We start from the raw sequence: 72,089 nt of genomic DNA on the forward strand, positions 1-72,089 counted from the left end.
TTCCAATCTGAACTTCAGATGAGAAAAAAATTACAGCTATTAGACAAAGAAGATTATAGCACTATATTAGCTAAATTGCTCTATATTTGTTTTTCATAGGAAGTCTATGGAAAAAGTGCACTGGATGTCACTGATATTTTAGGGATGCGCACACTTTAAATGGGAGATGTGGCGCGGATAATTTAACTGTCCGCAGCGGACACCAGCTACGGAAAAAGTGCACTGGATGTCACTGATATTTTAGGGATACGCACACTTTAAATAGGAGATGTGGCTCGGATAATTTAACTGTCCGCAGCGGACACCGTCTACGGAAAAAGTGCACTGGATGTCACTGATATTTTAGGGATGCACACACTTTAAAAAGGAGATGTGGCGCGGATAATTTAACTGTCCACAACGGACACCGTCTACGGAAAAAGTGCACTGGATGTCACTGATATTTTAGGGATGCACACATTTTAAACAAGAGATGAGGCGCGGATAATTTAACTGTCCGCAGCGGAAACCGTCTATGGAAAAAGTGCCCTGGATGTCACTGATATTTTAGGGATGCGCACATTTTAAACAAGAGATGTGGCACGGATAATTTAACTGTCCGCAGCGGAAACCGTCTATGGAAAAAGTACACTGGATGTCACTGATATTTTAGGGATGGGCACACTTTACACAGGAGATGTGGCGCGAATAATTTAACTGGTCATTACAGGATGCGCTAAAAATGTTTATTGCTGCTGTCACACACAATAGCCCTTAAAAGTACTTTCGGGTATCTGAAAAGTTTTTTTTTAAAAATCTTCCCATTACACTCCCTACACTGTCTGTCCCTTTCTATGCACAGCTCTCCCTAACACTGAGCAATTTAGCGCAGGTTGCGCTACAAACATATATTGCTGCTGTCACACACAATAGTCCTTACAAGGACTTTTGGGTCTCTGAAACGTTTTGGTACCAGAAAAATATTCAATTACACTCCTTACACTCTCTGTCCCTTCCTATGCTCAGCTCTCCCTGACTACAAATTAGCCAAACATGCGTCATCAGGTGCCATATAGCACCCGCGTTCCGGCCAGCCAATCACTTTAATGCCAGTAGCCAACATGGCTACTGGCATTACAGTGAGGGCAGTACTTACCTGCACGTTGGAAACATGCGGGAATGAGACTCAAGCATGGTGCTCGAGCACATGCGGTACTCGGCCAAATACCGCCATGTGCCGAGCATCGAGATGCTCGAGCTGAACAGGAGTTCGGCCGAGCATGCTCGATCATCACTAGTGGTAAGTCCTGATGCACTGACACTAATATCACCTGCTCAATACTAAGGAAATCCTGAAAACATGACCGACAGGTGGGCCCTGAGGACTGGAGTTGAGGAACCCTGTATTAGAGTGAAAAGATAAGTTCATTGGGGAAAACTGTATACTTGAAAGAAAGCTCTAGGACTCTGTTGGGCTGCCTCTAGCCCAGATACAAAATGAGTTGGGCATGGAGGCATACAGGTTCCATATGGTATCCTGCGTCATATTTGCCCACAGATATTGCATCTAGGCTTGTAGAACTTGCACACTCATATGTTGCCTTAGCTGGCATCCCAGTTGTTCCCATAGAGGCTTGACTGGCAATAAATCTGGAGACCTCTAAGGCCAAGGAAGTGCTGCAAACTGGTAGAAACATTTCTGAGAAACCCTCACTATGTGTGGGCGAGCATTAACCTGCTGAAAAATACCAGTTGGAGGCCCTGCCATGAGTGGCAACATGTGTGGCTGCAGAAGGTCCTTCACCTATGGCAGAACTTTTAGTGTCCTTCGAATCACTACTAGGGGTGAGTGAATGTTGTATGAGATGGCGCCTCAATGATCACACCAGCAGTTGCTTTACAGCAAAGTCAGGATTGAAGCTCTCACCACGAGGCCTCTTTACTCAAACGCAACCGTCATCGATCAAAAACAGAACCTGGATTAGTTGCTAAAGACAATATGGTTCCAGTGTGTAGTAGTCTTTTTCATGACATCACTGCAAATGAAGGTGACAGTGACTGACTTTCAATGGCAGGGCATTTAATGGGCACTGTGATACTAAATTTCCTACTGCAAAGCACCTGGGAATTGTTTGGACAGAGGCAGGGTTGCTTAATGAAGATGCTACCTGTGTCTGAATGGTGGACAGTGAAACTATGGGAACTAGTGATCTGTACTGGTGGTCTTTCTGGTCCATCCAGAGCCTTTGCCATGTGTGCGCACTCTCACATAACTTCTGCTCCCAGCACCTCCTAACAGCTAAGTCAACGACCTAGATGGCGAGTAGTTCATCTAAACATGACCTAACCCATAAAGCCCAGGAAGTGACGTGCCGGCCCTTAAGGAAGTACTGCAGGAAACAAGCAACAAGCATGCTGTGGCCAGGGCTGAGAACAAACTGTGGAGCGGATCCCAGAACAACAGCACCCACACAGACAGAGCCCAGGACTGCAGCGGTGAATGGGAAGCACCGGCCGCAGATCACTGCTGAACATGGCGCCCGGGACTGCGGCAGTAAGCAGTGGAACAGCGGCACACAGCAGCCGCTGTTACAGGCATATTTACTAAGACCAGCGTTTTAGACGCCAGTCTTAGTAAGCTCTATAGCTGGCGCCGACCTCTACATAACTTCGGCATATCCACTGCCGCTTCTAATTGTAAGACAGCTTCTTTGCTGTCTTACATTTAGACCATTTTCTATGCCTAAACCATAGCATTTTCTATGCCTACCAGCCCATCCCCTTGCCTTCCCGCTCCACGCCAACATTTTTAGACCTGGCGTGAGTAGGGAATAAGTTTCAGATTTTGCCGCACCATGGCGTGCGACAGAATCTGCGCCAGTTATATGCCACAAAAGTAAAATGACCTCCAAAGTGTACAGAACTCAACGATTTTGATAATTTTTTTTATCTGTTTGGCTGTCTCCTGACTTGAGATGTTGGTGGAAGCAAGTTAGATTCTAACATGCCTGATCCTTTGTTTCTGCTGGAGTCTGAAGACTTATTTGTCTCTTCCAGTCAAAAGATAAACATGCAAGCTTACCTGACCCAGTCAAAGCTTAAAGAGAGGTTTTTCTGCTTGCATCAGCATCCATGAAAATACTTATTTATGAAGGTAGTTGTAATTTTGTAATGTACGGTATTTCTTTTACCTTTATTGCTCCTATCTTCCTTTCTAAGCTGTGGTCAAATGACCATGTCTAGGCAGCTCTCATTTCATGTGATGTTATGTCCATGGACATATCAAACCAGCAACGGGGCAGTGATAGGGGAATGTCTATGTGGGAGGAGCTGTAAACTAGCGTTGTTAGGGGCGGTGCTACTGCTTCTCTGCAGTCCTGATTCACAGACTATGCTCTTGCTAACTCTCTGATTAGCCACCACCGGCAAAACACATTAGAGGAGGAGCGCATATGGTCTGTTTATAGTTAGAGTGTCAGTTTAGGGTTTAAGTGTGAGGACTGGCTGGGCTCACCTTTCTAATGGCGAGTGCTCCACCTTGCCAGTATTAGGGGAAAGCCAATTCCAGCAAAAGTACCTACTATATTAAACCCATGCATGTACTTTTGTTCACTTTGTGGTTATCTTAAGACTAACAAAAAAAGTTACATTTTACTATTCCTTCTACATCTGCTGTTATTAGATTTAGGAATGGTCATCCACTCGTGACTATCGTCATGAGTCTAGGGAGTGAATAAGAAGATGTACATGAGGTAAGAAACTACATGAGCATACTGTGGCATGCAAAAGTTTGGGCACCCCTGGTCAAAACTAGTGTTACTGTGAACAGTTTAGCAAGTTGAAGATGAAATGATCTCCAAAAGACATAACGTTAAAGACGAAACACACTTTTCAACATTTTAAAGGGATTCTGTCACCAGGTTTGACCCCTGTCAGCTAAACATATGCTGATGTTCAGGGCGTCTTCACGATTCCTAATGTGGGCTTATAAATGTCATCTGTGGGCTTATTTAGCTAAAAAACAGCTATTACTAACCTGTCAGTCAAACAAATAAGGTGCCCAAGGGGATGTTAATGGGTGCAAGATGCCCGCCGCACCCACCGCCGTTTGTGCCCAGCGCCGCCTTTCCGGACTTCTGTGCCGCCTCCTAATCCTCTGTGCTGCCTCTAGCTCTCCCTCCCTCCCCCCTCCATCTGCTGTAAGATCTCGCGCTTGCGCACAGGGCTCTGCCTGATGCGCCCGTGCGGACTTTCTTCATTTGGCTTCTTACAGCGAAGTGAGCATGCGCCGGCACTTCGCTCAACCCCTGTATGCGCGAGATCTTACAGTAGGAGGAGGGGGGAGGGAGGGAGAGCGAGAGGCGGCACAGAGGATTAGGAGGCGGTGCAGAAGTCCAGAAAGGCGGCGCTAGGCACGAACGACGGTGGGTGCGGCGGGCGTCTTGCACCCATTAACATCCCCTTGGACACCTTATTTGTTTGACTGACAGGTTAGTAATAGCTGTTTTTTAGCTAAATAAGCCCACAGATGACATTTATAAGCCCACATTAGGAATCGTGAAGACGCCCTGAACACCAGCATATGTTTAGCTGACAGGGGTCAAACCTGGTGACAGAATCCCTTTAAGTATTATCAGTGTAATATTTTGGTTTTGTATAATTTTATAGTGAAAAAAGGAGTAACTTTGAGCAAGGTCTCAGACCTTAAAGGCTATGTACACATTAGCAGACAATTTTTTTATGATTGCATTTTACTCATTTTGGGTTAAATTTTTTTTTTTCAATTGGTCTTTATTAAAAATATTGAGCTGTTTTGTCACAAAGGGTTAACTGTTTTTCTAGCTGTGTGAATGGTAGTTTCATTTTCATTTTGTGTCGGTCATCTAATAACCCTTATATCTAAATTACTAAACACCTATTATCAGTAAGATAAGAACTGAGCTATATTGAGTGCTTACAAGGTCAGAGATTAGAGATAAGGAGCCCATCAGCTCCCTGCCTGATGGAGCAGAGAGAAAATACAGACACTGTTAGTAGATAAACTCAAAGCTGTGCAGGAAAAACGGCTCATCATTTTTAATACAGACAAATTTAAAAAAATTATTTTTAGCTCAAAATGAGTACAATAAATATTTAAAAAATTACCACAAAAGGTATACATAGCCTTTAAGTCTGTTAGGGTTAAGGCTTGTTCACAATCATTGTTAGGAAAGGCCAGGTGATGCAAATGTTATAGCTTTATAAATACCCAGACTCCTCTAACCTTTTTCCAAAAAACAGCAGCCACTGGTTCTTCTAAGCAGCTGCCTCACACTTGAAAAATTGAAATGGTTGAGACCAACAAAGTAGGACAAGGCTATAAGAAGATAAAGTGTTCTCAGGTTGCTATTTTCTCAGTTTGAAATGTAATTAAGTGGCAGTTAACAGGGACAGTGGAAGTCAAGAGAAGGTCTGGAAGACAGAGACAGAGACAGCTGCTTGTAGAACCCCTGCTTGACTGCAAGAGACCTTCAGGAAGATTTAGCAGACTCTGGAGTTGTGGTACATTGCTCTACTGTTCAGCGACACCTGCACAAATATGGTCTTCATGGAAGAGTCATCAGAAGAAAATCTCCCCTGCGTCCCCACCACAAAATTCAGCACCAGAAGTTTGCAAAAGAACATCTAAACAAGCCTGATGTATTTTGGAAACAAGTCCTGTGGACCAATGAGGTTAAAAAATAACTCTTTGGCCACAATGATCAAAGGTATGGTTGGAGAAAACACCTCTCCAAGAACACCTGTCCAACCATTAAGCATGGGGGTGGATCAAACCTGCTTTGAGGTTGTGTTGCAGTCATTGGCACGTGGAACATTTCATGGGTAGAGGGAAGAATGGATTCAATGAAATTCCAGCAAATTCTGGAAGCAAACATAACACCAACTGTAAAAAAGCTGAAGTTGAAAAGCGGATGGCTTCTACCAGTGGATAATGATCATAAACACCCCTCAAAATACACAATAGACTACCTCAAAAGGTGAAAGCTGAAGGTTTTATCATGGCCCTTACATTCCCCTGATCTGCACATCATTGAAAATCTGTGGATAGACCTCAAAAGAGCAGTGCATGCAAGACAGCCCAGGGATCTCATAGAACTAGAAGAAATTTGCAAGGAAGAATGGATGCAAATCCCTCAAACAAGAATTGAATGACTGTTAGCTGGCTACAAAAAGTGTTTACAGGCTTTAATACTTGCCAAAGGAGGTGCTACTAGGTACTAACCATGCAGGGTGCCCAAAGCTTTTCTTCGGGCCCTTTTCCTTTTTTGTTATTTTGAAAATGTAAAAGATTAAATTAAAAAAATGTTTTTGCTTAAAATGAAAAAAGGGAATGTGTCATCTTTAACTTTATGTCTTTTGGAGATCATTTAATCTTCAACTTGCTTAGGGCTCTTTCACACCTGCGTTCTTTTCTTCCGGCATAGAGTTCTGTCGTCGGGGCTCTATGCCGGAAGAATCCTGATCAGTTTTATCCTAATGCATTCTGAATGGAGAGAAATCCGTTCAGGATGCATCAGGATGTCTTCAGTTCCGGACCGGAGCGTTTTTTGGCCGGAGAAAATACCGCAGCATGCTGCGCTTTTTGCTCCGGCCAAAAATCCTGAACACTTGCCGCAAGGCCGGATCCGGAATTAATGCCCATTGAAAGGCATTAATCCGGATCCGACGTTTAGCTTTTTCTGAATGGTTACCATGGCTGCCAAGACGCTAAAGTCCTGGCAGCCATGGTAAAGTGTAGTGTGGAGCGGGGGAGCAGTATACTTAACGTCCGTGCGGCTCCCCGGGCGCTTCAGAGTGACGTCAGGGCGCCCCACGTGCATGGATGACGTGTCGCATGGATCACGTCATCCATGCGCATGGGGTGCCCTGACGTCATTCTAGAGCGCCCCGGGAGCTGCACGGATTGTAAGTATACTGCTCCCCCGCTCCCCACTACTACTATGGCAGCCAGGACTTTAATGGCGTCCTGGTTGCCATAGTAACACTGAACGCATTTTGAAGACGGATCCGTCTTCAAATGCTTTCAGTTCACTTGCGTTTTTCCGGATCCGTAATTCCGGCAAATGGAGTACACGCCGGATCCGGACAACGCAAGTGTGAAAGAGCCCTTAACTGTTCACATTAAAAGTAATTTTGACCAGGGGTGCCCAAACATTTGCTTGCTATTGTATCTGTTAAAAAGCATAGTAATCCTGGAAAGTCTTCTATCTAAAAAACAAACTAATGTAAATCAAATAGGATTTAAGCTTAATTTTGCTTTGAGAAAGGTCAGAGAGCTTGTTCGATGAATAGTATTGTACTACATAAAAAATTTACAAGTAAATTTTAATACATTTTCTATTATAAGTCAATTGCAAATCTTCTTTATTTTCAAAAATCTATACAATGCAATAATAAGTGTGCAAAGATGTTCATTGCATTTATATGTTTTAAATGACCTAACAATAATAATATGACTTTCCACTAGGTGGCAGCTGAACCCTTAGCACTGTTCTGCAGATGGCAGTGAGAGGTAAGACAAAGTGGTTGGTGATAATCTTTTATTTATTTCAAGTTTAAATGTTTTTTTTTTGGAAGACCTTGCAAGTTACAAAACAAATATACACCTAGACAGCAACAGTAAGAACAATCTAATGTACACAGTCATATATTTGGCCATATTAGATGGATCACAAATACAGTGTTAAAAGAGTTATCCCCTGATTAAAGGGGTATTCCAGTAAAGTAACAACATTTTTGAAAACCTGCATTTAGGCTGCACGCTGTGACCCAACCAGAACCCATATCTATACATATCACCAGAGCTTCAATTTACCTTGCAATCCATTTGTCTAGCTCCTGTGTGAGCCTGCAACACATTGAGCGTATCATGGCGCCTGATCTTCCCTCACAAAACTTCAAAGACTACAATCCCCACAATCCCTAGCTTTCCTGCTGTGAGTGTTGATGTTTACTGATTGGCTGCCTGATATACAGCCCAGTCACGCCCCCTCTACTCTGTCATCAGCAGCACACTAACACGCCCTTTGTTTCACAAGACATTTAGCTAGAGAATTGATAGCAACACACTGAGCATGCTCGACCTAACAAAGGCTCAGAACTACAGGTCGAAGCCATGTTTTTTTATGAGGAAACACAGTGGGTAGCAGAGGAAGAAACTTTTATAACTACTGAACTGTAAATACGTAAAATTGACATTATATTAGGTAATGATTGATGATGAATTAGTCTAAAACATAATTAATATTTATAGTAACTGGATACTCCTTCCCAACCTCCATCATACATGTAAGGCGGAAGTTGGGTCTTTAAAGATGGTGACCAGTTAAAAAGCTGAGCAGGCGCTATAGCCGCCGCGTGCCTGCTGTTTTACACAGCAGACACCCAGAGGCATTGTCTGTGATCTGCGATAAGTGTTTCCCTTCATCAGGTACATAACAGGTACATAACACTGTAGTGTTATGTACCTGATGAAGGGGAACTACTCCCCGAAACGCGTTGTACTTCTGCAATAAATACGTTTCTATTTACTATTACCATCTGGACTGGATTCTTGCGCCCTGGGATATTTTATCTATTTATCTCTGTATCCTACCACTTCTTGGAGACTTCAGGGATCTCCGACAAGAAGTCATCCCTCCGCTGCTGCAGATCCACCAGTGAATCGTGACTCCATCGCAGTTATTGACAAGCTTTTACTAGAGTTGTGCCTACAGATAGCACAACCACAAAAGGTGAGCCCTGTACTGGAACCATTTATTTTATCTGTCTACCAACGGTATTACCCTATGGTGCGCCCTGCTTTGTTTTTAACAGCATAAAGTAAATCCTGTGGATCCATGTTGTTGCTATGGCAGCCTTGACCCTTCAGAAGGAACACAGTGAATTTTCCATAGGCTGCACTAGTTATGGGCGTCCACAGAAATTTTTCCAGGGGGGGGGGGCATAATTTTATTGACATCCATGCTCTGCTTGTTTCTGAGAATGTAATGAAGGGGAGGGGCATTTTCATATTCAAAGTATAATAACGCATGAGTTGTGCAGTGGCGGATCCAGAGCCTGATCTCGGGAGGGGCACTTCCAGATTATTTTTTGTCTGCCGCCACAAAACAATGGTGCTTATAGAACAGACTACACAGTGTAGCGGTATACTGTATATTGTGTGGCACAGTGTATGCTATATGTGTATAACAAACATATTTCACATGAAAACTTACAATTACTTGGCTTGGCCCTTGGGGATCTCAGACACCACTTCAACACTTAGACTGGGGGGCTCGGCGGAGCTGATGTGTTTTATCCTAATGAGAAAGATTTCATAATAAGGATTTGGAGAAGGGGCAGAGGAATAGCAGAGCAGGGAGAGGCTGGTGCTGCTACTAGGGGGTCATACCATGGGGGAGTAATAAAGCCCACCATAATGGCCCCCCAGTAGAAATAATTCTCCTTATAATGTGCAAAACATACCCCCTTGTAATGCCCCAGGTGAGCTAATGTCCCCATAGTGCCCCCATAATGTGCAAATGTGCAGTATAAAATACCCCTATATAGTGCCCCCAGTAAATACCTCCATAGTGCTCCTCTCCCCCCTTCCTTCTAGTGCCCCCCATAATGTACCAGTATAAAATGCCCCAGTAGATGCCCTCAGTGTCCCCCATAATTTGCAAGTAGATGCCCCTATAGTGCCCCCAATAATGTGCCAGTAATAACAGCCCCCCCATCATGTGCCAGTAATAACAGCCCCCCCTTGTGCCAGTAATGACAGCCCCCATTATGTGCCAGTAATGACAGCCCCCATTATGTGCCAGTAATGACAGGCCCCGATTATGTGCCAGTAATGACAGCCCCCCCATTATGTGCCAGTAGCCAGAGACTCCCATTATGTGCCAGTAGCCAGAGCCCCCCATTATGTGCCAGTAGCCAGAGCCCCCCATTATGTGCCAGTAGCCAGAGACCCCCATTATGTGCCAGTAGCCAGAGACCCCCATTATGTGCCAGTAGCCACCAGTATTGTACACAAAAAAAATAAACACTTCTACTTACCTCCTTGGCAACGATGCGATGCAGGCCTCTTCCGGCCTGTGTCCCGCGCTGTACGGCTAAGGCGGCGCGATGACGTCATCGTGCCGCCTGCGCCGGCCTCTGATAGGCTGCCGGCCTAGTTCCTGCAGCCTATCAAAGGAAGGGAAAGGGACACGCCTCTCCCTCCCCTGCCTCAGCACAGTCATCTGTATCGCTGTCCTGAGGACGGCGATACAGATGTCTATGGAGATGAACGCTTCCACAATGGAAGCGTTCATCTCCCTGTGCCCCGCCGCCACCCCCCCACTTCTGAGCAGCTCGGGGGGGGGGAGGGGAATTGCCCAGTTGCCCCCCCCCCCCCCCCCCCTGGATCTGCCAGTGCTGCAGAGCAGAGGCAGAACTCAGTTCACAGATTTCCGGGGGGGGGGGGGCACTTGCCCCCCCTTGCGGACGCCCATGGCTGCAGTATAAGAGAATCGATCACATGATTCCATTAGAGGGACTTAAAATATATGAAATAAAAGTTTAAAAAAAGGATAAAAAAATTTAATAAAGTAACAATATATAAAAATATTTGAACTATTAAAATCTAAAAATATTTATTCCATACAGTGAACGACATAATGGAAAAAGTCAAAATGGCCTAAGCGTTGTTTTTTCATCTCCTCCACCTCTCCCCAGGGGGGTGCAGCCAATAGCAGGCCGCAACGTGACTAGTCTCAAGGGGGCTAGTCGCCGTCACAGTCTGCTATTGGCTGTTTCCCCTCATCGATGTTTTGATCAGAACAACGGGGAGATGCGGCGGTGACCGTGCAGGGATCCAGATCGACACAGGTGCCGGGGAGCAGGTAAGTATAATCCATACAAGGGGGCATGCTTTGGGGGGATATTTTAGATATTTGATAACCCCTTTAAACTGTTCCAGCTGCTGCTTATTTTACAGTATAAGGCTACGTCTACACGACGACATTTGTCGCGCGACAATTTTTATAATGGCAGTCTATGGTGTCGCACTGCAACATGCAACATGCTGCGATTGCGACGAAACAGTCGCAGAAAATCTATTCGAGATGTTGCAGTGCGACACCATAGACTGCCATTATAAAAATTGTCGCGTGACATTAGTGCAACAAAATGTTGCGCTACAAATGTTGCAGTGTAGTTGTGCCCTATCTGTCGTCGTGTAGACGTAGCCTAAGGCCTCTTTCACATTGCATCAGGATCTATTCAGGAAAAAACTGATGGTTTTGCACGCAAGTTCAGTCAGTTTTGTCTGCAATTGCGTTTAGTGTTTCAATTCTTCTGCACAGGTGCAATCAGTTTCAGATGCGTTTTTCATGCAACCATTGGTGAAAAACTCATTGGAAAATTATGTAACAATGTAGATAACAAATCAGACTAGACCACCTGAGTCGTACAACAATTTGAACTAAATGGTCAATTTAAAACGTAACTTTTAATACACAATAGTTATGAAAAATGGCCCCAAAATATGATGATATACAATACAACAATAGAGAAGCACGGTAGGTCACCCCACAGATGATTGTGGTACCGGATAGCCAGTACACGCTTAATAGCGAAGGTGCTCGGCGGCACCAAAATTAAATAACCAGATGGTCCTACCGCTCCGATGAAATGCTTCTTGGTGCAACAGTTGCCTCACCGATATTGGGTGGACCAGGCTGGAAACAGTTGCTCGTCACAGGGTTAGGGAAGCTGGGCTAGCTGGCCCTAAAGATGCCCTAGGGGACCTACACTGGCCTAAGTGACCTGATCACGGACCCCCGTGACCAGGCACAAGCAGGAACCTAGCCCTGGAATTAGTGCGCCCTAGAAAGCCCTCTCCTACCTCATTGCTTCCGATTCAATCCACTTTTCACGCAAGCTCCAGTCACTTTTTTTTTTTAAAAGAACCCACCATGCCTTGAAAAAAAAGGCGCAAAAGTTATTTTGGTAGCTCAAAAAAAGTTTGTGCAGTTAAGCGACCAAGTGCACAAAAGGCCATTTAGGACTGAAACACTCTGATCGTTAGTGGGTTAAGTGAGAAAAGATGAGCTCATCATGATATAAATATACTTGGAAATTCATAGTTACATAGTATGGTTGGAACATATGTCCACCAAGGTCACATAGGGAACAACAAGGGGGTGTTGATAGATAAAAACAACCACAGATAAGGCTACTTTCACACTCGCGTTTTGGCTTTTCGTTTGTGAGATCCGTCATGGGCTCTCACAAGCGGTCAAAAACGGATCAGTTTGCATCCTAATGCATTCTGAATTGAAAAGGATCCGCTCAGAATGCATCAGTTTGCATCAGTTCAGTCTCCATTCCATTTTGGAGACGGACACCAAAACGCTGCTTGCAGCGTTTTGGTGTCCGTCTGCTGAAACTGAGCCAAACGGATCCGTCCTGTCACACAATGTAAGTCAATGGGGACGGACACAATCTGACACAATAGGAAACGGATCCATCCTCCATTGACTTTTAATGGTGTTCAAGATGGATCCGTCTTGGTTATGTTACAGATAATACATAGCAGATGGTTGTAGTATCTGAACGGATCCGTTCATGACGGATCCGCACAAAACGCAAGTGTGAAAGTACAGTAGCCTAATTCAGCCCCGAGGAATCACCCTCATTGTATTGCTGATATAAAAGAAGAATATACAACTGCAAAGTAATTTTGAGACAACTGATCTTCAGCCTTTCATTCCCATGCACTGTCTGGAAGATAATATACTCAGCACTGTACTGCGTTATTTTTACCTTCAGTGTGCTAGCTTGACCTTAATACGTTTTTTTCCTATTACAAGGGTCAAGATAGTTATTTTTACAGCATACACGTTTTGTTTGATGTTCTTTTTTAGGACTATGCTATGTATGCCAGGCTTTAAAACAGTAGCTAGAATTTCCATGCACAGCAATCATATAATGTTACAACAAACACAATATAAAAGGAACCAAGAGATAAAGATGTTATAAAATATATGTGATTGAAACCTACAATACAGTTGTCAAACAAAAAAGAAAAAACTGACATCTTCTGTGGTTATATTCATTTCTGGTATTAGAGCTTCTTGATAAAACTACATGTTCCTTTTATAGTTTTTCCTATGAAAAATTATTTTTATTAAATGGATCTGAATATTTTTGTAATGTAATTACAAATTTTGTATAGCCACTGAGTTATTTCATAAAGGTATCTGTATAGCGCCACCTGCTGTTTATTCTTTTCCTTATTTCTCTGTCCACCTCAGTAATATCGCTTAGGCTACTTTCACACTTGAGTTCAGAGCGGATCCGTCTGGGGTCTGCCCAGACGGATCCGCTCATATAATGCAGACGTTTGTATCCGTTCAGAACGGATCCGTCTGCATTATAACTTAGAAAAAATTCTAAGTGTGAAAGTAGCCTGAACGGATCCGTTCAGACTTTACATTGAAAGTCAATGGGGGACGGATCCGTTTGAAGATTGAGCCATATTGTGTCATCTTCAAACGGATCCGTCCCCATTGACTTACATTGTAAGTCTGGACGGATCCGCTTGCCTCCGCACGGCCAGGCGGACACCCGAACGCTGCAAGCAGCGTTCAGGTGTCCGCTTGCTGAGCGGAGCGTAGGCTGAACGCCGCCAGACTGATGCATTCTGAGCGGATCCGCGTCCACTCAGAATGCATTAGGGCTGGACGGATGCGTTCGGGGCCGCTTGTGAGCCCCTTCAAACGGAGCTCACGAGCGGACACCCGAACGCAGGTGTGAAAGTAGCCTTAGGTGGTCCCACACGCTCACTTCTATTCTTCATCTGCCACCAGCTGGATATACTGTTAGGAGCTTTGTTTTTTTTGCATTGCACATTTGGGGCAATGACTGCCTCAATTAGGACTGTGCACTCCTGCCCATCTGTCCAAGTCTTTTAAATAGAGCATAGTATAGCTGAATCCTACATTACCCTGAATTTTGTAGGCCTAGGCCCAGAAGAAGCAAGTCTGATAGTGTAGGCTCCCATCTGCAGAAGTGACATGGATGTTGCTAGATGGGCCCATCACAAATCTGATCAAAAATGTAAAGAGCTTCTAATTTTATTTTAAGACACGGAGGCTCCTATTGCGTAACCCTTTCTTTACTGACCACACACAGCAGCAAAGAATTCAACAACATAATCAACCAATGGGCGAATAGCCCCTCCCCTTAGTCACAGTATAAAGGGAGCTCCTCTCAAGTCCTTCCTCCTCTTTCTTTGCTGCTGCACACAAGTTAAGTATTCCACCCACCTGCCTTCGGGTGTTGGTGGTGTGTGTTTTTGGCTATTTGTCTGTATCCCTTGGTATAGATGGTTAGATTGTACTCTGTGCGGTAATCATCTGGTTAATCTGCTGGGTCTTCCTGGCCCTAGTCTGTGGATTTGTTTCTGTGTTTTTTCCTTATTCCCCGCTCGGGGGTGAGCTGGGGTTGTTCCCCGATATATTTTGTTGATGTGCCGGCGTTCTTACCTTCTTCCCCGCCGTTGCACCGTTGCGTCCGAGATCTCGCGGTTATTCGCGGGATCTCGAGCGCCATTTTCTTTCAGCTGCCGCTTGCTCCCGCCGCCTCTGCTCCGTCGCGTCCGAGATCTTGCGTATATTCGCGGGATTTCGGGCGCCATCTTAGGATGTCTACCATTGTGTAGTAATGGTAATAGGAAGACCACGGCACTCAAAAGAGAATGTTGCATAAATATCTTATTTATTTTCTTATTTTTTTGGTATATATATATATCCATCCGGATAAAAATAAATTCATAGTGTCGATGCCTTCACTACTCATGACACTCAGGCCGTGAACAAGGTCTTAGATAAGACCGAAACGTTGGCCAGTATACCACTATGAATTAATTTTTATCCGGATGGATATATATACTGTATATACAAAACAAAATAAGAAAATAAATAAGATATTTATGCAACATTCTCTTTTGAGTGCCGTGGTCTTCCTATTAACATTGGTATTATATTTACCACTGAGCACCATGCATACTAAATGAGGAGTGCCGTTCAACTCTTGTCTTTAATTACCATTGTGTAGTACACTGCCTGTCCAAAAAAAAAATTGCCACCTTGATTTAACTAAGCAAATAGTTATGAGCCTCCTATTGAATAATTACTGTATGGTCGATTATCTTTCAGCTGGCAATAAGTTATTTAACCCCAACTGGTGCAATGAGTTCCTTCTCATTTCTTAAACAACCATGTCGAAAGACACATCTCATGGTCGTGGAAAAGATGTTAGTCTGTTTGAGAAGGGTCAAATCATTGGCATGCATCAAGCAGAGAAAACATCTAAGGAGATTGCAGAAACGACAAAAATTGGGTTAAGAACTGTCCAACGCATTATTAAAAACTGGAAGGATAGTGGGGACCCCTCGTATTCGAGGAAGAAATGTGGCGGGGAAAAAAATCTTGAATGATCATGATCACCGATCACTTAAACGTTTGGTGAAATCAAATCGAAGAATAACAACAGTAGAACTCAGGGCTATGTTTAATAGTGAAGGTAAGAGCATTTCCACACGCACAATGAAAAAGGAACTCAAGTGATTGGGACTGAACAGCTGTGTAGCCTTAAGAAAACCACTAATCAGTGAGGCAAACCAGGAAAAAAAGGCTTCAATTTGCTAGGGAGCATAAAGATTGGACTCTGGAGCAATGGAAGAAGGTCATGTGGTCTGATGAGTCCAGATTTACCCTGTTCCAGAGTGATTGGTGTATCAGGGTAAAAAGAGAGGCAGATGAAGTGATGCACCCATCATGCCTAGTGCCTACTCTACAAGCCTGTGGGGGCAGTGCTATGATCTGGGGTTGCTGCAGTTGGTCAGGTCTAGGTTCAGCAACAGTATGTGCTCCAAGAATGAGGTCAGCTGGCTACCTGAACATACTGAATGACCAGGGTTTTCCATCAATGGATTTTTTTGTTCCCTGATGGCATGGGCATATTCCAAGATGACAATGCCAGGATTCATCGGGCTCAAATTGTGAAAGAGTGGTTCAGGGAGCATGAGACATCATTTTCACACATGGATTGGCCACCACAGAGTCCAGACCTTAACCCCATTGAGAATCTTTGGGATGTGCTGGAGAAGGCTTTGCGCAGCAGTCAGACTCTACCATCATCAATGCAAGATCTTGGTGAAAAATGTATGCAACACTGGATGGAAAAAATCTTGTGACATTGCAGAAGCTTATAGAAACAATGCCACACCGAATGCGTGCTGTAATCAAAGTTAAAGGCGGTCCAACGAAATATTAGGGTGTGTGACATTTTTTTTTTTGTGGCAGTGTATCTAGAGATGAGCAAATTTTAAAAAAAAATTTGATTCGACCGGATTGCCGAATTGAAAAAAAATAATTGCTTCCATCCGAATTTATTTACGGTGAATTGCATAAAAAAAAGGCTATTTCCTGGCTGCAGAGAGCCTTTATAGTGATGTAGAACACTGTGCCTTGCAGTAACATACATAGGGAGTCTGCTGTGGTAGTGAAATAATACTGTGAGTCAGTATGACATGCAGATGACAGGCATCACTCTTAGAATCACTGCACACTTCACTTATTTGGGCAGTCACAGGGCCAAAACTGACCAAATAACTCAAGTATGAACTCAGCCCTACAGGTCAATGTTAGCACCAAGAAGATGCTCACTCCTTTTACACCATCGCCAGCTGATTCCACATAGATGTCTACATAACCTGTTCTATTAAAGCTAATACAAGTAGAGCCCCCCGACAGAGTGGAGAGGGTGTAAGCAGTAACTTTGTGTTGACGTCACTGATTATTTTGCCCTTCCTCTAATCAATCAGAACAATAACCCCAAAAAAAATTATCCCGTATGTTGAGAATCCACCTTCACTCGGTCAGCATTTGGTCAGTAATCCATCAGTATTGCTAATTCAAAAAAATAAGTGGTTCCAAAACAGAGAAGACACGTGAATGGAATATTTGCATGTCTTCTGTGTTTTGTACCCACTCCTGCTTTTGGCTACCAAATCACAAGCCAATTTATTTATTTATTTTGAACGGGGGAGAAAAAAAATTGTTTATTTCACAAACAGGACACCCAGTCACAGAAGGGGCAGAAACCACAAGATTTAAAAGACAAACTGAAAAAAAAAGTACTTCATCAACAAGAATGGATTGATGACCAGTGTTGGGGTGACCACGATTGTAATGCATATTGATCATGAAATGTATGGGGTTATGGCTGATAACTGGAGGACAGTCCAGCAAACACGCCAACTCCAGCTCATTCCTATGGTGCAGGCTACACAATCACAGCTGGAAGGTAACTGGTCGGTACAGGCAACACCTGAAAATCTTCATAAATAAGCCTTAGTATGTGCAGGTCTAACAGCTGTTGTAACAGAACGGTAAGAAGTGGTATAACATGTAGTAAGCAGGGGCGGACTGACAACTCATAGGGCCCCCGGGCAATAGGAGATTATGGGGTCCCTGTGTCCCCGCCCACCCTCAATCCACACCCACACACAGCCCCACCCACATCGCACTGTGTCGGCTTCAGGCTCATGTGGGCCCTTGGGCGATAAAGTCTCAGTGGGTCCCCCTATACAGTGATAATTCTCTGAGTACAGAAAATATAGTAGATGTCCCCTGCAGTCCTATGTAACACCACAGATAACACAGTGATGGCTATCTGAGTACAGAAATTGTAGTAGTGTTACCTGCAGTCCTATGTAAAACTACAGATAACACTAGTGCTGATAATGTGGTAGTGTTACCTACGTCCTTAGTGTGCCTCCCTATTAGTGTTGAGCGAACTTGTGTTTTAAGTTCGGCGTCTAAAGTTCGGGTTCAGGTTATCAAAGTATCCCGTTATGGATTCTAAATTCCGTTATGGTCCGTGGTAGCAGAATCCATAACGGGATACTTTGATAATCCGAACCCGAACTTTAGATGCCGAACTTAAAACACAAGTTCGCTCAACACACTTCCCTATGTCTCTCCCACGGACTCCATGCTGGCGGCGCTGCCTCCTCCTTTTCTTCTTGCCCCGCACAGAATGTCTTGATGCATCTGCGTCAAGACATAGGAACACTGTGGGCATGGTGATGGTGACACACAGGGACAGAGAGCCACAGACACACACACACACGGAGAGCCACAGACACACACACACACACACACACATGGAGAGACACAGACAGACACACACACACATGGAGAGACACAGACAGACACACACACGGAGAGACACAGACAGACACACACACACGGAGAACCACAGACACACACACACATGGAGAGCCACAGACACACACACACACGGAGAGCCACAGACACACACACACACACACACACGGAGAGACACAGACACACACACACATGGAGAGCCACAGACACACACACACACGGAGAGCCACAGACACACACACACATGGAGAGCCACAGACACACACACACACGGAGAGCCACAGACACACACAGACATGGAGAGACACAGACAGACACACGGAGAGACACAGACACACACACACACGGAGAGACACAGACACACACACACACGGAGAGACACAGACACACATACACACGGAGAGACACAGACATACACACACACACACACGGAGAGCCACAGACACACACACACACGGAGAGCCACAGACACACACACACGGAGAGCCACAGACACACACACACGGAGAGACCCAGACACACACACACGGAGAGACCCAGACACACACACACGGAGAGCCACAGACACACACACACACACACAGAGAGCCACAGACACACACACACACACGGAGAGCCACAGACACACACACACACGGAGAGACACAGACACACACACGGAGAGACACAGACACACACACAGAGAGACACACACACGGAGAGACACACACACACAGGGAGAGACACAGACACACACACACGGAGAGACACAGACACACACGGAGAGACACAGACACACACACAGGGAGAGACACACACACACACACAGGGAGACACACAGGGACAGACTCTCACAGAGTACTGTAGACAGATCCCAGAAATCACAGAGAACATCTGGCTGAAAGAAAGAACCGAGCAGCTTCAGGTGGATCTCACCCTGGAAAAGCTTATGTTAGATGGAGACAGTCAGCAGGTTGTATGCAGGGCTCTCTGTGGGCTGACACACTGTAACACAGGTGCTGTAATGGAGGTACCAAGGTACAGAAGGGCTGGGACCACCACTAGGATGAGGTAAGGGGCAGGAGGACACACACAGTTGTGCTAATTAATGAACATACAAAACATAGGCCCCTTCTAGGACCAATCTAGGATACCCTAATAGGATAATTGACAACCCTTTAAAATATAAAAGTTGTTGGATCCCTGATGCCATTGGAGGTTAGGAGGTGCCAATTTCACTAAGAGGACAAAAGGGAATTTGATATATTTCAAGTAGTGTACATTCACAAAGAAACTCAGAAACTATAGACCAAGAAGGAAAGAAAATATTTATTTTAGACAAGCAAGTTTGAGCCTAGAGGATGACACAAATGAAGCCAAATGAACTATAACTTGTTCAAGTTAGGGCTCTTTCACACTTGCGTTCTTTTCTTGCTCTTTCACACTTGCGTTCAGTTTTATCCTAATGCATTCTGAATGGAGAGAAATCCGTTCAGGATGCATCAGGATGTCTTCAGTTCCGGACCGGAACATTTTTTGGCCGGAGAAAATACCGCAGCATGCTGCGCTTTTTGCTCCGGCCAAAAATCCTGAACACTTGCCGCAAGGCCGGATCCGGAATTAATGCCCATTGAAAGGCATTGATCCGGATCCGGCCTTAAGCTAAACGTCGTTTCGGCGCATTACCGGATCCGACGTTTAGCTTTTTCGGAATGGTTACCATGGCTGCCGGGACGCTAAAGTCCTGGCAGCCATGGTAAAGTGTAGTGAGGAGCGGGGGAGCAGCATACTTACCGTCCGTGCGGCTCCTGGGGCGCTCCAGAGTGACGTCAGGGCGCCCCACGCGCATGGATGACGTGATCACATGGCACGTCATCCATGCGCATGGGGCGCTCTGACGTCATTCTGGAGCGCCCCGGGAGCCGCACGGACGGTAAGTATACTGCTCTCCCGCTCCCCACTACTACTATGGCAACCAGGACTTTAATAGCGTCCTGGCTGCCATAGTAACACTGAACGCATTTTGAAGACGGATCCGTCTTCAAATGCTTTCAGTTCACTTGCGTTTTTCCGGATCCGGCGTGTAATTCCGGAAAATGGAGTACACGCCGGATCCGGACAACGCAAGTGTGAAAGAGGCCTTAAGATATATAAATAATTCTGTAGACCAATATTTTCCAACCTGTGGCTCTGAGGCTGCTGCTAAAACTCTCAGCATGTCCTGGCAGTCTTTGGTGGCCAAGAAATTCTGAAAGTTGTAGATCTGCAACATAGGTGGGGCCCTGGTCACAGACTTTACCTAGGGAATCTCACTTGACTTCGCCCATACAGCATCACAGGGTAGCGACAGCATCACAGGTCCTTTACCTTCTCCAGTTGCACAGCCTGTGAGCCTGACTCCTCCCACACAGGATCACATGGTCTTGACATCATCACAGGTCCTTTACCTCCTCACGCTGAACAGCCAGCCCAGGAGACTGACTCCGCCCACGCAGGATCACGTGGTCGTGACATCATGAAAGGTCTTTTAGCCTCCTCCAACTAGAAAAAGCCTGTAATGTATGGGCTTCTGGGAGGAATAGGTCACGTGACGAGGGGACGCGAAATAGGCGGTGAAAAAAAACTCTTTAGCACAGCTGCGGCGGGTCCCTATCCTGGCCGGGCCCTTGGACCACGTCCGAAATGCCCGACCGGTCAGTCCGCCCCTGGTAGTAAGCACTGCAGGGATCATGTCTAAGACATGTAAGACGTCTGGGGGGTCCTGAACATTGTGGACAAGGTCCGAGATGATAGTCGTCCATGTGTTCAATACTGGATGTTATTGATGGCCAGCTCCGTGATGAATCCCAGCACTCGGATTACGTAGTCCTTACTGAGGAACACCACTTTTCTTTCACAATGCGCTGATGCCACAGATGCCGTCACCTTGATGAGCTGGGTTGCTGATAAGTGGATTATAAAGTGTCTGAAGAATTGCGAGTAAAGACATTGGAATAAATTGTCCACTTCCTCCAACGTGACCTCATCCTTTGATTTATGAATATCATTCCATAAAGTCTTGAAGTCCTCTGCGTGGATGGCATAAGAAATGTCCATGCGAGGTTCAACGGGCACAGAGAAAACAAGCTCTGTGGCCGACACTGATCCAGACATGTCATACCTGTTCAACATCGCTGCTAGCCACGTAAGGTCCTGAGAACTGATCACCAGCTTCCCGAAACAACAGTCAAAGTTTCTTTGGAACCACATTCCTACGATAGCCGTGAGCACCTCGGAGCAGTTATACAGGAAGAGCGGGAGGCAAGTAAATGTCTCTGTTAACACCTCCAATAGATCGTCCTCTGTGTACGTCCCGCAGAACCAACCTGTCCACACAATACGGTCCTCTGTGCTTGCCTTGGTGAGTGGAAGCTTAGAAGAAATCTGTATGAGCACAGCCAGTGGATCTCTGTCCTTTCGTTTGAGTCCAGGTAAACAGGAAAATTTGGCTTTTAGGTTCAGCTCTGAGTCCACTTCAATGACAAGACCCTTCTGCTTCTCGGCAGCTATGTGGGCAGACAGGTGCTTGGAATACTCTTTCAGTCTGGTGTATGAGAAATTATACATCGGTGTCACACTGTACAGAGTCCATTGTTTTTGAAGGAGCAAAGCAGCCTGTGCCAAGATCAAGAGTTTCCTCCAAGGGGGTGCAGTGCGAGATTTTTCTTTTACACAAGCTTCGCAATGCAGACCGTCAACATGCAGAGGTCAAGATTCAGGGTGGATACCTTGAGCTGTGAAAATGACTGCTCCTTCGTGCCGATGACCTACTTCTGGGGGTTAACATCCCATCGGTAGGTATTTGCATATCCTTGCGATAAATGATGTTTCCGTTTACTGACTGTAAACAGAGATCTTGACAGACAAATGTATCAAACTCTGCCACCATCTTTCTAGGCACCACGTCTCCAGTCCCCTGACCAGCCAGAGTTACCAGCATCTGTTCCAGGACATGAAGCAGTGGAATGATGTTGTTCATCCCGTAGTCCTGGCGACTGACACATAACGTGGCCTCCTCAAAGGGCCTGAGAAAACGGCAGGTGTCACGCATGAGCTGAAATTGGCTGACATCGAAGTTACACAGGGGAGTACTCCTGTCCGCTTGGATCATCAAGAAATCGTCTATGGCCTTTCTCTATTCATATAGTCGGTCCAACATATGGAGGAAGGAATTCCAATGGGTGGAAACGTTGCATATCAGCCTATGTTGGGGGATGCCGTTCTGCCGCTGCAGCTTAAGGAGGATGTGCTTTGCGATGTACTGAAGTGGCTGAAGTGCATGCAAATTTTCCTGCCCATTTTTAGGATGTCTTGCAGATGGGTGGAAAACTTCAGGAACCACTTGACAACCAGATTGAACATGTGTGCCATGCAGGGCGCATGGCTCAGCCCTCCATGACACAGCGCCTACACCATGTTCTTCCCGTTGTCAGTCACCATGGTTCTAATTTTGAGTTGTCACGGAGAAAGAATTTGATTTCTTGATGAAGGACACAGAGCTGTTTCTCCCCTGTGTGACTCCGTTCACCCAGGCAAACGAGGTGTAGAGCAGCATGACACCGCCGTGCCCTGCACATGTGGAATGCTGGAGCAGTACTGTGAATTGTCCCTGCAGTGGAGGCTGAGGACATGGGGGAGGATGAGGAGGTAGAGGCGGACACAATGTCACCTGGCCAAGTTGCTGGTGTGGCTGTGCAGGAACCACATTTACCCAGTGGACCGTAAAGGACATATATTGTCTTTGACGATAGTTACAGCTACCGACCAAGTTTACCAAAAAATGCTGTATCACAAACAAATTTCACCACTGAATGGCTAGTCGACATAATTCGGTTCATACAGAAGAAGGTCTACAATCACACATCAATTTTTCCCATAAAGGCTGTTTCACAAAAAAAATTCACCAATGAATGGCTAATCTACGTAATTCGGTTCATACAGAAAAAAAGTCTACAATCACCCATCAATTTTCCCATATTCTTTTTTCTATTAATACACCACAAAAAATAAATATAACATTCACAATTCAGCGCAGAACAGCTAATAGGACGTACGTATCCTTCCTATTAATACACCCTGTAAATGGCTGTAGTACAATGGAACTTCCGTGCTGAATGGCAAATATATATTTTTTGCCATTAATACACACCAAAGGAGGCTGTAATTTTTTCACCACACAACGGCTAATAAGTAGTGTTGATCGCGAATATTCTAATCACGAATTTTTATCGCGAATATCGGCACTTTGAGAATTTTTTTCTTGCCATAATACAAATTCTAACAGTCTATTCAGTAGGACTATCAGCTGTGTATACACCTGACTTCTCAACGCAACTGATGGTCCCAACCCCATTTATAAGGCAAGAAACCCCACTTATTAAACCTGACAGGGCACACCTGTGAAGTGAAAACAATTTCAGGGGACTACCTCTTGAAGCTCATCAAGAGAATGCCAAGAGTGTGCAAAGCAGTAATCAAAGCAAAAGGTGGCTACTTTGAAGAACCTAGAATATGACATATTTTCAGTTGTTTCACACTTGTTTGTTATGTATATAATTCCACATGTGTTAATTCATAGTTTTGATGCCTTCAGTGTGAATCTACAATTTTCATAGTCATGAAAATAAAGAAAACTCTTTGAATGAGAAGGTGTGTCCAAACTTTTGGTCTGTACTGTATATATATATAAAATAAAGATAGTTAGAGGGAGATAGTCAGTGTAGGTTAGATAGTGATATAGTGTAGTTCATAGGGGTTCCAGTGCAGGGTGTTAGGTAGTGTGATAGGAATTACTGTTTCTCTGCTGTCCATACATACATGCTACAGACATAGTGCTGTGATGTCACAACAATACTTAGTGCACCAATCAGTAATATCTACTCAGATCTTATAAAATGTGAAGTTGCATGTATTGCGCAACAAATATGCGCATCATTAGTGCCGATTTGCGCAATGGCTAAAATAATGACTGGAGATCACGAATTCTAGAATTCGCAAATTTATTGCGAATATTATGCAAAGAAATCAGCGAAATATCGCGAAAACGAATGTTGCCTATGCCGCTCATCACTACTAATAAGCCCTTTTTCTTTTTCCTCACTAATACACGCCAAAAAGGGCTTTAGAACATATCCGAGGAATGGCAAATATATATATATTTTTGCCACTAATACACGCCAAAAAGGGCTGAATGACAAATATATATTTATTTTGCCACTATTACACGACAAACAAAAAGGGCTTTGGAACATATAACTGCACAGCTGAACGGCAAATAGGCCCTTATTTTCTTCCACTCATGCATGCCACAAAAGGCTTTAGAACATATAACTGCACTGCTGAGCGGCAAATATATTTTTCTTTTGCCACTAATCCACGACAAAAAGGGCTGTAATTTTCTCACTTCACCACACAACAGCTAATAAGCCCTTTTTTCCCACTAATACAAGCCAAAAATGCTTTAGAACATATAACTGTACTGCACAGGGGCAAATAAGACATAGAAATATTTCCTTGTAATAAACCCTGTTATTGGCTGTATGAAACAGCACTTGCACCCCAATAACAAGAATGGTTTGCTGTTATTATAGAGCTGTATAATGGCAATTTGGGTCCCCGGTCTGTGCAGCAAGGTGTAATAGGATTGTTCCTATTACCCAGGCTGTAACCTCCCCTACTGAACCCTGTTCAGCATAAATGCTGTGGAATGATTCCTCCCTATCCTTTCCCTACACCTTGAATAATCTTTCCCTAAACATGTAAATCATTTTTTTAGCACAATTAAGTATTTTCTAGCACTGTCCCTAGCTCCTGCTGATGTCTCTCCCTGGACTAAGTACACTGTAAAATGGCAGAATCCAAGATGGCTGAGGCAATTTGTAGGGCTGTGACCTCACAGGGCTGGCTGCTGATTGGCTGCATGCATGGCATTATGGGTGATCCCACCTTATCAGAGTTCCTTACTCCATGTCCTCACACGTGCAGCAGCCATTTTAGGAAATTCGAATTCGGTGCAAATTGAATTTTTCCTGAAATTAGGATCGAATTACACTTCGTCAACTTCAATTCGCTCATCTCTAGTAGTATCCCATCTTCTTTTAACAACAGTCTGTAAGCATCTGGGAAGTCAGGAGGCCAATTGCTGGAGTTTTAGGAGCGGACTGTTTTCCCATTCTTGCCTGATGTAGAATTCTAGCTGCTCAACAGTCCTGGTTATGGTTTTACGAGATTTTGAAATCATTGCATTTGTGTTATATTTGCATTTATTTACATTCCACACAAAACCCACATATTTTGGAATTGGGATTGTATATTTTTAGTTGTTTTTTTTTGCTATTGTTATGACATGGAATACAATACCCATAGTATAAAGCAAGTTAATGTGGAAAAGATGTGAACTCCTTAGCAGTTATATAATCTACACAGCTAAGATTTTGAAGGATGATTTGGCAAGCAATACCGGTTAAAAAGATACGTTTTCTAGGCCTTCTATACAATGAAGCACATTCATAATATATATATATATAAAAAAAAAAACTGTGTTCCGAGTCCTGTTCTCTCAAAGCTGTCCTCATTTTAGCAATGTTAAATCTATTCTTTTGTGTTATGTAAGTTTCCTTAAAGTGTTTAGAATACTAATACATTCAGGCTAGATTTGTATACCCAAAATTAACTGTTGGAGGCAGTAGCTGAATGTCACCCAATAGTTGCCAGATGTGAGCGATGCCAGACCGTCGTTTGTTCTTCCTCTCTTTTTCCATTGCAGTTGTATTACCTAAAAAAAGCTGTTTCCAGACACAGAGGGAGTTTGTTCCTGCTTACTCTGGCATGGAGTACTATACTGGCACATCAAAGCTGCATGCTACGTGCAATGCAGCATAAGTTTGCTGGAGTGGAAAACACGAGAAGACACTTAGGCCATCATACTTCTGCTGGATTTTAGGAAGTGGCTACAGGCATGGGAATTTTCAGCCACTAAAAGATACAGTGCAATGTTTCTGTGTAAGCTGTATTGATAGTTTTTATAGTTGACCAGTTATTTAATATGTTTTTAAATTTGTTCAGTTATTTAAATGTGTAAAAACTGACCTGAATTATTCCATGATCACTATGATAAGAAATTAAGAAATTCTAAGCATGTTTTGGATTTTGCCTGCTAAACAGGGCGGAAGACACAAGAGATAAAGGAGGATGTTTGGAACAAACGAGTAATCTTTTTTCATATGTCACAGACCTCAGTACTGACTTCTCACTTTTATCAGTTATTTTCTTTTTAACTCCTGGAAAAAAAGCAATTGTGCCATTGTTTCACAGGCTTTGGGGGGTCATTTATCATTCTGAAATACGCCTAAATTAGGGGTATTTCAGGCACAAACTGCGCTGCTATCTGCGACTTTGCCCCACTCATGCTAGGTCTAAATAAGTGGGCGTGGCATGAGCGGGGAGAGGGATGGGTCGTTTTCTATGCCAACATCAGGCGTAGAAAATGGCCTAAATGTAAGACAGCTCGGAAGCTATCTTACATTTAGAACTGGCGCCGTATGTGCTAAAGTTATGGAGAGGCCAGCACCTCTTCATAACTTCGTCGGAACCACTGCCTGCAGGGCCTTTTATATGCCGGTCTTAATAAATGTGCCCCTTTGTTTTTATAGCATTTACTCTGGGGTTCGAAATTACAGTTTTATTTACTTCATAAAACGCAACTAAGTTTTAGAGGAGGACAATAGGAAAAAAATATTTTTCATTAGATCTCAGATCAGACCACCAATCAGACCCTTAATATTAATCAGACCTCAGATCAGAGCCCCAATCAGACCCCCAATGTTAATAAGACCCTTAATTAGGCCTCAGAACAGACCCCAATGTTATTAAGACCCTCAATAAGACCTCAGATCCGACCCACATTTAGACCTCAGCTCAAACCCCATTGTGAATGACCCCCAATCAGACCTCAGATCAGCCCCCAATGCCTCAGATCAGCCCCCATGCCACAGATCAGCCCCCCAATGCCTTAGATCAGCCCCCCAATGCCTCAGATCAGCCCACAAGCCATAGATCATCTCCCCATTGCACAGATCAGCCCCATGTCACAGATAAGCCCCCTACCTCAGATCTGCCCACTGCCTCAGATCAGCCCACTGCCTCAGATGAGCGCTCAGCCTCAGATCAGCCCCCAGCCTCAGATGAGCCCCCTTCCTCAGATCAGCCCCCAGCCTCAGATCAGCTCACAGCAAATAAAATAAAAAAAACACTTACCTCACCTGCTCCGGACACCGCTGCTCCTCAATGCCAGTGCTCTCTCTTCTTCTTGCCATGGCTGTGAAACCCTTCCCAATATGTAAACATTGGGAAGGGTTTCTATCCTTTTTTCCCAACATGCTTGAAAGAGACAGGACTTAGTGGAAAGGGGAGTTGTTTCACTGCCAAGGGGGCTGGTCCTAAGAAGCGCCATTTTGTGCCAAAATTGCGTCACAATTCTGGCATAACAATCTGTCTCAACATAAGCCAACCAATAGTTGGTATACAGTCAGAGAAAAGTATCTATCTCTTATAGATAGCCTGAGCTCCTGTGATAAATCTAAGCTCATGCCATCTTTAAGATTAAAAAATCTGCACCAGTGTTCCTTATGAGCCTGTACCTAGGCAGTACTCAATAGGAACTTTGCTAGGGTAGGCATGGGCGCCTTTATATGACTCCTAGCTTTCATGGCAATCAAACTGCTCCAAATGGCCTTGTCCTAGTCTGTGCCTGATTGATGCTTTTATGGTGCTGTGGTGTGAATGTTTTATGAGTGGCTTGTACCAACTGGAATCCTTTTCAAATTGATATGGGTCATCATTGTGGAAGGCACTAATTTAATTTCTCTTTTCATTGACCTCCGTTTTGTTACTTTTCCACTTGAGGACCCTTCTCTTGACCCAACCTGCACAATTAACTACAGACTGGTCTCCAATCTGCGTTTTATCTCTAAACTCCTGCAATGCTTGGTCTATACTCTTGCCTCATCCACTATCTCTCTGTTAACTCTCTCCTTGACCCCTTACAATCTAGTTTCCGCTCTCATTTAATACTGTAGACCATCATCTCCTATACAGCATGCTCCAATCTCTGGCAGCTCTTTCAGATTGTTATTCACTGGCCCTACTTCTTTTCCTTTTACTGTTGGGGTTCCTGAAAGTTCAGTCCTAGGTCCTCTCCTCTTTTCTCTCTACACCCCCCCTATTGGACAGACTATCGGTAGATTTGGTTTTCAGTACCAACTCTATGCTAACAATACCCAACAATACATTTCATCTTATGACATTACCCCTGCTTTACCACAAAAAAATAATGACTGTCTGTCTGCTATCTCTAGCATCAAGTCCTCTCTTTATCTGAAACTGAATGTCTCAAAAACTGAAATACTTGTTTTTTTTCCAGCTGCTAGCATACCTAAACCTGATATCTCCCTCTCAGTATGTGGCACTACCATAACACCTAGTCAGCATGCCCACTATCTCAAAAACATCTCTAGAAGCTCCCCTTTCTTACTGTGCAAACAAAAAAAACTTTCATTGTGACCCTGATCCATTCCTATTCCGATAAAGGTAACTATTAATTGGTCTCTTCCTCACTAAACTCCTTCCTCTCCAATATATCCTGAATATAGCAGGCTCATCTATCTGTCTAACTGCTACTCTGATGCCTCCACCCTGTGCCAGTCATTGAACTGGTTGCCAATACAATACAGGATTCAATTTAAACGGCTCATTCTCACCCACAAAGCTATCTACAGTGCTGCATCCCCTACATCTCCTCTCTCATCTCTGTCTTCTACCATCCTACCTGTGCTACCAGTTCAGCTAATGACTTATGACTGACATCCACCGTAATCCGAACCTCTCACTCCCGTCTCCAAGACTTCTCCCCAGCTGCACCAGTTCTCTGGAATGACCAATCCCAAGCAATTAGGTTAATTCATAACATCCACAGTTTTAGATGCTCTCTAAAAACACATCTTTTTAGGGTGGCCTATCACATCCCCGAATCTAACTCTTCTCTGTTCATTCCCCATCATCATTCTTCTGAATCTAACCCTTCCATCATCAAATATCCACACCCAGGCACTCAAAAGCACTGCAGATATTAGCTGGTGACTGGTTAATGCTGCCTGCCTTGGTGCCCACTCAGCTTCTAAGCAAGGTCCATCTTTAAAGACTCGACATCCACGATGGTGAAAGTTAAGAGAGGCAATGGTGGATTATAATATGGGCATTCAGATCAGCAGCCCTGGACCCAGTATCGCGGGGGTGCCCAACGCTGACCCAAACGCCCACATACTATGGTGGGGCATGGGAGCACATAGTTCCCACTTCCCTACCTAGTAGGCTTGAGGCCTATGCGGTAGTAAAATCCCGGCGCAGTGACATATGCATGCCTGCCTCATGCTGGCCTGTACTATCTGCGAGCGAGTGCCGGCACACAGATAAGTATTAGCTTTTAGTTTTTTTGTGTGCCAACTTTAGGGGACATTTCTGGGGGGCACAGGAGGACATATTACTGAAGGGACAGTGGTGGCAAATTACTACAAGAGGAGCCAACTACTACATGGGGCAGTGTGGGGGCAAACTACTACACGGGGGTCAGAGCGGGGGCAAACTACTATGTGGGGACAAATTACTATATGGGGACATTGTGGAGACAAATTACTATGGGGGGATTACTACTGTGGGGGCAGTGTGGGGGGAAATTACTACTGTGGGGGCAGTGTGGGGGAAAATGACTACTGTGGGGGCAGTGTGGGGAAAATGACTACTGTGGGGGCAGTGTGGGGAAAATGACTACTGTGGGGGCAGTGTGGGGGAAAATTACTACTGTGGGGCAGTGTGGGGGATATTACTGTGTGGGGGCAAACTACTATATGGGGGTAGTGTGGGGGATGTTGGTATTGGGGAGGAAATGTAGGGGCATTTCTATTACAGGGACATATTAGGGGACAATATTTTTTGGACACTATACAGGCATTATTACCTGGAGCACAATATAGGATGTTATTACTGGGGACATTATAATTGCTGTAGACACTATAGGGACATTTGGTGTAATTTATCAAACTGGTGTGAAGTAGAACTGGCTTAGTTGCCCATAGCAAACAGATTCCACCTTTCATTTTTGACAGCTCCTTTGGAAAATGAAAGGTGGAATCTGATTGGTTGCTATGGACAGTTCTACTTTATACCAGTTTAATAAATGACCCCAATTATGAGAAATCTAACGTGTCTGTATAACAAACTCTGTAGAGACGAGATGCGGCTGAAAGAATTAGTCATGGTGGTCTGGGTCAAATGGAGGAGAAGAGGAAAGAGAACATCTACATGACAGGAGATGTCACTGGATGTAAGAGGTATGTGGTGCTGTATTCTCCTATATATAATGCTGGCTCATTACTGTGACTTGCGTCGCATCTTCTCCTCCAAGTCTCTTTTTATCATAATTCTATATATTTTACATAGATTGGTCGGGATCCAACTCCTGGCACCCCGCCAATCAGCTGTTTGAGGAGACAGCGATGTTCCAGTGAGCGTCGCAGCCTCTTTTCTCCCTACCAAGCACAGCGCTGTCCATTTGATAGCACTGTGCTTGGTATTGCAGCTTAGCCCCAATCACTCGGATGGGACTGAGCTGCACCTAGGCCACGTGAACAATGAATGTGATGTCATATGGCCTAGGAAGATACTATGGCACTCACAAAGCACCGTAGCCTCTTCATAGAGAAAAAAAAAACTAAACTAAAATTGAGGGAGGGACCCGAGTTGAGTAGAGAACCCCGGGCCTACCATGCACTTAATCCGCCCCTGAGAGGGGGTTAAAGTTACTAACTGATTAACAAACGCAATAATGTTACAATTATTTGTGAAAAGCTAGAATATTGTGATTAAAGGGGTTGACTAACCTATTTCAAAAGCTCACGAAAGGCCATAAGTGATAAAATCATTTGATTCTCTGCCATTTCCAGTGCTGCTGATCCTGTCATAATCTGTGATCTGTGTTTACTCGAATGCAGCAGTGACAGTCTTATATATGGCACGTGCCATATTTGGCTATGTCACCATATCTATTCTGGAATGTCAAATTGTCAATCAAACAGGTTTCCAACTCCTGCATCAGAGATTTCAACCCCTTAAGGATGAAGCTATTTGTGCCTTAAGGATGAAGCTTCATTTTTCAAATTTGACATGTGTCATGTTATGTGTTAAGCCTTAGTACACTTCTACATATCCAAGCAATTCTGACAATTGTTTTTTCATGACATATTGTACTTTATATCACTGTCAAATTTAGGTTGCTATATTTAGTTATTTTTTTATCTAAATGTAATAAAAACTTGGAAAAATTAGCAATTTTCAAGATTTGGAAATTTATGCTTTTAAAGGGATTGTGCAAGAATGAGAGGTGGAAGGTTGGCAAACCCTCCCGCCTGGATGGACCTGTAAAGGGAAAATTACCTGCTTTCTTGCGCTGGCTCCCTGCTCCTTGTCCTTCAGGCCTGCGATGCTATGCTGGGCTCCCTCGCTGTAAACATCCAGTTTGACATGGCTTACATCATGGTCACATTATGCAAGACCCTAGAGCAGGGCTGGCCAACCTGCAGCTCTCCAGCTGTTCTAAAACTACAATTCCCACCATGCCCTGATGTAGGCTGATAGCTGTAAGCAGTCTAGGCATGCTGGGAGTTGTAGTTTTGTAACAGCTGGAGAGCCGCAGGTTGGCCAGCCCTGCTGTAGTGTGCTTAAATACCTGGATTAGAAATGAAGGGACACATTGTGGATTTTGGGGCTCCCATTTAAAAAAAAGTTTTTGGGTTATCATTTTGGGTTCATAGAGCTATAAATAGGAAACGCCGCCAAAAGGCCTGATTTTGAAAACTATACATCTCAAGGAATTAATTTAGGGGTGCTGTGAGCATTTTGAATACTCAGAGTTTTTAATAAAATATTTTACAATTGGGGCATGAAAAACAAAAATTGGATGTTATTAATATTATATAGTTTTAGCTCAAACATTTTAACAGAAGAAAAAGCACCCCAAAAAATTGTTATGCTATTTCTCTCAAGTAAAGCAATGTGGTTGTAATCTGCTGTTTGGGCACACTGCAGGGCTCAGAAGGGAAGAAGCTCCATTTGGCTTTTGAAACCCAGAATTTACTAGAACTTGCAGCACCCTTGAGATACCAATACAGTAGAAACCCCATGTAGTGTATTGATGGTTTGGAACCCACAGGTGTTTCATGGAATTTATTAACATCAGACGTGAAAATGAAAAAGTAAATTTTTTCCCAATAGTATTTTGCTTTAGCCCGAAAATTTTCATTTTTTCAAGGATTGAAAAGAGAAAAAATTTCACAGAATTTGTTACACAATTTCTCCATATGTGGTCATAAATTGCTGTCTGGGGAAATGGCAGCGCTCATAATAGGAGAGGTGGCATCTGGATCTTGTAACATGGAAGTAGCTGAAATGGTTTTTAAGACCCATAACTTTTTACTTTTTTGATGACTGAGCTGTGTGAGGGGTTGTTTTTACGGGACAAGCTGTAGTTTTAGTTGGTAGTTTTTTTGGAAACGTTTGGCTTTTTTTTAAATCTTATTTTAATTAAGTTTCATATATAAAATACAAAACAAGATTAGATGAGTAAATAGTCAACATATGGTATGACATACAATGCATTGCAAAAAATGGATGTGATAACAGATGATGAAATATATGTTTGCTATTTTTATCGCTTTTTATAAAAAAAATTGGTGCAGTGAGGTGGGCAAAAATTGCAATTCTGTCGATGTTTTATATCTTTATTTTTTATGGGGTTCCCCATGCAATATTTATTTAAAATACAATATGTAACTTTATTCTGTGGGCTGATACGATTATGATACTAAATTTATAGTTTTTCAATTTTTTTTTACCACTTTTGCATCATAAAATCAATCAATTATGATATACTAACATCCATAACATATTTATTTTTCCATCAACATAGCTGTATGAAGGCTTGATTTTTGGTACCATACTGGGGTACATATGACTTTTTAATCACTTTTTACTTTATTTTTTGGAAGTTGAGATGGGCAAAAATAGTAACTCAGTCAAATTTATATATGAGGTACGATTATGGTCATACAAAATCTACCATATTTTTGATTTATAAGACACACTTTTTTCCCCCAAAATTGAGGATTTTTTTTAGTGTGTCTTATAAACCATCATACATACACAGAATTATCAAAGTATGTGCAAAAAGTACATGATTAATCAATCATAACCATGATAATATGTCACCCCAGTGTTAGTACGCATGGCGAGGGCCACATAAAAAAAGTGGCACAAGGCGGTAAGACACGAATTAGAGTGAACAAGAATAAAGTGAACTAGTGTGAGATCATAGCTAATAATCCACAGTACATAATATTATGATCATAGGAATATGTGCCATGAATGCAGGATAAGAGGTGACAAACAAAACAAAAATCAAATAAGGTACATCCCAGTGCTAGAATGCACGGCGAGGGCCACAGTGAGTCAGCAGTACGAGATTAGCAGGCGGGCCTTAGGGTGACAATATGAAAAATGAGACCAAAACAAAAAAACAACACTAAATATCACAATATGCAAGATACATGTGGTAGTGGTCTGCCCCTATTGAATTAAACGAATAACTGCATTATAATCCAATAACTGCAAAAATAATCCATCAGGAAACTGATTTTCTTTTTTTGTTTGGACCCCAAACTAACCCTGTCAATGCCTCGAAATTTGGGTTACATGAATGGTACTTACAGAAGTGACGGGGAACAGACTGCAACCCATCCACATCTCGATCTGAGACAGCAGCAGCCAATTGGATCTTTCCGTTTCCGCATTACGAGTGATGTTATGTATTATTTTATATTCTTTCCGCCTAGAGGCATCCTAAAAAGTGGTGGACTGTATCATATATTTGCAGGCTGCACAAGAACGACACAAATAGTAGCCTCATTTCTGGCCTCTGCTCCCAAAAATATTCTTTTCCACTTGTGAATCAAAATCTTACCTAAATTACATGATCTTTTCCATGTAATTTGGGGATAAGAGGGTAACATAGTCGTCAGATCTTTGTCCGTCAGTAACACTGACCAGTATTTCTGTAGTGTATTATGAATTGTAATACAATCCCTATTAAATGGGGTAATAAATCTCACTGTGAAATCGTCAATTAGTTTTTTTTTTTTGGTTCCTACTCACCAAGAGTGCATCACAGGAAAATTATTTGGCTCTTTCCTAGCCCTTTTGATGGCCTTATATCCATAGCCCCTTTCCATAAATCATTTGTAGAGGAGGGAGGCTTGGTGTTCAAAGTTATTGTCAATGTGGCAGACACAACAAATTCAGAGAAATTGTCCCACTGGAATAGCCTGTGTAACTTTAGGATGATGGAAGGATGAGGCATGGAGGAGGGAGTTGACTGAAGTTGTCTTCCAAAAAACATCAGTGTTAATAAATCCATCAGAACCCCTCATAATCGAGATGTACAAGAATTCCACCACTGATTAGCTGAATGAAGTACGTTTGATATTAAGTGTGTTAGTATTAAGGGAACCCAAAAAGTTCTCTAAGACATTTATTAAGACCAGTGTTTTAGACACTGGTCTTAATTCCCCTGTGCCGGCCTCTACATAACTTAGCCGCATCCACCACCGGCACCTAACAGCCTTAAATCTACGCCAAAAACTGGCATAGAAAATGATAAATGAGACGGGCCTGCCACTTGGAAGGGGAAGAAGTCTCAGATTCGTCTAAAAAAAAAAACTTTTATCACTTGTAATATGGAAGTAGTTGTTCATTTGCCACCTGTCCCTATGACCTTATTTATGTAAGTATGCTCCAATCGGCTGTCACTGTCTCCGATCGAGATGTGGATGGGTTGCAGTCCATTTCCCGTCACTACCGTAAGTGTCATTCACCATGGGCTCTCCATAATGAAAAAGAGTACCCCTTAGACAATGCCTATATATTGTTGATTTGGCCTGATACTAAAACTTCTCTGCTATAGTCTTCTGCACAAATGAAGAGAGTTGCTAATTGTAGACTAAGGATTTCTCCTCAGTTTCGTCATGGAGATAGAGTATGGCTGTCGAAAAATATTAGACTTAAAGGGACACTGACAGGCCGTTAGAGCATATAAAGTGACATACAGTATATTCTTCTATTGAACTTAATATGCTTAATTAAACTATACCATTATCGCCCCTTGCTGCATTTCCGTTACTTATAAAAAGTGTTTTTATCAATATGCAAATAACCTTACTTTGTGCCCAAGGGGCTGTCCCTCATTCAGTTCTGTGCCCAGCTGCGCCCCAACTGCCGTCTCCTAGTGCCGCCCAGCTCATTAGTATTCACTGCACTGGGCGGCTTTTTTTTCTCCCGATGCAGTGAAATCCCGCGCATGCCCAGTACTGAAAGTATTGATAAAAACACTTTTTATAAGTAACGGAAAGGCAGCGAGGTGCGATAATGGTATAGTTTAATTAAGCATATTAAGACCAATAGAAGAATATATGTCACTTTATATGCTCTAACGGCCTGTCAGTGTCCCTTTAAAATGGTTTTCTGAGATATTTTCACTGATGGCCTATCCTTTTTGTCTGACCCCTTGGTGTTTTGCACTTCTGTCTCTGATCCCCATGGGTCAGCCTCCGTTTATACCAGGACTATTCCAGGAGGTAGCGGTCTGGTTGGTTCCCTGTGGCGATGTTTAGTTCCTTGTACAGGGGTTAAAGGATGAGTACCAAGGAACTGACAGGACAACGCCCTTAGGTTTAGCCCAAAGTCAAACTGGTTAGTTGGCACAGTGTTTATTGGGAGATTCCAGGTCCTATTGGTTCTCCTTTTAAGGACTTGGTGGAACATGAGAGGTTATATGATAAAACATAAGAATTCACCTGGAAACTGGAACTGTAATAGTTGAAAGCTATGCTTATGGGAGCTTTTCAATAATAAACATACAAGAATGTAAGGTATTTCATATTGGGTTACAGGCTGTTTTGGTTTTTGTGCATGAGATTTTTCTTTAGTTTTAGAGATGAATTGTTTCACATTTACATTTTTTTCTCTCTTTGACAGTGTTCTATTTTTCTTGCCTAATATTTTAGTTTGGAGAAAATCTTTGCGTTGTATTTGAGCACAGAACAATTTTTGAGATTTCTATGTATTGCATTAAAAATTGGCTAGTTTTTTTATGTCATTATTTTTTCAGTCAACATTAATTAGGAGGGTTTTAAACATTACCGTACATACCATAGTAACATATGGAGTCATTTATCAAAGTGGTGTAAAGTAGAACTGGCTTAGTTGCCTATAAAAATCATTCAGATTCCACTTTTTGTTTTTGTTTTTGACAGCTCCTCTGGAAAATGAAAGGTTGAATCTGATTGGTTGCTATGGGCAACTAAGCTGGTTCTACTTTACACCAGTGTGATAAATGACCCCAGTAGTTTGTAAGGCTGAAAAAAGACATCCGTCCATTCACGTCAGCCTATTATCCTGAAAAGTTGATCTAGAGGAAGGCAAAGAACTCATGAAATAAAAGCCAATTTTCCTCTTCTTAGACTTCCTTCCTGACTCCAAATATAGCAATCAGAATAACTCCCTTGATCAACAACACTTCTCCAGGATTCTTGTATCGATTACTTGAAATATTATTGTATTCAGGAAATACATCCAGGCCCCTCTTGAACTCTTTTAGTGAACTCACCATTACCACCTCCTCAGGCAGAGAGTTCCATAGTCTCACTGCTCTTACCATAAAGAATCCTCTTCTATGTTGGTGTAGAAACCTTTTTTCCTCCTGACGCAGAGGATGTCCCCTCGTCACAGTCCTGGGGATAAATAGATGATGGGAGAGATCTCAGTACTGCCCCCTGATATATTTATACATGGTTATTAGATCTCCCCTACAGTGCTCGGCTATCTCAGAAACTCCCATAGAAATGAATGGAGCGGTCGGGTGCATGTGTGACCAGCTGCTCTGTTCTTTTTAGGGGAGCTGCAGGGAGTATGGAGCCCTCTTTTTCGTGATCGGTGGGGGTCCCAGCTAATAGCTATCACCTATCCTGTGAATAGGGGATAAATTGTAACAACTGGAATACCCCTGTGTGGTAAGGTGAACAGAAAAGTGTATGGTAAAGTCTTGGAAGGGGTGTATATCCCACCCAGCTTCCTCAACTGGGTGAGGTAAATAAAATCCAGAAGGTTAAAATGGTCTCAGCAATGTGTAGGTTGCTGAGACAGTTCTGTTAAGTTTATGGGCTGTATTTTATTGGACTGGGAGAAGGTAGGCTTGGTAGAGGGACCTTCCCAGTCCACCCCATTCCGAGGCAGGTTTTACCCTAGCCTGAGGGATCCCCAGCTAAAGCCATCTGGGATCGTTAAGGGGAAATAAAGCACAGTCCAGGCTGTTAGTCTGGGGAGAGTGATGCCTGGAGAAAGTATGGAAAACTGTCTGCCCTGCTGGCTAGAGAAGGCCGGATTAAAGATGTGAATTGCTTTCAATAGGTGAGCCAGGGATATCCGTTGTGTATTAAGTAGAGCCCGGACGGGAAGGTGTTTATTTTGTTTGGTTTATGTTTTGTGGTGCTGGACCTTCACCTTAACCAGTGAATTATAACTGGGGTGCCTGTATTGCCGGAGTGTTAAAAAAAAATAAAGCAACGTTTGGACTTTAACCCTGTGGTCTGCAAGATAATCTGTCATCGCCACCCTGCCTGTGAGTGTAACCCCTTCAACCTTTTAAGCTCTGCTATGTGATTTTTGTGCACACGAGCCCAAAAATCATACTAATTGTACAGTGGCAGAACTATGTTCTCCTTTGCATCTATGCCCCTTTTGATGACCCCATGATTTTATTAACCCTGGCTACAGCTGCCTGACACTGATTGCCATAGTTAAGTTTACTGGAAACTTATATTCCTAGGTCCTTTTCTATGTCAGTTTTACCTAGTGTTGTTCCATTTAGAATGTACATTCTTGGGCTTTACTCACACGTCAGTGTTTTGCATTGGTGATTGTGAGCCAAAACCAGGCACGGGTCGAGAACACAGAGCAGATGCAGATCTTTCCACTATACCTTATATCTGTGTAGGCTCCACTCCTGGTTTTGGCTCATAATCACTGATGATCAATGAACAAAAAAACTGACATGAAAAAGATCGTAACCCTTTAACCAGTCACATTAAAATTGGAAAAGACTTCCTGAAAATGTCACTTTTTTATGTAGATTTTGAATCTACGTCTGAAGTAAATCTAGTTGGTGCACAACTCAGCAGACACACATGCATACACCTTAATGACATAACCACTCCAGTAGCATTTTTCCCTCTCTGTGTTTTGGCGGTTATAACCTGTAATTTTTTCTTAAATTTAGCTGTATGAGACCTTGAATTTTGCTGAACAAGTTGTATTTTTTTAGGAACCATTTTAGAGTAAATATAGAGTATTAAATAACTTTTACTAGTTTATTTTTGGGGAGAAGATAAAAAAAATGCAATTTTGACCCCTTTCCAACACGCGTCGTACATGTACGGTCCTGCAGGAAGTTAGTTTCAGAAACACGCCATACATCACCAAGGCACAGGAACTTCCTGATCAGGGACAGTGGACCCTGCTGTATTCACCAATATCGCTGAAAACTGTGATGTTGGCAAATGCTGACCACCAAATCTAAGGGGCTTACAGAAGAAGGGGTCTCTGTCTCTCAACCCATCGGAAGCCTTACATGTACAGAAGCCTTTGAGGACTAGCCACAAGGGTGGGTCTCATAGATAACTGTCAGTGTGAAACTGACAGTTTCAATGCAGTGCAATTTCAGTGATCAGACCCTCAAAATTTGAAGTCCCATAGTGGAACTAAAATAAAATATTTAGTTTAAAAAAGCCCCCTTCCCCTCATCAAGCCATTTACAATTGTAAAACCTAGAAAAACTAAATACATATTAGGAATCACTGTGTCCATACAGAATGACTCTATAAAAATATTACATGATCTTCCCTATCAGGTGAACGCCACCTGATAGGGAACGCCTTGTCAGAAAATAGCTAGCTGTACTGGTACCCAGAGACTGAATGTAAGTTGGCGACTGTAAACCAATCATCAAAATCTGTGCTGCAAAAGCCAAAAGGTGGTGTTTCCCTTCAGAAAGTTTATGTCCACATTTATGGCATTTCAGTATCCAGTAGAACCCACCTAACAATTTAAGGGACATGGTGTATCTCACATGATACAAGCTTGGCATAGCATATTGAGGACTGAAATGCCATCTGTGGAAAACTTTCACTTTTCATTTTGCATGGTTACCTGCTCATAAATTTCTGCAAAATGCCTGTGTTGTCAAAATGCTCACTACACCCCTTGATAATGTGAGGGGTGTAGTTTCAAAATGAGGTCCCTTATTGGGTGTTTTCACAGTACAAGTACTTCTGTAAATGTGATGTAGCACCTGAAAACCATTTTAGCAAATTCCGCTTTCCAAAAGCTAAATGGCGCTCCTTCCCTTCTGAGCCCTGCCGTGTGCACATACAGCAGCTAACGTACATATTTATGGCCCTTCTGTACCTATTAGAACCTGTCTATGAATTGAAGAAGTGTGTTTGGAAAGCTATTATTACATTCAGTTGAGCTAGCCCTACAAGGCATTGTGACTGGTTTAATAGTTAATTTCCCGTTGACAGATTCCCTTTAACCTTTTCCTGTTACTGTTCTCAGGTTGTTGAACACATTAGAACTTGTATTTCAGAGCGGTTCTGTGTTAGTGTCTACAGCTATAAAACAGATGTCAATATTTTATACCTGTAAATATACTTTACCCAAACACAGGTGATGTTTTATTTTTACTTTAGTATCAATGTCATTGGACTTTATTCCAGGCTCACAAAAAAAATAATAATCACAAAGTACATAAAGAAGAAAGATTTAGAAGCTCTATAGTTAATAAAGTGTAAAAATCCTAAGAACTGTGCCAAAAACTGATCAGATGATTACTTTAGTAGGTGGAGGGTCACATTATTTTTTCAAAACCCAGGCGAATAAGGTTGTAATTAGCTGAGTAAAAAGAGTCACTGTAATCGTTTATTTACTGATATATATTTTACATAATTGTATTTTTAAAGCGAAGACAAGATAATTGAACACAGCTTCATTTTTGCATAAAAAGATGCCATAAAATGCAGGTGAACCCTTTGGAATTTCTTGTATTTTGCATTGATTACTAATACAACGTGGTGTAATCATTATCTAAGTCAAAATTATGGACAAACACAAGTTAGAACCCTGGAGTTAACCCCTTACTGACCACGCACATTTTTTTTAAAATCGCATTCCAAGAGCTATAACTTTTTAGTTTTTTCATCAATGTACTTGTATGAGGTCTTATTTTTTGCAGGACAAATTCGAGTTTTTAATGCACTATTTTGGGTACATGTAATGATTGATTAAAGCCAGCTGTTTAGCTAAAACCCCCTGTGTTTACGTCAGTAAAAAGGCGCTAAGGTGGTCACTAAGGGGTTAAAGGGGTCATATTTGATTCACAGATTCATACTTACCTGCTCCCTGACGCTCTCCAGTTCTGCTCGCTGACTCCATCTTCCAGTCCCTAGCTTGTTTGCTAGCCTCCCAGGAATGGTCACCTGCTAACCACCGGCTTCAGCTGAGATGTGTTTCCTGTGGACATGTCACCATTAGCTGCAACAGAGCAGGTGACTATGCCTGGGAGGAAGTACACAAGGTGCAGACCAGAAAATGGACACACAGGAGCCAGTGTGCAGGACTAGAGCGGCAGTGAGCAGGTAAGTATAAATTCTTCAATAGCAGGGGCAGGCTGCAGGCATCCGTTTAAAGTTAGGTATTCCCAGACAGCCCCTTTAAGCCTATGTAGAACCTGTGGCATGTCCTAAAAAGCACTGTACATTCAAAGCATCCCAGAGATATTGATGAACTAAAACACATTTGCAGGAAGGCAGGGTACACCATTTCTCCTCAACATTGTGCACATCTTATTTGTAGCTACAGGAAACACTTTTTGCTAATTTGCTCTTGTAGAAGTCATTGGCTCAGACGAGGTTCACTTAATTTGTGTCTCTGACCTGTGGAGACATGAGTGGTACAGCTGTAATGGCTCCTTTATGCTATCCGAACATCGGGCAGATTATCGCTAACAAGCGTTCGTATGCTCATTAATCCGCTAATAAGATTGTTAGAAACATAAAATGTGTCGGCAGATAAGAACCATTTGGCCCATCTAGTCTGACCAATATACTGAATACTATGAATAGCCCTGCTTGGCCCCATCTTGTATGAAGGATGTTCATGTGGTCACCCAAATCATTGTTTGCTGACAGCACATTGTGCGGTTTAAACAGCATCTGCTGCTGGCAAATAATGATTCTGTATGGAGACAAGCGATCTCCTCCTTCATACTGTGGAGGAGATCTCTGCATGTAAATGCAACAGTCTTCTCCTCTGACGAGCAGGTGCTTGTCTGGAAGGAACACTGCTGCAGACAGCACAGAAAAATTGCTCAACAAGGGATCATGGTTTATGAAATATAACAAACTGCACAGAATATCAACAAAGATTATATTAGTAAGTGCCGTATACTTATCTTACATACACATTGGTCAACAATAGCCAGAACGTTTTTCTATCTTCAAATAATATTTTAATTTATAAGTTGCTAATTTGGACACAGGGGCATAGCTATAGGGGGTGCAGGGTAGTAGTGGCACCTGGGCAGCATAGGGGGAAGAAAGGCCTCTCTTTTATACCAGAAGATACCAATATTATAAATGCCACAAGGTGGGTGTGGGTCAGTTATACATTTTTATTATTTGGGCCCAAAAAGTTCAAGTCATACCTCTGAGTAATTGGTATGCTTCAAATATCTCCTGCCTTGGCCATATGTACGTCCAGGATAGTAGAGCTAATTTGCCTGGTCATTGACGTCATAATTCATTCGCTGGCCACTTCATCTACCCTTCTGCCTTGTACCCTGCCAACTGTTTACCATCAAGGGCACCCGGACTACCACTAGACAAAAGCCCCCAAAAGGTCCAGGGTGTGCCCCAAGGGAAGAAAGGATGTGCCTTCCATTTACTGAATAGCCCCAGGGAGGACTGGAGGGAAAACGGCAACCATGAACCAACACCTCTCCTATCAGGGTCACAACAACCACCTACCTTCTCCTAGCCCCCCCCCCATGGGTCGTTGCATGTGCGCAGTGGCTAGCAGCCTCACCATCCTTCTACAACTCAGTATAACTTTACAGGGATCATCCCGTTTCAGCGAGAACTTACCTAGCAGATCCCGTGCTGCCACTCTGGTTCTCCTGTCTGAGCTCTCTTTATCCAGCTGCACCATTGACGTGATGTCGACAACACAATGCCACTGCATCCATTAACTGGCCTCATAGGTGCACCTAAGAGGCCAGTGATTGCCTGCAGGGGTCACGTGTTATCGACATGACATCAATGCTGCAGCAGGGTAAAGAGAGTCTGCCAGGAAGAACATGAGCGGTGGCACTGAATCTGTTAAGTACTGCTTACTTCTTTATTTCAGGCTAATCCTCTATGTTGTCCATTTATTTTTATTTTTTTACTGAAACTGGACAAGCCCTTTAATACCATAGCTCCAAGACATAGACATTGGTCCTATAACAATCCCTATTCAGCTGAATCTTAAATGTGTTGGGGAACGAGGAGTGGAGCATAGGCAGCAGAAAATTCATGTATAGAGGTGAATCAATTGACTGAAAGTTAGCCAAGATTTCTTAGTTCATTTAGTTGATGTTCCATTATTGTTATTACAGACACTAGGGCAGATTTACTATTTTTATGGACAACTTAGACAGTCTGTCTAGCCTGCATCAGATTTATCACGCTGGCTCAGACTTGATGATCACTTTGATGCAGGGTTACACACTACTGGACACTATTGTCTAACTGTATAACAACTATTGGTCGGCTTAGTTTGAGACAGAATTTTACTCTATATCTGTGGAGCAATTTTGGTGCAAAATGGCACATATTGTATTAGGTCATGTCCCCTTTCCCAGTAATCCTCAATAACTTTTCAGACTAGATGCTGGTAGCTTAGATGCACCAAACTGGGCCATATTTTGGCATCATTTATGTCAAAATCTAGGTGTACTCATTCCTTACCTTGTCTTAAAATTTACCAAATATGTCTAACACGATTTTATGCATCTGTTTTATTCTGTTTTATTCTTGGATTTACAGAAGTGGAGGGGAATTTGTGCTGATTTGCATGAGAATTATTACAGAACTTGCTAGTCAGGCAGAACAAGTTAGATTTTGGTGGCCCAGTTTTGTGTGTTGAACAATGCACACTTGTGTCTGAATCCAGGGCACTGCAGGCATTTATGCCATACAGAGAATTAGTCTGATTACTGGACAGTATCACAAGAATTTGTCCATGTAACAAGGAAAGGATGTAAAACTATGGACAGAACAAAATATATCCATATATAGCAAAAAGTTAAAAGGAAGCAAATCTGACATGTTTGAAAGAAACTGCTCGGAGATGTCCTGTTCATGTTTATGGTCCATATTGGCTCATGTAATAGCTTGTCATATCAGATAATAATGATCCAATTTTTTGGAGTTAGGTGTCAAGAATTTGGCGTGGGGGCGCCATTTAATTTTTTTCCTTTAGGCAGCACGAACGCTATGTGCTTCCCTGCCCCTGACCACAAAGCACTGAGTGAAGGGGGGACCAAGCTGAACTCTTGCACCAGGGCCCATGAGCCTTTAGCTACGCCCCTGCTCGAATGTATGCCTCTAAGGCTACTTTCACATCTGCGTTTTCAATTCCGCTATTGAGATCCGTCATAGGATCTCAATAGTGGAAGAAAACGCTTCAGTTTTGTCCCCATTCAGTGTCAATGGGGACAAAACTGAACTGAATGAAACAGAATGCACCAAAATGCGTTTTTTCGTTCCCTCATTTTCATTCTTTATTCTTAAAAGATTTTCCATGCTATTCATCCTAACAGTTTGAGGAGGTAATCCCTCACTGTATTATTGGTTTTAATATGCAATTGGCAATAGAGTGGTGGAGGAGGAGGAAGGAGGAAAAAAGTGCCTGCGTTTTCATTGCAGTTATAATACATTTTTGCCTATTCTATGCTCCTCTATTTTAACTGTCCCCTTTTATGTTATTGATTGCGTCATGTTCAAACATGTTGTATATGTTGAGTGTGTAGATTTATTATTTTATGGATCCAATTACATGCGTCTTTTAGTTGAATAATGGGTTTTCTCTATAAGACCAAAAGTTTTTCCATAATTGGTGATAAATATAACAGCATGAGTGGAATAAAGAGAGAAAATGAGAAAACGCATTAAAAACGCAAAGAAACTACAGAAGCCCTTTTTGTTGCTTTCTCTGCTCCTTTCTCTTCTAAACAGGGTATTTTGATTGGCATGTATATAAATATAAGATGCAACAGATTTATGCGTCTTGTTACCTTGTAGATTCAACTACATGTGTTTTTTAATCTATATATATTTTTTCTATAAGATCAAAAGCCCTTCTCTATAAGATCAAAAGCCCCACCATAACAGGTGAGAAACAAAATAATGTGATTGGATGAAAATCCCTAAAATCCAGGCCATGTCTTAGGTGGGTTTTCGAGGTCAATGACTATATAAGAAGGGGGTAGTTGCATTATAAACCGAGGCTACTGAGGAAGAGGTTGCCACCTCGAAACGTGTCTGGCCGTCTCGGACTAATAACTACCCATCTAAGACTACCCTAAAGAGACTGTACTCCATATTTCTAATTGGAACTTTATTTGGGGCACTGGGCCCTTTAAAGATACCTCACAATCAAACAGATCGAAAGCATTACCTGATCCGTCTGACGTCACGTGACACAGCCAAGCTGTTGCTCTATGGCAAAGACTGCAAACTCTACCACGTGAGACGCTGAGGTCCACACTCCACACAGCTGGGAAGTTCGCACCACAGTGACCGGAATCTACATACCGAACCACCAGGAGGACCGCAGGACAGCACGGTATTCGTGTGTTACATAGAGCCAAGGATACACAGCCTGGAGATCAGTAAACGGAGGTGACAGGTAAGAGGCTGTGCAAGGGGGACGACCCAGAAGCCAGCCTTATTGTTGATACCTGGCCTCCAAAGAGACCAATTTCATCTGTTTACAGCGTTACTAACAGGGACAATCACCTTTGGGAGAACAATTCCTAATCACCAAACTGTGACACTCTTTTTATATCACATCATATGGTTTCATATTCTTATCATTATTATTGATACACTATTGGCTTATTTTAGAGCTTTAAGGACTAGATATATTGTATAAACAATTTTGCACTAGCCGTCACCTAACTATTTTAGATACATTGTCTAAGCACTAATGCACATATTTACAATTAGCTAACACGATTGCAACATCTGAATTGTGAGGATTAGAAATTTGGTGTCCAACAATCACAGTATATTCTAGGATTGTATGGGCAGTTACGGCATTTATTTTAATCCATTTTAATAAAATATATTTTAATTTTAATATGAATCAGATGGTGAGTGCCTGTTTTTAAATTTCAAATGTTGCCATTAATCTTTGATGACTAGGTGAGTCATCCAAAAACAGGGCACCTTAACCATAGATCAGGTACGGATGAGCCACGGTTTACCTGTTATAAATATCATAAATAACCTAGTAAATAATAACAAAATTCAGTATGGATGAAATGGCCGCGGTCTTTATTACATTTTGGGGGTAACATAAACCAAAAGCAAATAAACCATTATAAATTTAAAATACCCATAAATAATAAAGTCCATTACCACTTATCTTTTGTCCACCCAGAAGGCTGGGCGACTACCCCCCCCCCCCCCCCAAAATTCCAAAGACCGCGACAAATCTTCAGGAGGGCGGGCGGGACGAACTTTCAGCTTGAATCTTGACACGCTGACTGAATCCTCAATGTAAGTACTGCTCCATAAATAGCCGAAATTCCCGCCACAAAGGGCCCATCACCAATCAAAATTCAATTTAAAAATAGAAAATATACCCAGCAACCAGGCAGCAACAGATCTAACCAATAGCAACGCTGGGCAAACTTCCCCAGCAACCATTCAGCAACCAAATTGACCAATCCTGAAGCTGTCTGACTTGTCACCGGCTTACTGAAAATCTGAGGAGAAATTTAAGAGAAAATAGGTGGTGGGAGGAAGAAAAATACCACAAAAACATACTGTGTTTTCAATGACACCATGAGTGGTCCGCCCCGGGTGCTGGCTCTCACAGGGGTCCCAGCAGTCCCAGAAGCAATGAGCGCCTTCATCAATACAGATGGAAGCGCTCATTGCTTAAGCGCTGACACTCACATACTGCGGCGGGGCAGGGAGAGGAGCGGATAGTTCCCTGCCCCGCTGCCGATCACCACCATAGGCTTCAGGCCTAGTAGGCCTGAAGCCTATGCGGTAGTGAAATCCTGGCGCAGGCGCGCGTGATGACGTCATCGCGCGTGCCTGTGTCGGGACTCAGCAGCACAGTGCCGGGACTCTGCGAGCAAGTGCAGGGAAGTATTTAGCTTTTAGTTTTTTTTCTTTTTTTTTCTTTTATGTGCCAACTTTGGGGGACATGAGGGGGCCGGGGTGCACACAGGACAGAGGACGTGGGGGGGGGGGGGGAAATATGGTGGGATACTGTGTGGGGGCAAATTTTTTTATTTTATGTGCCAACTTTGGGGGACATGAGGGGGGTGCACACAGGAGGACGTGGGGGGGGGGGATATGGTGGGATACTGTGTGGCACAGTGGAAGGCAAATTATTATGGGAGGGATTACTATGTGGGGGGGGGGAAATTACTATATGGGCAATGCGGGGGACACTACTGTGTGGGGGCAGCATGGGGGACACTACTGTGTCGGGGGAATGTGGGGGACACTACTGTGTGGGGGCAGCATGGGGGACACTACTGTGTGGGGGCAGCGTGGGGGACACTACTGTGTGGGGGGCAGCGTGGGGGACACTACTGTGTGGGGGGCAGCGTGGGGGACACTACTGTGTGGGGGGCAGCGTGGGGGACACTACTATGTGGGGGGCAGCGTGGGGGACACTACTGTGTGGGGGGCAGCGTGGGGGACACTACTGTGTGGGGGACTCTACTGTGTGGGGGGCAGCGTGGGGGACACTACTGTGTGGGGGCAGCGTAGGGGACACTACTGTATGGGGGCAGCGTGGGGGACACTACTGTGTGGGGGACACTACTGTGTGGGGGACACTACTGTATGGGGGCAGTGTGGGGGACACTACTGTGTGGGGGACACTACTGTTTAGGGGACACTACTGTATGGGGGCAGTGTGGGGGACACTACTGTATGGGGGACACTACTGTGTGGGGGGCACTACTGTGTGGGGGGCACTACTGTATGGGGGCAGTGTGGGGGACACTACTGTATGGGGGCAGTGTGGGAGACACTACTGTTTAGGGGACACTACTGTGTGGGGGCAGTGTGGGGGACACAACTGTATGGGGGACACTACTGTACTACTGTGTTGGGGGCATTGTGGGGGACACTACTGTATGGGGGCAGCATGGGAGACACTACTGTGTTGGGGGCAGTGTGGGGGACACTACTGTGTGGGGGGCAGTGTGGGGGACACTACTGTGTGGGGGGCAGTGTGGTTAACACTACTGTGTGGTGGGCAGTGTGGGGGAAATTACTAAATTACTATATGGGGGCAGCATGGGAGGCATTGTTATTGGAGAGGCACTGTAGGGGCCATTCTATTATTTCTGGGGACACTATACAGGGATTATTACCTGGAGCACAATATAGGGTGTTAATATTACTGGGGGCACTCTAGGGGACATTATAACTGCTGTAGACACTATAGGGACATTTGGGGTAATTGATAAAACTGGTGTAAAGTAGAACTGGCTTAGTTGCCCATAGCAGCCAATCAGATTCCACCTTTCATATTTGACAGCTCTTTTGGAAATCCAGTTCTACTTTACACCAGTTTGATAAATGACCCCAATTATGTCTATTAGGGTCATTATTTTTTCAGCAGTATAGTATTGGGGAGCACAACGGGCACAGTATTAGGAGTGGCAGCAGGATCACGCTGTGGGGACACCAGGATGGGGAGGTTGATGGAAAAATTGAGAAATCTAATGTGTCTGTGTTACAAACTCTATAGAGACGAGATGCGGCTGAAAGAATTTCTCATGGCGGTCTAACGGAGGAGAAGAGGAAAGAGAAGGTCTACATAACAGGAGATGTTCCTGGATGTAAGAGGTATGTGGTCAAGTATTAGGGGGTGCCAGAGAAATGACCCGCCCTGGGTGCCAAACACCCTGGGCACGCCACTGTTTGTCCTATACATCTTTTTAAATCAAACGGAGAATCTGATCCAGGTCTAAAGAAACATTTTTCATAAACATGAATAAATCCTTTTGCTAGCAATTGCATATTAGAACCAAGACAAAAAACATAATAATCCTGCAAAGTGGTGTAGACGTCAATAACACATGGGTATCCTGCAGACCCCCTTTAAGGGGTATTCCGTTAATATCCTCAGGATAGGTCATCATTATTATATCGGTGGGAGTCCGACTCCCAGCACCTCTACTGATCAGCTGTTTGAAAGGGCCTCCTCACAGTATACTAAGCTCTGTACATTGTATGATGGCTGTACTTGGTCCTGCAGCTCAGGCCCATCACCTGAATGGGACTAAGTTGCAAACAGGCCATGTGACTGATGACTCTGGCCTAACAATTGGGCCACTGCACTCAACGAAGCACAACAATCTTTTCAAACAGCTGATCATTAGGGGTGCCAGGAGTAAGGACCCCACTGATTTGATAGACATCAGACAAGGACTGATTTGATAGATAGACAAGGACATCAGGGGTGCACCACCAATGAGGTCAGGTGAGGCCTCAGGCAGCACCAGGTAGGGGCAAGAGGGGGGAAGCGTAAGGGCCATGGGCAATTAGCACTTTCATTGTGGCAAAGGGGTTAGGTTAAAGAATTGGCATTGGGTGGGGGGCACGGTTTCAGTTTTTGCCTCAGGCAGCAGAAAGGCTAGGTGCACCCCTGTAGGACATCAATATTTTACTCCTAGAAAACCCCTTTAAGAGAAACAAAGTGGCATTTACAGTGTCCTGTCTTAAGAATAGAGAAGTTGGTTCAGCTTGCTGTGATAATCGTAGCAGCCTCAGCACAGAAGTTAAAAATCTTCAATCTTTATTTTAAATTAAATAGTATAAAAAATGCATCTCCACAAAGAATGTGGTAACGCCACCAACACCATCATGATTAAGATCTTCTAGATCGAAACACATTGGTGGCGTTACCGCATTCTTTGTGGAGATGCATTTTTTTTACTATTTAATTTAAAATCAAGATTGAAGATTTTTTATTTCTGTTCTGGACATTTACCTCTTTTCCTGGATTATTCACGTACTCTACCGGGTCTTTGCATGAGAGGCCTTACAGGAAGTGCTGGTGTGATCCTCCTACTCCCATTTTGCTGATGTGCCTGTAGGATAGTATGAGGAACCCGCCACTGGGTATATGTCCTATCTGCACATGCCCTGTGCAGATAGCACGTATATACACGTGCAGGCAACACTTCAATCCCAGTGCTGATCAGTGCTGGGATTAAAGCTCCTGCTCCTGCAATCTAGCAGAAGCAGGTCAGGTCCTGGCTGACAGACACAGCGGGGACCCTGAGGAGAAGACAGGAGCGGTTTCCTCTGTTAGCTGCCACGTGACCGCAAGGGGGTGTCTGGGGTAGGAGCAGAGCTGCAGGGTCTAAGGAGACCCTGATCAGCTCTGCCTGTGTGTCATGCCCCCACAGGGGGCTATTTTTCCCTATAACTGGAGTTTCTGTGGATGCCCCAGTCACAGTGGAAACAGTGAAAAAAAAAGGAAACAAAAAAGAAAAAAAGTCAGTGTCCTCCAGAGGTCTTTTAATGACCTCCTGGGGGACATATTATGTGCCAAAAATAGGTTAAAATATAAGTAAAATAAATAAATAAATAAAAAAATCTATATATTTGATATTCCTATAAAGATAACATTTTGCTCTTACCTAATTTTCTTTTTTTTAAATGCTATTAAAAAAACATACAGCTACATCCGAAAAATAGAAGAATTATGACTTTCAGTTTTATCTTTGACTTTCAATTACCACTATGAGGCGAAAAATGCTGCCGCTGGTGTTAATACCAAAATTGGCTGCGCAATTCAGGAGTTAACATGTTTAATCTAGTACTACTAGATTAAAAAAGAAACCAAAGAGAGCTTGTAAATGGCGTAAAAATGATGTAAAAGAGACTATAAAAAGGGGAGCTTCTTGCTGAAATAAGCAAAACAAAGTACTTACCAATATACTGTAAACTGTGTAGAAATTCTCCATTTTTGGCCTGCATAATACCCATAGCTGTATGTATTAACATTTTTTTTTATTTTTGTAAATTGAAATTTTTCAGGATAGCATATATGCATTACAATATGAAATATGAAAAAAAAATGAATATGTCAAATAAAAAGAAAAAATAATTAAAAAGTAAAATTGTACACATTAGTGCTATGAGAAGGCATTCATCAATAACCTTTATTATAAATAATATGAGGACCGAAGTCTTTATTATCATAGCTCAGAACTATAGAAGAAAAGAGATAGGTCAAAGAGACTATTGTAAACCCCAAACTAATTCAAACGTAGTGTGCATATGTATGAAGGGTGATATTATTGCTCATATGCTCCTAAGTGCTAAATAAAAGTAATTATTCGGTAAAAGATAACAGAACAATTAAGCTATGTCATCTAGAATTGAAAGAGAAAGGAACCGGGGAAGGGAAGTTCAGGGGTACAGGGACTCGATTCATGTACACGAATCAGAATAGATATAGGATTGAGAGGCTTCAGAGAAACCTGGTGATAAAGTCGCTTTCAATAAATGAATTCCAAAGATCCCAAGTTTTAGTGTATTGGTATAACTTGTCTGCTCTTTGAAGTCTCCGTTTTTCATATTTATCCATAGCTGTATGTAAATTCCATAGATGCTAGTAGACTATATAAAGACACTTACCACCGTCACAAACTACAGTCATGTGTCCCGAGTTTTTCATGTGAACTTTTAGAGCACACACAAACCTACACAGCCACTGATCATAGATTTTCTGGTTTCCTTATAGGTATAACAGATTTATCATATGAAATGAAAGTCAATGCTTCACAAATAATGACATAATGAAAATATTGGAGGACATTTATTAATCCTGTTTAATATTTAGACAGTGTAAAGTGAGACAAGCCAGTCGAAAAGTCAGCCATATTCACTCATGGAAAGTGTAAGCAGTGAGCACATGTATACATGTAAATGACCCAAAAAGTGTCATAGATTTGGCAAATTTACCACAATTGATATTGCATTGTGCTATGGTACACATGTATGTCCTGTAGTACAGTGATGCCCATAATTATTCATACCCCTGGCAAATTTTTACTTAAAGTTACTTTTATTCAACCAGCAAGTAATTTTTTCACGGGAAATGACATAGGTGTCTCCCAAAAGATAATAAGATGATGTACAAGAGGCATTATTGTGGGGGAAAAAAACATTTCTCAGCTTTTATTTACATTTGAGCAAAAAATACAAGATCTTCCGCACTGTGGAAAATCTCAGAGGACGTGGTCGGAAGCCAAAAGTGACACCTGTGTTGGCCAGGAGGATAGTTAGAGAGGGGAAAAAGTATCCAAGGATCACCACCAAGGCCATCCTGGTGAATCTGGGCTCTGCTGGTGGCAATGTCTAAAGGCAGACAATCCAACGGACACTGCACACTGCTGGGTTCCACGGATGCAGACCAGGCACACAAAAGCTCGCTTGGCCTTTGCAAAAGCTCATTTGGACAAAGAAGAAGACTTCTGGTCTTCTGTGTTATAGTCAGATGAAACAAAAATTAAATTGTTTGGTCATAATGATGTTTCCTTCATTTGGCATAAAAAAGGAGAAGCCTTCAACCCAAAGAACACCATCCCCACTGTCAAACATGGTGGTGGGAACCTAATGCTTTGGGGGTGTTTTTCAGCCAATGGACCAGGAAACCTAATCACAGTAAACGGCACCATGAAAAAAGAGCAATACATGAGGATTCGCAACGACAACATCAGGCAGTCTGCAGAGAAACTTGGCCTTGGGCACCAGTGGACATTTCAGCATGACAATGACCCAAAACACACAGCAAAAGTGGTGAAGAAATGGTTAGCAGACAACATTAACGTTTTGGAGTGGCCCAGCCAGAGTCCAGACTTGAATCCAATTGAGAATCTGTGGAGGGAGCTAAAGATCAGGGTGATGTCAAGAAGACCCTCCAACCTGAAAGATTTGGAGCTCATTGCTAAAGATGAATGGGCAAAAATACCTGTGGGGACATGCAAAAAGCTGGTCTGCAATTATAGGAAGCGTTTGATTGCTGTAATAGCCAATAAAGGCTTTTCTATTGATTATTGAGAAGGGTATGAATAATTTTGGACTGGACACTTTTTGCTCAAATGTAAATAAAAGCTGAGAAATGTTTTTTTTTTCCCACAATAATGCCTCTTGTACATCTTCTTATTATCTTTTAGAAAACATCTATGTCATTTCCAGTCAAAAATTACTTGCTGGTTGAATAAAAGTAACTTTAAGTCAAAATTTGCCAGGGGTATGAATAATTATGGGCAGCACTGTATGTATACATATAAAGGTCAAGCATGCACCTACGCTGTTATGAGCCACATAATTCAGGAGTATCACAAATTAAATTAAGCTTTATTGATAAAAATGAACATAGGTACCAGTCTGAAACTGGTGAACAAGAATTGGTGAACATTTTCAGTAGTTTGGATAATTTTTTTTTAAATTTTTTTTTTAAAGCCAGTACTCAGGTATTATACCAGGGATCAGCAACCTTCGGCACTCCAGCTGCTGTGAAGCTACAACTCCCAGCATACACACTTACTCGGCTCATCTTGTAACTCCCTCAGAATAGAAGTGTAAGGAGGATTCTGGGAGTTGTAGTTTAAGAACAGCTGGAGTGCCGGAGGTTGCTGATCCCTGTACTATACTATAGGACTTTCATTTTAAAGGGGTTTTCCGAGACTTTTATATCTCATCAGTGTCTAATCAGTGGGGGTCTGACTCCTGGGACCCGCGACGATCAGATGTTTGAGAAGGCACTGGCGCTCACAAATGCGCCGTGGACTTTTCTCAGCTTAGCGTAACCCATGTGCGTCACATTCTTCAGTCACATGTCCTAGGCACAGCTCAGCCCCATTGATGTGAATGGGGCTGAGCTGCGATACCAAGCACAGCCACTATACAATGTACGGCACTGTGCTTGGTGAGCTGAGAGAAGGTCACAATGCTACTGCGAGCACCGATGCCTTCTCAAACAGCTGATAAGTAGGGGTCCCAGGTGTCGGACTCCCACTGATCAGATACTGATGACCTAGCCAGAGGATAGGTCATCAGTATAAAAGTCTCAGAAAACCCCTTTAATTAACTATCATATAAATGAATGCTACATCTTCCGCTAGTCTAGCTGTTTATGTAACTCCTTCAAGCTTAAAGGGGTTTCCTGATTCTTAGATATTGATGACCTATGCTCAGGATAGATCATCAATATCAGATCGGTGGGGGTCTGATACCTGGAACACCAACCACTCAGTAAGAAATTGCAAAGGTATAGTTACTTTAGAAAATTCCTTGGATTAATCATCTCATCTATAAACCATTGATTGTGTTGCTGCACCTAACGTCCTGCAATAAAGTCTTTCAAGTAGCTTTAATATGAATACCTGAAGGCATGATATGTTGCAAATTTCCATCTTCCAATGGAGTGATAACTGCTGGTCCTCTATTTATAACCTTCCTGGTAAGCTACACACAGCTCAGGTATCAAGAGTAAGGTGATGATCCCGTGATGAAACGGAATGTTCATGGCCAGCTTTAGGCATGCTCATCTACTGGTATGACTGTGCAATAATGATGGTGACCTCATTCAACCTTTCTGGCAGGTGGCCACTGTCACATTCTCATGCCTATATATATAAAAGAAAAAGAAATTCATTAGCATGTTAGATATTAAAGATAATAGATATTATTGAAAGCGGATTGAAAACTATATGAGATTAATAACTTGTTTATGTCATGTGAGTTCATGCAATGCATCATTAGTTCCAGAGTTCAGTCTTGTGTGAAAAATGCTGAACTTCAGGTGCTGCTAGCAGACCGATTCAAGCTAGGGTGCCAGCTACAAAAGTTTGCCTTAGGGATAGCCGGATATCATCTGTGACCAAGAGTTTCAATTACACATTGTTTTCTGTAATATTACAGCAATTAATACAGCCTTTGGCTGACTTTAGCAGAGAGGTAGTAATTCTCTCAGTAGGTTAGAAGTTACATTAGGTGTGGAAGTTGTATACCTTTTTGCGATGAGATCTATCAACGCCATGGTGGGTCAATGTAATAGCCTTCTTTGCAGTAACCTGCAAATACAGCTGCTTGCTAATTTGATAGCCTGTCAATACTGATGCCTGCTAATTCATTAATATATCAATGTAGTAGCTACCTAATAAAATAGCTCCTGATAAGGCTACATGCACAAGTTTTTTTCACATCTGATCCACATTTGTTTCTATTCATTTCTATGGGTCCACAAAATACAGACCGCGCATGGATGACATCCGTGTGGCCGTTCTGCAAAATATAGAACATGTCCTAATCTTCTCCCAGTTCTAGGGATGGGAGTGAAAAAACTGTGGCATGCACACGCATGGTATTCGTATTCAGAGGATCCATGATTTGCGGCCCGTAAAATGGCTACGATTGTGTGCATGTAGCCTAATGCAATAGTTTTTAAACACATTGATCTGCTAATGTAGTAGAACTAGGTTGGCAAAAACAAGCAGCTTACAGGCCTCTATCACTTGGTTCCTGGATGCTTATAGTCTCCTCAAACATGTCTTAAGATGGCCATATAGATTAGATAAATGTCTGATGAACCCATCATTTTTGGTAGGACTGGCCTATGATCTAAAGTGCATGGGGCTGTCCTGACTTTCCCACCATGGCAGATGTCAGGAGAAATGAAGGCTCAGCCAAGCTGACAACAGCTTTCTAATGTATATGGCCAGCCTTAGATGTTCAGCCAAAGTTCATTCCGCAAATTGGGCATGTTGAATATATTTGTGGGAGGAGCTGAGCGAGGAACAGAAATAGGCATGCCTACGGACTGTCCTGACCTAACTGGCTGGAGTGTGCCCGACGCCAGTGACAAGGTAAGGCCTGAATAAGTGGGCCACCCAAGAGGAGAGTATGATGAAAGGGATGGGAGGGAGGGGCAAGAATCGGGCACCCTCCTGCTTGTAGGAGGGGGTTTAAATAGGGTGAGTGCGCTCCTCCCACAATTACAGGCTGCAAGCAGCCTTCAATATTTGTGGGAGGAGCTGAGCGAGGAACAGAAATAGGCATGCCTACGGACTGTCCTGACCTAACTGGCTGGAGTGTGCCCGACGCCACTGACGAGGTAAGGCCTGAATAAGTGGGCAAAAAGAGAACCGGCACGTTGCAGGGTATGAAATATTTATTGAAGCATTGTGTGACCTACAATGCCAAGGAACAAAAGGCTCTGGATATCTCAGCCCGTGGATTCGGAATGTACCTTGTGAAGCAGGACGACCTCCAACGACCCATCTTGCGGATTATGTGCGCCGGTACCTGGTGACTAGAAGCTGCGGACGCGGCCCCTATACGAAATGAGTGCCCTGATATTGTTCTAGGGTTGTAACCCAACCCTGCGGCCAGGGTGCGGATATTGGAGATGAACAGGGTTGAAGACAGGGGCTTACCGTTAACCAGGAGCAACGGGCCGTCTAAAGCGGGAGATTGGAGGGAGGCCAGGAGCTCCTGGAGCACCTTTATAGGACACCAACAGTTGGCCGTAGGGTAAAATTCCACCTCTGTGGGAGGACCGGTTTGACTGGTTTTGGAGGACGGAATGGACAGAATGAAGGGGTCGGAGTGCCAGGCGAGATGTCGCCTGAGCAGGGTTGTTCGGGAGATGGCGCTGCAGGTGAATTCCCCGGGTCTGAGGAACCCATAGAACCCGAGATACATGGCCGCTTTTGTAATGATGCTTGCCGACTGGCCAAAAGGAAGACCGTCCAGGGCTATGGATAACCTGCGGAAAAGCTCACCTGAAACCGGTTGCCTGCGCACCTGGACTGCCGTGCTGACTTTCTGAATGCCCCTGAGGGTGGCTTTGATGGCCTGATTTGAAAAGATGGATCTGGCAGAGGGGTCGCTGAGCATCCGGTGGTGTTGGATGCCGGCCAAATACAGCTTGATGGTATTAAACGAGAGGTGGCGGTGGGAGTGGCAATGGGCTATAAAGGCCATGATGAAAGTGACCTCGTCCACCTCCCCTTGCGGATGGGTGTCAGCGAAATGCTTAAACATGCTGAACTCGGTGTCATAGTTCCTGGCGGTGTTGGCGGCTAGCGACCGCCGGACTAATGACTGCGCGGTTGCTATCAGGGCTCTAGTCCAGCAGGAGGGTGCTGTATGGTGGAACTGGAACGCCGACGGGATCTGCCTCTGGGAGTTCCTGAAAGAAAACATTGAGGTTAAAACGGGACAGGGCGTCAGCCGCCACGTTCTGCGCTCCCTGGATATGGAAAGCGAAGACATGGAAGTTAAACTCCAAGGACAGCCAGACAAGCTTACGTAGCAGGGACATTATCCTGAGAGATTTGGCCCTCCCCTTGGAGATCACCTCCACCAGGACCTGACTGTCCGTCCTCAATATGACTGACCTGTTTGCCCAGAGCAGACCCCAAACGTGGGCAGCCGCCACAATGGGGTATAACTCCAACAGTGGCGAGGACCTCATAGCCTCAGCCTCGGACAGGAGCTCCACCGGCCAACTGCCGACCAACCAGTGCGGATATTATGTGGCTGTCATGGCCCATGAACAGGTAGGAACAAGAGTTAGGGACCACTCATGAGACAACCTTGACGCGGTGAGTGGCTTACTATGCTTTGGCCAAAATATAAACCAATGTCTCATCCAGCATGGAGGGCAGAGTGCTGGATGTAGTGTGCGATCACATTTGCATTTTCCGTTTGTATATGTATTTCGCCATAGTGATGTGCACCTACAGGCAGGTTGTGCTGACCCAACCCCTTATTTTTTTCTTTGTAGTATATATTGGAGGCGTGGCGATCTCCTTGGAGTCATTGCACACCTGATCAGTTAATCTGTCCTTGAGGCTGGTTTTAAAGTCAGTATAAAACTGAGTCTGCTTGTATAGAACCTACCATTAGCCATCTGGCTCCAGGAGAAGTATATGGTGGGTTCAGCATGCATGTTGGTACTTGCATCCCTGGATCCGATGAAAGCTGTAATGGCACCGGACGGGGTTACAAGCAAAGTGTACTTGGCTTGCATGCTGACCTGCATTCCCTGGATTTTATGTGGCTGTCATGGCCCATGAACAGGTAGGAACAAGAGTTAGGGACCACTCATGAGACAACCTTGACGCGGTGAGTGGCTTACTATGCTTTGGCCAAAATATAAACCAATGTCTCATCCAGCATGGAGGGCAGAGTGCTGGATGTAGTGTGCGATCACATTTGCATTTTCCGTTTGTATATGTATTTCGCCATAGTGATGTGCACCTACAGGCAGGTTGTGCTGACCCAACCCCTTATTTTTTTCTTTGTAGTATATATTGGAGGCGTGGCGATCTCCTTGGAGTCATTGCACACCTGATCAGTTAATCTGTCCTTGAGGCTGGTTTTAAAGTCAGTATAAAACTGAGTCTGCTTGTATAGAACCTACCATTAGCCATCTGGCTCCAGGAGAAGTATATGGTGGGTTCAGCATGCATGTTGGTACTTGCATCCCTGGATCCGATGAAAGCTGTAATGGCACCGGACGGGGTTACAAGCAAAGTGTACTTGGCTTGCATGCTGACCTGCATTCCCTGGATTTTATGTGGCTGTCATGGCCCATGAACAGGTAGGAACAAGAGTTAGGGACCACTCATGAGACAACCTTGACGCGGTGAGTGGCTTACTATGCTTTGGCCAAAATATAAACCAATGTCTCATCCAGCATGGAGGGCAGAGTGCTGGATGTAGTGTGCGATCACATTTGCATTTTCCGTTTGTATATGTATTTCGCCATAGTGATGTGCACCTACAGGCAGGTTGTGCTGACCCAACCCCTTATTTTTTTCAGTGCGGATAGAAGATTGCTGCGAACCCGCGGGAGGCCGCGGCGTCGGTGTAAACCGTGGGGGATGCTGCATCCAGGGATGGCACGAACAAGGAAATGGCATTCCACCTGGTCAGGAAGGTTCACCACATCTGAAGATCCGCCATGGCGGGACCGTCCAGCCGGACGGTGGAGTCCTGATCCGGAGCAGTTGGGAGGAGATTGAGAAGCCGAGAAATGAAGGACCTGCCCTGTGGCAAGATTTTGAAAGCACAGGTAAGGAACCCTAACAGGGACTGGAGCTCCCGCTTGGACAAGACTCCAGAAGAGGCCGCGGAGGAAACGGCGGCCTTGATCTTGGCCAGCTTGGCCGCGGGGAGGCTGGCCTCCATGCGGACCGAATCTAGAGTAACGCCCAAGAAGGTAACCCCAGTGCCTGGACCCTCTGTCTTGGCGGATGCCACGGGGACCTTGAGACTGGTGAACAGCTGGAGCAAGCTCTCCAAGCCTGATGGGGGCCCCTGGGGTCTCTCGACGATCAGGAAGTCATCTAGGTAATGTATGACCATGTCCATACCCCCATTATTGACAAGGATCCAGTGCAGCGCACAGGCGAACCTGTCGAACAGCCACGGGCTGCTTTTCGACCCAAAGGTGAGGCGGTTAGCGAAATAAAACCCGTCTGCCCAATGCAACCCATAATACTGCCATAACCGAGGAAGGATGGGGAGCAGTTTAAAGGCGTCCGCAATGTCGGCCTTGGCCAACCAAGCCCCCTCCCCAGCCAGCAGGATGTACTGGATGGCCTCGTCGATGGATGCATAGGACATTGAGAATTCCCCTGACGGGATCAGGGAGTTAAGACTGGGGATCGGCGACATGTGTGGAGCTGACAAATCGTATATCAGACGTTTTTTATTGGAGGCCTGCTTGGAGACTAGACCAATGGGATTAATCCTCCACTCAGCAAAGGGAATGGATTTGAACGGGCCTAGCAGGAACCCCTTGTGAACCTCGTCCTGCAACAGGGTGGCCACCGCCTCTGGGTCCTGCCTAGCCGACTGTAGGTTCCTTCCCTCCCAGGAAACTTGAGGGAGGGCAATGAAGCCCGTATTGAAGCCCCTCTCGAAACCGGTGAGAAGGAACTCTACTGACTGGCGATCGGGGTGATCTCGCAACAGGACGCCCAAGAGCTCGATGTTGATGTCGGCTAGTCATAGAGTCTTACGTTGCCTCTTCGGGCAGCTGGAGCGGGGGTGAGCCCTGAAGCAGAGGGAGCACACGTGCAAGGCTCTACAACTATTGAAACCACAGCCCCCGGCGTTAAAGTTGTTGCAGACCTGACTCTGGCCTAAGAAAGTAATGGGCCTGCCCAGCTTGTCGGTGGAACCTTGGAACCGTTGCGTGCCAGAGGGGCCTGGCTGGGAGCCCTCCCTAGCCGGGGTGGGAAGATTGGGACAACAGTCGGCCGTGTGCTGGATGGACTGGCACGCTGCGCACGTGGGGGCCTGCAACTTGGCAAAATGGCGGCAGAACAGCTCCATGTCCAGGTTCGCCCAGTCCGTGATGAATTGGAACTGGGCGAGGGCGGCGGCCTCCTTGGCTGAAAAAGACCTGTGGTAATCGTAGAAGTTTGTTCCGCCGTATTTGTATCCTAAGTAAGTGACCTGGTACAGGTAGGAGTCCAGCTCCTCATGCCTGTGTGGCTGGACGCCGCAGATGGTATCTCGGTAGAGGCTAAACGCAAGGACAAATTCGGGGACCGACAGTTTTCGGTTCAGGCGGGCATCCTTGGCCCGAAGAACCACCGAGACCTCCCCGCAATTAATTACCTTATTCTCAGATACGTCTTGCGACGCAATGAGAATGGACGCCAGGTTGACGTCCCTCCCCGCCAGGATGTCCCTTTTCAGGTTTTCTGGAATGTAATGCGAAGGGGCAATCTGGGGCCTGGAACGGACCGTACCTGGCGCCGAATCCTGGGACGTAGAAGGTAAGGCCGGAAGGGCTGGGGAAGGCAGGGCCGGAGGAGGCCGGGACTCCCACTCCCCCATCCTAGTTTGGATATCCGCAACCGAACCCGCCAGACTGACGACGGTGGCCTGCAACTGCAGGAGGGATAGCTGGATCGACGAGGGAGACGGCTCGTCACTTGAGCCCGATGGTGCCGTCATTAGGAGACGGTACAGCTCTGCTTTTCTCGCGGAGGCAGGATGGTGAATTCCTCTTCGTCTGAGCTCTGCAACAAGCTTTGGAACGGTCCAGCTCTGCAGAGAGGGGTTGCTGGCGCGCCCTGACTCGGAGGTCCCAAGTAAGGACAGATTATCATCCGACTCCGGGGCCTGCGACATCTTCAAGCTGCATGGAGGAGGTACGAAGATAACAGATGAGATTTCCTTCCCCCTCCCCCGGGTGACCGAACAAGAGCTGCAGGGGAACGGGTTCGACCGTATAGCGGTGTACGCTACTTACCTGGAACGAAACGGATCACGCTACCGACTTCTGAAGTGAGACGGAGACCTATGAACGGGAGCTCGTGACAACGAATTCCCAACGCAGTGACAGGGTGTAACAACAGCCCCGTGGCTGGATCTTACCTGAACAGGGAGGAAACTTTGGCGCAACGACAGTGGCTTGCTTGCAGCTCTGGTGGCCGAGGCCCTGTTTACGTGAAGAAATAAGCTGTGTTTTGACCGATGCCCGGCGAGGGACGCGACCTGCTAGTCCCTTATGCAGCGAAATAACACCCGAGCGATTCAGGGAGAAATTGCACCTGAGCGATTCAGGGAGACATTGCACCTGAGCGATTCAGGGAGACCTTGCACCTGAGCGATTCAGGGAGACCTTGCACCTGAGCGATTCAGGGAGACATTGCACCTGAGCGATTCAGGGAAAAATTGCACCTGAGCGATTCAGGGAGACCTTACACCTGCGTGATTCAGGGAGACATCACCTGAGCGATACCTGGAAGAAATTGCACTTGAGCGATTCAGGGAAGACATGCACCTGAGTGATTCAGGGAAGACATTGCACCTGAGCGATTCAGGGAAGACATTGCACCTGAGCGATTCAGGGAAGACATTGCACCTGAGCGATTCAGGGAAGACATTGCACCTGAGCGATTCAGGGAAGGCATCACGCCTGAGCGGCTCAGGAAATGCATTGCCAGCGTGAATCCGGAGTACCAAACCTGAGTGTTGCAGGGAGACCCCCACCCCCGAGTGCGTCGGGAAGACATTGTACCCGACGGTTCAGGGGTCATGACACCTGGATACAGGGAACATAGCAACAGAGTGGTTGGGGACCTTATTCACAGAGTGGCTCGAGGAGTACATTAACCTGAGTGATTCAGGGGACAATGACACCTGGTGGCCACGGGGACGACCACCGTGCGGATCGGAACCCGTGAACCTGGCGGTACCACCAATGGCGTACCCCCGAGTGATTCGGGGCGCTGGACCCCCGGGAGACCTAAGGACAGCCGCACCGGCGAGGCCCAGGCAACAGACCCCTGACCTCCAGGAATGACTGCCCTCAGTCATCCAGGGGGTGAAGTCAATGTACTTTTATGTCAGGCGGCCAGCCTTGCATAGGATCAAAGGTTCCCCTTTTATTTTTTTTATATTTTTTCAGCAGCGCGGGGGTTAACAGGGCAGCAGGCCAACAGTCAGAATCAGCCGGCAATTGATCTGAGGAACGGAGCCTGCTGTACTGCTAGCCCTGCCGCCCGGCACCCCCGCACCGGGAATACATCAGGAAGATGGCAGGGACGCCATGGTCCCGCCGCCAGCAGCGATAAGTGACCATCCCTGGCTGAACCATGCCCGTATGACGTATGTGACTGGTCCGCCCTCCCCCCCCCGCTCCCAGAGGCACCGCCCCAACTAGCGGCGCATGCGCCGGACCGGCACCCTGGAGGAGGAGGAGGGGGGCCGCCGCGATGGGCACACGCTGATTTCCCCATCCCAGGGGGAGATGAAAGGAGGAATGAAACCATGAAGGAGATAAGGGTCTACCATATTAACCCATGAATTACAATGAAAACAGCTGCAATAACACGTAGGAACTTTACATCATTGTGGGATGATAGCAGCCGCGGCGGCGGCAGAGCAGGGTAGACCGGGCAGCTGCTGCGCTGCCAGCCCCGGACCCGACGGAGCTTCTGGTCGGCTTAAACAGGGACACGAGGTGCCGGTGGCAAGGCGCGTCCGACCGGGCTGCAGAGCGGTGATACTCACGAGAAACGACACGGCTGGCAGCACGAACGGGATGCGGGGTGACGAACCGACGGAAGGACGCGACCGGAAGTGACGTCAGGCGCTTGATGCTGCAGAAGCAAGAACCGGGCGCCCCCCTGCTTGTAGGAGGGGGTTTAAATAGGGTGAGTGCGCTCCTCCCACAATTACAGGCTGCAAGCAGCCTTCAATATTTGTCTGCTTGGGTTTCTAGCAGTGGATTATTCCCCTTTCACCATTGGGAACACATACATGATCTGTGGAGCTGAGGATAGGAATAATAGCACTCACCGAGCAAGCATTTGGCTCACAGCAATGGAAGGCATATAGCCACCTCCAGTCCACCCATGCTAATAACTTAAAGGGGTTGGCCACTCTCTGACTACTTGTGCCCAACATGTACATAAGATGATTATATGGCACTTAATAATATAATCTTTGTTGAAATTCTGATCCATTTTCTATATTTCATAAGGTATGCCCCTTTCTTTGCCAAGTCTTTTGTGCTGTCCACATAGAGGTCTTGTCCATAAAATGGCCACTGATGGAGAGTCATGTGACCAGGCAAATCACCTCCATGTGATGTGTCCTCCATTCGAACACACTGCTGAACTCTCAACAGAGCAAATGCAGATGGCAGTTCTGGTGTATCTGAATAGAGGAGACATCACATGGAGGTGATTTGCTTGGTCACATGACCCTCCATTAGTGGCCATTTTATAGACAAGACCTCTGTGTGGACAGGACAAAGAAATGGGCAACAATGGGGCGTACCTTATGAAATATAGAAAATGGTGCAGAATTTTAACCAAGGCTATATTAGTAAGTGTCATGTAATCATCTTACAGACACACTGGTCATCAGTAACCAGAAAGTGACCAACCCCTTTAATGTTGTTTATACTGTTCCATGGATAGATATCTGTTGGTTGAGTCTGTTATCTAGTACTGGTTCATACTTATATAACAGAACATTATTTTTCTTTTCATCTTCTAATCTCTGAAGTGAGTGTTATCAGTGTATAATTTACCATAGGTAGGACATATCCAAAGCATACATAGCTATAGTAACTGCACCTGCAGATAAGGTTTGTACTGTAGCTACAGTAGATCTACCACAAGATATATATTTGGCTTGTGGTTCATTCATTTCTACAGGAAGCACTTGCTTTGGTGATTCACAGACTAGTGCAGAGGTGGCAGCATTACAGAGCCTGTGTGATAGGCAGAGACTGGAAGACGACACATGTCCTGAAATGCTGGGCAAATTTCTTTGTGTTGTCTGCAGTTGCACCGGATAAATTATATTGTATGGGAAACATGAAGGTCTAAATATGATATGCAGGCTAATTTATCTTGTGCATGCCCTCTATCCCTGAGTATACTCTTTTTTGGCAGATTAATATACTGGGAACACAACCATTTGTACTTTTGAGTAAAGACCATTTTACACAGGCCGATCGCCATGACAATTATCAGAAGCTAACCATTTGTTTCCGATAATTGTCTATCAGAGATCAGTGAATCATTCTAAACAAATGATTCGACCCAAATTTTGAAAAAATTTGAGGTGGATCAGAATTCGAATTTTTGGTGATTTGATACAGGTGGATTTTGGAGAGAGAGAGAAAGAATGAATAATAAAAAGTAAGAGATAAGAAAAGAAAAATATGGGTCCTTGGAGACCTTAGCGTGTCAAATTTGTACAAATTTTCAGGCCAATTGGAACACTTTTCAATTGGGGTAGAATCGATTTGCCACCAGTCCTGATTCAGCCAAATCAAATCTGAATTTAATTTTGAACGATTCGCTCATCTCTATTAGCTGAGCCAACAGGTTTATTTACATGGTGTAATCATCCCCTCTATATGGGAACGAGTGACTGTTACTGCGCTTGTTCCCATAGAGAGTCATTGTTTGCTGACAGCAGCTTTCTGGTTACACAGGAGAATCTGCTGCGGGCAAATGATTATTTAATGCACCACAGGAAAAAGGAAATTACCTATCGAATAAGCATTTGCTTGATGATCAGGTGATCAGTGGTACATTTACACAGGGCAATTAGAAAGCCGTGTTCGTAAGAATTCTGATTAATGATAACTGCCCCTATCATCAGCCTTTAAGGGGTTGTCCCGACAAATATTCTGTAGTTTTCAAACCAGAACTTGCATCTGAATACTTTTGTTACTGCATGTTCTTAAAAATATAGCATATCCAGTGAGTTATTTAATAAAATGTATCTGTATAGCGCTCCTTGCTGTTTACTCTTTTTCTTATTTCTTTGTCCGGTTCACTGAGAAGGACGCACATGCTCAGTTTCATCCTTCAACTACCTCCTGACCTGTGATAGGGAGAGCTGAGACACGCCCCCTTAGCTGCAGTAGAAGAGACACACCTCCTGAGTTGCAAGCTTGATATAAATCTAGCAGAGCAATTGGAGCAATGAGTGGGGAGATCTCTGGATCCACATCAGGTACGTGGTTGGTTCTAGCCTTGTTAGAGATTGCAATGTATTATATGAAGTCTGATTTTTAGTTTTTACATTAATCATGGGACAACCCCTTTAACTCGTTCGCTACCAGTACATAGCAGTACATAAAAGTTTAAACCTCCCCTTCAGTAGAATAAAAAAAATGAATAAATAACAAAAAATATAAACATTATGGGCATCACCGCGTCCAAAACCGCCCGTACTATTAAAATCTAAAAATATTTTTCCAGTACGGCGAATGGCGTGACAAAAAAAGGGTCAGAATTGGCAATTTGCCATTTTTTCATCGCTTCTCTTACCCCAAAAAAATTATAAAATGTGATCAAAAAGTCACACACACTCCAAAATGGTATCAATAAATACTACAGATTGTCCTGCAAAAAAATGAGCAGCTCAGTAGATATAACTATGAAAATGTTATGGGGGTCAGAATATGGTGATGTAATTATTTTTTTCAAAATGTTAATAAATTTTTACACTATTTAGACCTATACATACATAGTATCGTTGTAATTTTACTGACCCAGAGAATGTAGGACACTGGTCAGTTTTGCCACAAACGGAACGCTGTGGGACCAAAACCCGTAAAACGGTATAGGAATCCTTTTTTTTTTTCAATTCCACCCCATTTGGAAATTTTTTCCTGCTTCCCACTACATTGTATGCCAGCAGCAGAAATCTCTCACCCCTGAGAAAGGACATGCCTCCTGAGCTGTAAACCTGAAGGAAATCTAGCAGAAGAACTGGAGCAATGAATGAAGAGATTGTGGGATCCATGTGAGGTACAGGGCTAGGTCTAGCTTTGCTACAAAGACATTGTCATATACTGTGATTTTCATTTTTTACATTAGTCATGACATAACTTCTTCTAGTCACGTAGCCTGATCAGGCAATTTTTATTATAGTGTATGTGGCTAATCTGAACATAGTAAAATCCATGCACTCTGAGTGACATTTGGCTTAGTAGAATTTGAGTGTCAGTGACCCCAGCACGTAATAAAAGAAATAAACATATTTACTGCAGAAATAAAATATTTTTTTACGAGTAAAGAATAGTCAAATGGCTGTAAGAAGATTGCCTTCATAAACTAGAACTATAATGTAAAGCAATTATAAAGAATCTTCTGCCGTAGTGTAATATATGTCATAGGTCAGTGGTGGCGAACCTATGGCACGGGTGCCAGAGGCGGCACTCGAATCTCTGTGGGCACCCACGCCCTGGAAAAAGTCTCAGGCATGCCAATATGCCTTAGAGTTTTCCTGCTATTCATATAGCTAAATGATAAAGTAAATGGAAGATATACTATATAGGTATTCAGGTTAAATTGCCGTGTTGGCACTTAGCGATTAAATAAGTGGATTTTGGGTTGCAGTTTGGGCACTCGGTCTCTAAAAGTTTGGCCATCACTGTCATAGGTGATTGCTTATCACAAATCTGCTAAAGGTCTAGTGATTTCATGCACTGTTTGCACAGTATATTAGAGCCTGGTAATCTTTGATCAAACATGAGTCATGTCTGCCAAATAGATCCACTATTGAATTACCTTTTTTGAATTACAGTTATTATGTTGTTTGTATTGTTCGGTGACTAGACATTTTTCGCTGTGCATAAGGAAATGCAAATTGACAACCTAAAACAGAACCAAGAAAAGTAAAGCTAGCTTTTGGCCAACTGCTATTAGTAATCTCCCTATACACATGCATGCTTGGTTCAGCTATTAGTGAGGACATAAGTATAAGTTGCTGGCAGGGGCAGACAGGCCATAGACCCTACAGGGAAATTTCCCGGTGGGCCGATGCCCAGGGGGTCACCTGAACCCTCCTCATGGATGCCAGCTGTATACATAATGATCTCACGGTCTCAGTAGTAATTAATGCTAGGAGCATCAGGTACTTATGCACTTGGCAGATGCCCTCCAGAATTCAGCTGTATCGCTATCCTCAGGACTGTAAAGCAGTTGAATACTGTAACGAGAGTGGCAGTATTTTGTGTTGCACTGTGATATTTGTTGTGCAGCACTACGGTATTGCTGGTCCAATCTATTTGTGTTGCCCACCTTCTGTCAATTTGGACCTGCCTACAGTATGGGACCTCTTTTAGGTTTTTAAGTTTCCAGTCTGCCCCTGGCTTGCAGACACCTCTGGTGAGTGATTAGCTCTCTCAAGAACAAAGGTTCGGTTATGATGAAAGTCAACATGTTGATCCTTTCCCTTTCTGCCCCCACCCCCAAGACAAGCGGTGTCAGTCAACCATTTCATATATATTAGGTGGTCAGCTGGTTTCACCATAGTTTCGACAGCTTGGCCAACTTATGTCTAAGGTCTAAGCTGTTGAGTACACCTATTGTATATTTATCATTCTGTAGGGACTGGTTGCGGAGGTGGGGATTCTCTGATATCTACTCCAATTTCATACTGTGGCATAAAGTCTTTTTTCTGTTGGATTCTATATCAATCCGTTAGAAAGTAAAATTGTGGCATGTTCGATTAAATGATTAGAGATGAGCGAAGTATTCAAAAATTCAATACGGCTGCTTTGCCAAATAAAAATAAAAAATCACTCCTCACCTGGTTGCCGCCATACACGCTTGACACCATCTGAACCAAACAAGTTTATCTTGGTCTCATCAGACCACAGGACATGGTTCCAGTAATCCAATTCCAGTGACCAGTATGAGAGAGTGTGAGAGCTATAACACCAAATTTAACACACCTGCTCCCCATTCACACCTGAGACCTTGTAACACTAATGAGTCACATGACACTGGGGAGGGAAAATGGCTAATTGGGCACAATTTGGCCATTTTCACTTAGTGGTGTACTCACTTTTGTTGCCAGCGGTTTAGACATTACGGTAATTGCTGTATGTTGAGTTATTTTGAGGGCACACCAAATATACACTGTTATACAAGCTGTACACTGACAACTTGACATTGTATCATATCTTCAGTGTTGTCCCATGAAAAGATAGAATACAATATTTACAAAAATGTGAGGGGTGTACTCACTTTAGTGAGATTATATACAGTACAGACCAAAAGTTTCGACACACCTTCTCATTCAAAGAGTTTTCTTTATTTTCATGACTATGAAAATTGTAGATTCACACTGAAGGCATCAAAACTATGAATTAACACATGTGGAATTATATACATAACAAACAAGTGTGAAACAACAGAAAATATGTCATATTCTAGGTTCTTCAAAGTAGCCACCTTTTGCTTTGATTACTGCTTTGCACACTCTTGGCATTCTCTTGATGAGCTTCAAGAGGTAGTCCCCTGAAATGGTTTTCACTTCACAGGTGTGCCCTGTCAGGTTTAATAAGTGGGATTTCTTGCTTTATAAATGGGGTTGGGACCATCAGTTGCGTTGAGGAGAAGTCAGGTGGATACACAGCTGATAGTCCTACTGAATAGACTGTTAGAATTTGTATTATGGCAAGAAAAAAGCAGCTAAGTAAAGAAAAACGAGTGGCCATCATTACTTTAAGAAATGAAGGTCAGTCAGTCACCCGAAAAATTGGGAAAACTTTGAAAGTAAGGGCTATTTGACCATGAAGGAAAGTGATGGGGTGCTGCGCCAGATGACCTGGCCTCCACAATCACCGGACCTGAACCCAATCGAGATGGTTTGGGGTGAGCTGGACCGCAGAGTGAAGGCAAAAGGGCCAACAAGTGCTAAGCATCTCTGGGAACTCCTTCAAGACTGTTGGAAGACCATTTTAGGTGACTACCTCTTGAAGCTCATCAAGCGAATGCCAAGAGTGTGCAAAGCAGTAATCAAAGCAAAAGGTGGCTACTTTGAAGAACCTAGAATATGACATTTTCAGTTGTTTCACACTTGTTTGTTATGTATATAATTCCACATGTGTTAATTCATAGTTTTGATGCCTTCAGTGTGAATCTACAATTTTCATAGTCATGAAAATAAAGAAAACTCTTTGAATGAGAAGGTGTGTCCAAACTTTTGGTCTGTACTGTATATATATATATATATATATACACATGAAATCGGACAGCACTCCAAGACTTGAAAAAAACGTGATGTCTTTATTCACCCATGTGGAACAATTGCAACGTTTTAGCTCACAACTGATCAGTTGTGAGCTGAAACGTTGCAATTGTTCCACATGGGTGAATAAAGACATCACGTTTTTTTCAAGTCTTGGAGTGCTGTCCGATTTCATGCGTATATTAAGGGTGAGAAGCTAATTCCCTTGGACTTTGCACTTGAGCCAGTCTACTGGTGCCGCCGAATTTCTTCTTTTTCTCTCTCTCTCTCTCTCTCTCTCTCTCTATATATATATATATATATATATATATATATATATATAAAAAGTGATGAAAATTCAGGGCAGCACACCTAGTAGAAAATGCTGGGTGCCAGCGGTGTCGACATGAAATCCAAAGATGTCAATAAACAAAGAAATAAACACACCGCAGCACATCCACCTGGTGAAAAAGTGGTGGGATCCTTTATTCACCCAGGTAGCGACGTTTCGGTCCGCTTACTGGGTCCATTTTCAAGCCAATGGTCCCAGTAAGCCAATGAAAATGGTCCCAGTAATCGGACCGAAACGTCGCTACCTGGGTGAATAAAGGATCCCACCACTTTTTCACCAGATGGATGTGCTGCGGTGTGTTTATTTATTTGTTTATTTCTTTATATATATATATATATATATATATATATATATATATATATATATATATATATAAAAAGCAATTGCAAACAATCTTATCATTAGCAGTGGCTAATGATTCTGGACCTAATAGGAATTACATGATATGCAAAACCGATGAGTGTATCCAATGTGCAGTTTCAGCAATAAAATGTAAAAATATGCTTGTTACATTAAAATAAGCATACAGTTGTGTTCAAAATTATTCATCCCCCACTGAAATTGAGTGTTTTGGCCAGTTTGACATTGATTTTGATCATTTCAGTCATCTTGTTTACAATTAAATCAAAGAGGCACTTGTAAGTCAGACAAATATAACTTAACATTTATAATGAAATAACCACAAATGTCTTTTCTGTGCTCACATCATTATCAGTTTTTTTCAACCCCCAAGTGACATTCAATCTTAGTACTTAGTACAACATCCTTTTCCAGTTATAACAGCTTTTAAACGTAAAGCATAGCTTGACACAAGTGTCTTGCAGCGATCTACGGGTATCTTCGCCCATTCTTCATGGGCAAAAGCCTCCAGTTCAGTCACATTCTTAGGCTTGCGCGCTGCAACTGCTTTCTTTAAGTCCCACCAGAGGTTCTCAATTGGATTTAAGTCTGGTGACTGCGATGGCCACTTCAAAATGTTCCAGCCTTTAATCTGCAACCATGCTCTAGTGGACTTGGAGGTATGCTTGGGATCATTGTCCTGTTGAAAGGTCCAACGTCTCCCAAGCCTCAGGTTTGTGACGGACTGCATCACATTTTCATCCAATATCTCCTGGTACTGAAGAGAATTCATGGTACCTTGCACACGCTGAAGCTTCCCTGTACCTGTAGAAGCAAAACAGCCCCATAGCATGATTGACCCCCCACCATGCTTCACAGTAGGCAAGGTGTTCTTTTCTTCATAGGCCTTGTTCTTCCTCCTCCAAACATAGCGTTGATCCATGGGCCCAAACAGTTCTAATTTTTTTTCTTCAGTCAACAGAACACTATCCCAAAACTTTTGTGGTTTGGCCACATGACTTTTGGCATACTGCAGTCGACTCTTCTTATTCTTTGGAGACAGCAAGGGGGTGCGCCTGGGAATCTTGGCATGGAGGCCTTCATTACACAGTGTGCACCTTATTGTCTGAGCTGAAACTTCAGTACCCACATCTGACAAATCTTTTTTCAGTTCCTCAGCAGTCACACGGGGACTTTTCTCCACTTTGCGCTTCAGGTAGCGCATAGCAGTCGAAGTCAGCATCTTCTTTCTGCCACGACCAGGTAGCGTTTCAACAGTGCCCTTTGCCTTGAATTTGCGAATGATGGTTCCTATGGTGTCTCTTGGTATGTTTAACATCCTTGCAATCTTCTTATAGCCATTGCCCTTCCTGTGAAGAGAAATCACCTCTTCTCTTGTCTTCCTGGACCATTCTCTTGACTTCACCATGTTTGTAAACACACCAGTAAATGTCTAGAAGGAGCTGAGTATCACAGTCCTTTTAAATCTGCCTAATTGGTGCTTATTATGCTTGATTGCTGCTCCTTGACATCCACAGGTGTTTTCAATACCTGATCGAAAACACTTGAATGAACCTCTGTTCTTAAGAGTGGTAGTCTTTAAGGGGTTGAATAATTGTGTCAATGAAGAAATCACAAAAAAAACATTGAATACTGTATTACAAAAACAATTGATGTCATTTTAGTTGCATTTGGTTCTTTAAAAAGTCCTTGTAAGATTTCATTCTGAACACAATTACAAATGTACACTAAATTCCCTAAAACCCTTTACAGCATTGGGGGTTGAATAATTTTGAACACAACTGTAGCTTAAAAGTCCAAACTTCTCCAACTTTAAAGCTCCTTGCTTCTTTCTTTAGTGTTGTGAACAATGCTTAGCTTAGCTATATCTTAAAGGGGTTACCCCACCACAATGCTCAGACCCGCTCCATGGCGGGTCTGAGCTATTGGCTGCAGCGCTCATGTGACCCTTCATCGATAGATGTTGTGATCTGCACGCAGGAGAGATGTGGAGACGGCTGTGGGGCGATCGAAAAGGAAACCGATGGCAGGGACAAGGTAAGTAAGGTCAGCACCGCAGGGTCTCAGCACTGT

General features: G+C 43.8%; 1 pseudogene; it reads right to left on the bottom strand.

The window, feature by feature from the left end:
- Positions 1–21,011: 21,011 nt before the first annotated feature.
- Positions 21,012–27,559, bottom strand: LOC120993694 (annotated as a pseudogene).
- Between the last annotated feature and the right edge of the window lie 44,530 nt (positions 27,560–72,089).

Source organism: Bufo bufo, chromosome 3 (assembly GCF_905171765.1).
Source record: "Bufo bufo chromosome 3, aBufBuf1.1, whole genome shotgun sequence".
Taxonomy (NCBI): Eukaryota; Metazoa; Chordata; class Amphibia; order Anura; family Bufonidae; genus Bufo; species Bufo bufo.